The following is a 72,089-nucleotide window of genomic DNA, read 5'->3' as shown; positions in this document are numbered from 1 at the left end:
ACGTGTAAAAGACAGCAACAGCAGCACTAAATTTATACAAGAATGTTTGCACATTGACTCACTACACCCATCAACAAGCAACATTTTGAAGCAGTCTGCTGACAAGTAAAGATTAAACAATCTGGGAGATGGTCCCCACCTCATAAAGCTTATCCATCCTCCACCACCCCAGCATGGAGCAGAGGCCTTCACCCTTGGGGGCACCTGTCTCTCTGAAATCTGAAATACCTATGAGCAAGAAAAGAGGAAGCAGAGAAAGGCACTTTTCTGCAACATTTTAGTACTATGCATTATTAACAATTCTTATGCACAATTTGACATTTCAGAATGCATTGATGCAATTATTGAGCAGTAGCTAATATATTTAATTCATCCTGATCTAAGCCATGATATGCCCTCATAACAGGTATTTAAAAGAAAAATTATCTGTGTACATATTCATGCTCAGTCACACTGTATATGATGTGTGCATACATCTAGGTATATATGAATTCCATATATTATGATTTTGTCATAAATAACTTTCTAAAATAATTTTTTTTGTCAACATTCATTCTGCATCCAGGAAATAATGATGAACTGCTGAAAATTGTGGTTGCCACACCTTTGAACATGCATATGTTTATCTTGGAGCAAATCCTCAACTGCTTTCAAGATTTTGGTTTCATCCCCTTATCTACTTGGCTCTCATGCATTTTACCATTCTTACTTTAAAAGAAAGGTGGTTTGTTTTTGGGGTTGTTTCTGTTTTGTTTCTTTACCAATCATTTTGCTATCCCTATCTTGCAAACTAGTAGACAGTGAGACAAAAAGAACTACAACACCAGCGCTTACAGCCAAATTCTGCTTTGGTATTTCAACTCTACACTGTACACTAGCAATAACCAAAGACAAATTCCCACAAATAATTCAGTCCCCTGATAATTTAAAACTGAGTTAGCTGTAAATTAGATTATATTACTTTTAGTTGTTTGACACACTCTTTAACATCCTTACACTAAGCACATAAAAGGTTTGACATTTCACTGCTTTTGGAAACCTATATAAACAAGGTTTTAACTTAGATTTTTATTAAACTAATTTAACAAATAGTAACATTTCAGGAAAAGAATTTGAAGTTGTTGTTTTATATTATTAAAATACATATGTATAGAAGTTTAGCTTAGTTCTAAAACTGTATTTGTCATCCAAAAACAATTATGGTCTTGTTTCAAGAGCAGTGAAACTTATGAAATCTGATGTTCTATGTCCCTGTATCTCTCCTGAGAGCAGTAAATCTGTCCTACTGAACACAGATATTGCAGTATTATAAGGGTGATTTAAATTCCCTTAGATTTTTTTTTTTTTACTTCATTTTATGGCCCACAGATACCATCTGGTCAAGTAACATTACTGTTCGTTTGTTATTAGGAATCAATCGCATTCTTTGTGGTCAGCTGAGATGCACAAGGACCAATAGTTCAGCTTGAACTTTAAAATAAATATACATTTAAAAAAATAACCTCACAAACTTCAGTGAAGTAGAGATTTTATAACTACAAATTAAAATAATTTCTCAGAGCTTCACAATTCCATACAAGGTACCATACTGTGTTCTTTACAGTATGCATGCAAGTTTTCAAGTTGTTAGTTTTATAAAATAACTTTTTCTGAGCAATCAATTCTTTCATAGTTACAACACATGTGATCAATTTAAACATTTTTTCCCTAAAATTGCAGTTTCTTTTCCTTAAAATTGCAGTTTATAGTTCCATTTTAGTCCTTATGATTTTGGGATTTAAAGTTTTCATAACTCTATCAAAGTGCTATTGCTGCACAGAGAAATTGTTGTGTAAGATATTTTACACTAAAATTATACTGTTTTGGGAATTCTCTTGTGCAATTGCATAATCTATAGACCTTAAAGTTTCTAAATAAAAATAAGAAAAAACTGATGCAAAATAATTTTTCAGGTATTTAGAAATATCAAATTTCAGATACAAAAGAGGTGAATTTCTGGGGAATTAATATAACTGTGAAAAAAAAATTCGAAGATGATTGCTTTATTTTTATATTTACATTTTTCTATCTACACACACACACATATATTATACATGCATATAATATATTTAAAATAATTTGTAAAACCAAGGTATTTTTAGCGGGTGACTCCTATTACAAAGCAGCACTTTTGACACCATTTTAGCAGTATTATGCAACAAGACCCTCTCTTTTAGCAGCCCTCTTTTACCTCTTTGAAGTAAACAAAGTTCAGGATAAGAACTCAATACAGTCTTGTGTTGATATCATGAATTCACTGAAGTCACTGCCAGAATTCACTTTCGAATTCTCGTTTTCAAGTCCATCACATAAAAAACACCAAGAAACCAAAATATCCTGTACAGCTGTGGAATGCAGATTAGGAAGAACTACTTCTTCAGTGCCAATTACCCACATTACAGGAAAAGTACAATTGGGGAGAATACCTTTATAACCTCTACCAGCTTTGTTTCCCTTTTGTCACCAGCTGAATGTAATTTCTAATAGTGTGCAACGCTAATGAGACTGCCCTTTCTGTTGATTTGTTATATTTTTAAAGTAGTTTAGTTTGGGTTTTTTTGTTTTGATTTTTTAGCACCATTTCCTCACTTTTTTCATTCACAATCATCTATTTTTCTGTAGTTTTCTGATCCAGGAGATATCCAAAGAAGGCTGAAATGTTTTTCCTTCACTTATTAAATAGTCTGTATCTTTACTCATAAATTTCCATGTGTATGTTCTTCCTGTTCTCTCCCCCATCCCAACAGGAGCAGAGAAAATGAGTGAGTGGCTTTGTTACTGGCCTGTCAGCTCAGCACAAGGTCTTACCAAAAAATGGTGCCCTGGGACAAATTTTTAAAGCTCAGAAAGTCTGAAGAATGATAATTGTACATACTTGTAGTAAAACCTACAATTAGGTGATATGATGTCCCCAGAAAGATGGTCCCAAAAGCTGACTTCTTGTGTTAATTGATTCCTATTAATATGCTTTATTAAAATAATATTTGGGTTTAAAAAGAGGCAAACAGGTTTATTTTTTTTGTGAAAATTTTGAAAACACCTTTTGAAATTACATTAGTTTCACAGTTCAGGATTGGTCCTCTGGGTAGCTCTATAGCTATTTCAATTCGTAAATGCCCTTTAGGCCTTTTAAGTAACTTGACATTACTCATAATTTTAAGGCTTCTTTGTTTGCTTTCATTTAAATTTATTCTACTCATATTCAGGTAGTTTAACATTTCTTGGTATGCTGACAGCATTTTCTTGATGACTGCTAGCAAAAGAAGTTTGATTAATGGCATATGTCCACAAAGCCTGCAGCTTTAGGTAAACTAACTATTTCATTCTCTCAAATAACATTTCTTGCTGCTAATATGTTAAATATTGGAGATTATGCTTATCAGAACAAATAAGTTCTAAACTAGTTCTGAAAGTCCAGCTCTAATTCTGTGATGGTAAAATGACAGCTTTTTAAAAAAAGTAGGTCAGTGCTGAATACCTTGAAAATTTCCAGAATCTAAAATTCTTAATCGGTGTTTATATACTCTGCTTTGCTGCAGAGGTATAGAGCTAAAGAGGCTATCAAGTCAGCCTAGCCTGAACTTTCTCTCTCCCAATTACATATGATATGATATATATGATAGCCTTCGTTGCACTCTGGAAAGGCAGACAGGTAACCGATTGAACCTGGTGCAATCTAAACAAGCCAGGTTATCCTCAACGGTTTAAACATTTAAACAGTTGAAACTTACCAACTAAACGCATTTAGAGTAAGAAAGGCCAGCAAATAATTGCAGAAGTAGAGGCATAGAAATTTCCAGGAGGGCAAAAAGTAACTAACACCCTGCCCCTTGACCAATATCATCATATAGGCAGGCCCACATCAACCCAGCAACCTGCAGGGCACATTACTGCCGGGTAAGGTCTGATTTTCTCCAGTTGCAATCTTTGGTGGACACAAGGCACAGCACAACTCTTACCCACATCTGAAAAGCATTTGTGCTGCTGGCTTTTACTGCTGGCTCATCTACACATTTAGTGTCTGCCCATTCCAGTAGGACCATGACATCACTTATCATCCTGTATTTGCTATCCGTGACCAGATGAATCACTGTATGACTCACAGAGTGGCTGAGAGGCTGGACATGACCCAGCCATGGGCACCCCAAGCCCAGAGAGCCAAAGGTGTCCTGAGCTGCATCCAGAGCAGCGTGGGCAGCAGGGCCAGGGAGGGAATTCTGCCCCTCTGCTCTGCTCTACTGAGACCTCACCTGGAACCCTGCATCCAGCTCTGGGGTGCCAGCACAGGGAGGAGATGGACCTGTGGGAGCAAGTACAGAGGAGGGCCACAAAAATTATCAGAAAGCTGGAGCACAGCTCCTGTGAGGAAAGGCTGAGAGAATTGGGATTGTTCAGCCTGGAAAAGGGAAGGTTTTGGAATAACCTAATTGCAGCCTTCCAGTACCTGAAGGGAATTTTCAGAAATTATGTGGCAAGACTACAATAATATGTAGTGACAGGAGAAGGGTGAATGGGTGGCTTCACATTGACAGTGAGTAGATTTAGATTAGATATTAGAAAAAGCCTTTAGTGTGATGGAGATAGAATACTGGAACAGGCTGCCAAAGGAACTTGTGGACGCCTCATCCCTGGAGGTGTTCAGAGCTCGGCTGAATGGGGCTCTGACCAACCTGGTCTAACTGAAAGTGTCTCTGTCCATGGCAGGGAGGTTGGAACAAGATGACCTTTCAAGGTCTCCTTCCAACCCAAACCATTCTACAATTCTACGATTCTGCTATTGCATGGGAATGTTATTGCTCCTCTTTCTTACTGCCTCAGTAAATCTTGGTTTATAATGTGTTTTTAGACTCCGTTACTCTTAGAACCACACCAATAAAGACTGAGAAGAGATAATCCCTCTCTGAAGATAGTGACAAGAACAGGGGATGTGGCCACACCACCACACATGCTTCAAACCATCTAGGTCGCCTGCTCTGTCTAATCTGTGGACTACTAGATGTCACATGAAAGCAAACAACACAGGTTATTTTCTACTTGGAAAACAACTTCAAAGTGGACTGGGAATACTACTGTGGCAGGACAATCATCAAAATATACCTTCAGATAATTTCTCCTACCAAGCATTGGAGTTGAGCAATATTTGTTGGTCATTTTTATATGCTTTTTTTACAGTAACAATGAATATTACATTGAAGATATACCCAGACACATAGTAAAAAATGAAGTTATGGCAGAGAACAGGCCTAGACTTCAAGGCACCATACTGCACTTCCTGGCTCAGCTGTCCCCATCAAATAGCTGTATAATATCAACTGAAAATAAAATATTTTCTTTTGAAGATGTAGCAATTCCCTTATGGGATGAACACTTCATCCCACTGGGATGAAGTGCTCCACATTTACCTATCTCTACTTCTCCATTCCCTTAAGAGTTTATATATAGACAATGTAGTGTCTCTGAGCAGTGGTAAATAGTTTATGAGCCATATTGAACTCAGGAAAATTATTACAGTTCCTCTACAACTGTTTTTGCTGAGATTTTTTAATATTTCATCTATGGTGCTGAATTAATAAATGTATAAAAGCCATTAGAGATTTAATAAGGCAGCACCAAGCAGCACCTGGATCTTTATCATCAGTATAAAGTGCATAAGATAGATTTAGAGAATGAACACATTTATTATTTAATGATGAGTTTATATATCTTTTTCAATTGAAGGCTAATATTATTTTGTCTGTCTTGGCAAGCTAGTTACAGTAGAATGAGATCCATATTTCTCAAAATAGCTGCTTTTAGTACTTTAGCATTCAGTGGTACATAGAGGAAAATATATTTTATATTATCCCTTCAGAAAACAATTGAAGTCTAGGAGAAAAATGTCAGTTTGAAACTCCTGGATGGAAAATAAAATTCTGAACTCCAAGAACATGATATTCAAACTCTTCTGCTTGAAATGTCACTGCTGGCCCTCTGTATCAAATGCCAGACTGATATAAACAGTTACTGAAATAGAACTTGGAAAATGACATGTAATACTCCAAACAATTACAGTAATGCACTGTCTAGGGCCACTGCTGTCTTATTAGAAAGAGAATATCACAGAAATGGTGATTCAAGTTTTAATAACATTCTGGACAAATTCTGCTTTTGCTTATAATAAAATAATGGAATTATGTGCTAGAAAGAAGTAAACTATGGTGCAGGCTAATACAGATATAAAAATAGAAGAAGCTGAAATAATGTTCAGGCTGAGTAAACAGCCTATTAATTCAAGCTGTTTTTTTCAATAGGACAAGGTACCTAAGAAGACTATTTGTACTTTGGCCCACACTCAGTCTTTTTTTCCCCTGCTATAATAATTTCTTTTTTTTCCTTTTTTTCTTTCTCTTCTCTTCTCTTCTCTTCTCTTCTCTTCTCTTCTCTTCTCTTCTCTTCTCTTCTCTTCTCTTCTCTTCTCTTCTCTTCTCTTCTCTTCTCTTCTCTTCTCTTCTCTTCTCTTCTCTTCTCTTCTCTTCTCTTCTCTTCTCTTCTCTTCTCTTCTCTTCTCTTCTTCTCTTCTCTTCTCCGAACCTCTCCTCTCCTCTCTTCTCCTCTCTTCTCCTCTCTTCTCCTCTCTTCTCCTCTCTTCTCCTCTCCTCTCCTCTCCGAACCTCTCCTCTCCGAACCTCTCCTCTCCGAACCTCTCCGAACCTCTCCGAACCTCTCCGAACCTCTCCGAACCTCTCCGAACCTCTCCTCTCCGAACCTCTCCTCTCCTCTCCTCTCCTCTTCTCTTCTCTTCTCTTCTCTTCTCTTCTCTTCTCTTCTCTTCTCTTCTCTTCCTCTTCTCTTCTCTTCTCTTCTCTTCTCTTCTCTTCTCTTCTCTTCTCTTCTCTTCTCTTCTCTTCTCTTCTCTTCTCTTCTCTTCTCTTCTCTTCTCTTCTCTTCTCTTCTCTTCTCTTCTCTTCTCTTCTCTTCTCTTCTCTTCTCTTCTCACATATTTTGAGGACTTTGAGTATCAACAGATAAACCTGAAGTTCTGGGTACATCTGAAAATGGATACCTTGCCTCAATAAGAAATAGCAACATATATGTGACACAGAATTAAATGTACCCATCCAGTTATGTCCAATGTTTCTTTTAACATCACAATGTTGAGACTTTTAATATAAATATCCTTAATTTTGTTTTTCAGAATGTGGTCGGTATTTTCAGAATGTGCCAACAGAGACATACACTAAATGAATGAAAGGCATCTGAGAAGCACTGAGTTACGATCTATTGCGCTCTAGTATATGTAAAGAAAATATGCAAAGGCTGGCAAACCTTATGTCTCTCTTACACTATTTGAATATAAAATAATGAGAAAGTTTGTAGAAGCCTGCATGTCAAATATCAGCCTCTGTTAGGCAATCATTCTCCCTATAACTTTTGTAACTTATATAACTGATAGAATACTTTGTCATCCACAAATAGTTATTACGTATATGAGGAAGTGAATTCTTTCCACTTTAGACTCATAGTGGTTCAGTAATACAAATATCTAAACATTATCAATTGAATTGATTTCCTAATTTGTGAAAGAGTAAATGAAAAGAGTGTGTGCATGTTGAATTTTTTCATAACTTACTAATCTAATGCTGAGTTGTAATGCTGTGACCCTGGCTACAGTAAATTTAGATATTTTTTATTTCACAAGACATTGCCTATTAATTTCTGATTTTCTGAATGCAGGAAAAAAACCAAACAAACAACAAAACAAAGAAACCTAATCCAAACTAACAAAACAACCCAAGGGAGAAGAATCATTCGAAGTGATGCAGTGAGTAATACTCAAGCTATCAGCTGTTCACTGATTTTCTTATAGGTGAAAAGTAATATCCATATCTGCAAAAAGCTTTTAGATTACATATGCTTATCTTGTTATATTTATATTAGTGCCTCAAAGTTAAATTTTGTGGAAGAAAAAAATGCATTTGTATTGCTGACAAACCTGATACCATTAAATTTTACCTTATCAAGTAGTCATTTTGAACCACCTAAATGTATTACTTTCAAATGCATAGAATTTTATACACATGCATTTTTCTAGCTTTCTATTGTTAGATAAAACTGTTTGATTAAAATTTTTGAGCTTCATGTAAATATTCATGATTAAATTAACATTGATATATTCAAATCAGAAATTACTAACCTCATCAAAACTGATATATGTCCCAAAACCAGTATGACGGTCATTTTATGAAGTGGACCTAGTAAGCACAGACCCTTGGCCCAAGACAAGTTAGTGCTAGTGCTCTTTGGAGCACAATTAAATTACAGTACCAGGCAGTTTTTGTCCCTGATGACTTATTTGTTTGCAACACTGTTATTCTAGAAAATTAAGGTTTGTCCACAGAATGAGCCATTAAGCTGAAAATACCTTCTGCAATTTCTTTCAGTTTTGATTCTGCATGTATTAAAATCCACATGGGAGTATGAATGCATATTGTATTTTCAGTGTCAATTTCTAATGCAAATGTGCCTAATATTATAACATTCTTTTCAAGACATTAGTTGTATAGAGCAATGTTAGTATTGATTAGATTTTGGCATTGGCATGGTCTTTAAGGTACTGAGAATTATACAATTAAATTCTTTTGATAATTCCTCCTGCAAATTTAAAATGTGTGCAGACATCCTGTTAAGACCAATACAATTTGCTATTTACACTGCAAATTCTCAACTATTGTGCTAAAAGACACAATCCCCCACTTAGAGGACCTATGGAGCACAAATCTCCAAAATTTTTATCTCCCAGGGTCAATGTAGCAGTCTTGTCCAACATATAGTAGAAGAAAATGACTAGTTTGAGGCATGAATAATAAGAATCAGTCAACAGTAATCAATGAGCATTTATAAGTGATATGGAAGTGCAATTTTATTTCTGTAAAGAGACTCGGTACTTCCACATAATCCGGGCAACAACAAAGATGGATGTATACTATCCATGGAATTAGAAACATGTAAGTATTGAATAATTTGATCAGTCTTGGAGAGTTTTTCTCAACCTAGAATTTATCTGTTTCTCTTATGAATTATGCTAAGAATTTTTTTAAAGTCTTGCTTTGATGTATGACATTGATATATAATAAGGAATACATATACTTTGATATATAATTAGGAAAACATATACTTACTGTGACAGGTTAATATGATATTCCTTTTAAAAATTATTCTGCCTTTTGAGACACAGTTATTTTAGGGTTTTTATCATACAATGTGATTAATTTAATTTTCCTGGAGTAAAATGTCTGGCTATACCAATTTTGTTTTAAGTATATGTAATGCAAAATATGACATTTATTAGTCAAGAGATTACTGCCTTTATCACTTAGACATAGGTAAGGAGCTTATCTGAAAATAGCATTTTGAAACTTCTTTAATATATTAACAAAGCTTCTACCTAGGTACAAGACCCTAAATCTTATTAAAAAAATATTTTCTATCCTTTTCAAAAGCTTATATAATTGAGAAATGAGTGGAATGAGCTATTAATTAATTGTGACTTGTTGTCTGTTATTAACTTGTCTGGAAAACTTTTTTGAACTAAGTATGATATATGGTGTGATATTACAGTGTTACTTGATGGGTTCTGCAAAAGCTTAATAAAAGGTAACTATAAAGGTAATCTTTTTCATTTAATTCAGATATTTCTGCTTTTAACCTTGGACTAGGGACAATTAAGACCAAGAGGAAGTTGAAATAGTGTTTTTCCCATTCTGTCTAAGTAGCAGTTAGAGTAATTATCTTGAATAGGATTTTTTATTGACACAGTTCACATTGGTCAAAGACAGATATCTTACTTTTGGGCCTAAAAGCCCACAAACTTTCCTTTATGGTGTTGTAATCTGAGCTGTTCGCTATACATGAGCTTAGTCCTCAAAGTTTATTTTTTTTAATATTTCCACATGTACTTCTGTTGAGAACAAAATAAATGGATAAATAAAGCACTATGGGAAGTATTTAGAGGTCAGGCTCTCTCTCTTGCCCTGATTCTGTACTTACCTAAGAACAAAGCTGACCTTGGGAGTTTAAATACTTCAGAAACTAATCTGACTTTCAGCTTATCATCTGGTTTAATGGTAGAACATTCTTTATACAACTTGTTTCTATCATATTTATCATAACATTTTTGTCCACCCAATATCCAGAGCAGAAGGCTGTTGACACTCCAAAGTAGAAGCAGACTGTGTAAGATACATTTTATTTTAAGGAAGGCAAAAATTCAATGTAACTAAACTGAAAATGAGTATCAGGTCAGTGTGTAATATTGTCTATGTATTTTGGTTTTTGTTTGGTTGGTTTTTTTTTTACATTGGAAATATGTAAATTATGCTTTTAAATTCCTTTAAATTATCCTTTAAAATCCTTTTAATTTAAAATAATAATAGAGCAATGTTATCTGCTATTTGGTGTAACTCTCTCATTCTCCTGTTTTCTATATGTCAGCTTTTGCTTTTACCTGACAAACAAAACAAACCAAACAAAACCCCCCAACTTTATTTCTGTATTTTAAGAAATACAGTTTAATATCAGATCTTGATATATCTGTAAACTAGAAACAGACATTAGCAAACCCACCTTAAAATGTAAAATACAATTTTCTCAAAGGAGAACATTTAGTGAATGATAAATACTATAGAATGTCACAATTTTGGGGGAAAATAACACTGGCAGAGCTGGTAAGACAAACAAAAACTCAAATATACATACAAAAGATGTCTTATTTTGTAGTTATATTCCTATTCTTTCATTACTGTCATATAAAAAAAGGTAGTTCAAAATCTGCACTATAGTTACACTTATATAAGCAATACTGGCTCTTAATATATATTCAAAGAAGGTTTCTTTGCCTCCAAAGTGTCACTTTTATGTCATCTGGTCTCCTTAGCAGTTGATCCAAAAAGCAAAGTTCATTTCAATTATTTCAGCATCCTTCAGTACCCTGTCAGTAAACAAGCAGTTTGAAGCCTTCATGGCTACGAGCAAGATCCAGATTTGATGATAAAGGCTGAATGAATGGTCAGCAGCGGCTGGGGAAGACAAAAACCTGTACCCTTCATCCAAAGTGACATGGCTTATGGCTCTAGTATATAAAGTACTTGTTCCCTGCATTAGACTGAAACTCTTGCTTACAACACATTTGTCCCCATTAATTTTGAGATGAAATCTCACTTTCATGCTACTAGATCGTTTTATGTGTTTTGTAATTTCTAACTGTTAGGGTATCATAAAATTTATGTTCAGATACCATAAACCATTGTTCTAAGAGAAACGTTTTCCTCTGTTCAAACTCAAAACAGACTATGCCAATCCAAAATGCTTCAAATCAGTCTTGAATTGTTCAGGCAGACCTACAGAAAATAGTTGAGTGACCACTTAACTATGTTTGATTTTGACTACTCTCTCTGGCTCTGATCCTGACCCTGATTTGCCATTCCCCACCCTGGGTCCTCCTTGCTGTGGTCACTTGCATCTGCTTTTTTATCACACAATTCTTCTGACTCAACTTCCTTGTTGGGCAGCCAATCTTTGTTGCTCCCTAATACTTGTAAACTAATCTCTGAACTGGGGAACACTTTTCTCTTGAAGAGCAGGGTTATTATCTTGCTTTTTGCTGTGATCACTTCTCTTAGCATTCTGAATGTTACTGTCTTATGCTCTCTGCAGCCACTGTTGCTACCAACCTATTATCCCAGAAATTCTGCTGAAAGCTAGAATTGTACAAGCACCAAAATGGAAGTATATGAAACAACATGCTTTCCCTACCTCCTTTAGCTGAAAAAAGCCTATTTATAAAGTACTTAAAAGTACTTAAAGGAAGATTGTATTCTTTAATTCTGACATCTCTTCTTGTGCTAAAGAAAACTAGTTCACAAGGAGTGCTTCAAGGGTAAAGAAAGGTTAATGAGATTCCAAGTTGCTTCAGTGAATAAATACCATGGATAAATGATATTTTTTTTCATGGATTAGGTAGCATGACAGCATACAAAATGTGATATACTTGTGCTGTTGCTTTCTACAGGAAAAAGGTATCATATTTACTATTTTAACTAATGGCTATGCAGAATACATGAGCATTTATGAAGTTAAGTGCGATGCTTAGCTGCTTAAAAAATGGAAAGCAATATTAAAATAACGCTCTCTATATTACCTTCCATTGCTTTTTTAAGATACCCAAACAGCTTATTTGCCTCCTTCACCAATGGCTTCCCAAAGTGCACATGAACAATTGAAAAAAGCCTATAAGGATTCTGGATGGCTTAAAATGATAAAGCATGCTACTAAAATATTTTAATAACTTTATACATCTGAATGTTATTTGGGAACTGCATCTGTGCTTTACCTTGAATTACAGATATTGCTGGGAATGAAAATGCTAGACACAGTACACCATTAAAAATTCCATGACTATAAAGGGTTGGAATGTCTTCTGAAAGATGATAATTCCTGACAAGAAATGGTTGAAAACTTGATCTCCTCAACAGAAAGTAAGCAACTAAAATAACCTCCCGCACTATCTCTGCGACAAATAATGTCAGTATTTAACTTTCTGTGTATCATATCTCTCCTCATCCAGAACCTTTACTTCCTGCAATAACTTTATGGCAGGACAATGTTCAGTTAAATCTGTGGGGTTTTACAGGTAATCCTCTTCTGTAACCACCCCACACTAACTCTTCCCTTTGTGTTTTCCTTAACTGATAGTAGAATTCAATTTTAAATAGGACCAATATCCTTTTTTTTAAGTTAGTAAAACACAGATGTAAAATTGCTGTCAAATTTCTGTAACATAAGAAGGAATACCTGTATAAGGAATTGATAATGGAAATCTGACTTGCACTTTTTCTAACTAGCACATATTCATAGTATTAACTTACACAAACCCTTGGGATGCAAATGAAGGAGACCATGGGATGGGTAATGCACATGTGATCAAAGTCACTAAACCCCAACTATAACATGTCATTGGTCAGTCACATTGGGATGGGCCAAAATTTATAGAATAAAAGGAATGCTTCAAGGCAAAAAGAACTGAAAGGGGAAAACATCCCTGCCTGTTCAGGGTCCATCAATGGACTGTGTCTATTCTTCTCCCCTGAAGGAATGTCTTTAGATGAGTTTTGAACCTCCAACTACATAGGACCACACCCAGGAACATCGATTTAAATGTACACAGTGTTATTAGAATATCTCTTTCTATAATTTCTGTCACAACACATATTAGCCCCCTGTAGTTACTGCATTGGTCATTAGTAATCCTGAATCTGCTTTCCTCTGGCTTCGAGTATTCATGAGTCTGGATTGTGCAAAGCCCTTATCGAATGTGACCAGACCTATAGGGCTGGACGGGTAAATTGCCTTATTTGTGCAATTGTTTTTGTGCAAGTTCAAAAGAACTCCACCACACTTCTAGTGTTAAATTGGATATAATCAGAAATTAAGCTCAGCCACAGCTAGCCCCTCTGATCTCTCAGGTTCAGATAGACCACAAGAGGATTTATTTTCTTCTAAATTGCCATACTCTTAATGCAACAATGAAGAGAGTGAAACAGGCACCTGGGAGAGGATATACAGTTTCTATCCCTAGAGATTTTCAAAATCCCACTAAATCAAGCTCAGAGCTGTTTGTGTGACCTCAGAGTCTGTTTGGAGCTGAAGGTTGGATTAGAGACATCCTGAAGTCTTCCCAGCTGGATTGTTCTGTAGTTCTGTGATATTTCCTTATTTTAATGCCTGAAATCAACTAGAATACAACACAACTGAAATTAGTGAATGATGATCATCTCTGATGGGTTTGCACAAAGCTTTTTACAGATAACAAAAGAGAACAAAGTATTTTAATTTTATTACTTACTTTCTTGGCAAAAACAGTTAGTTTTTTTAATACTTTATAGTAGACTAGATCAGAATTATTTGTAAAAAGTGATGCAGAGTTCTTGGTGCTGGAAAGATATAAGTGCTTTATGAAAATATATTATTTTCAATGTTGAGCTCCTCTCTATATGACTGGAACTCAGCAGAGCAAAATGCAGATTAGATTCAAGATTATGATCCTAAGAATGACTGTGAAATTAAAAGATAGTCAAGCACAGACTATCCCAGATGAAAACGTTGAATGGCAAGAAAAAAAAAAAAACAGGAAAAAATTGTTTTCTCTCAGAGAAAGAGGTTATTATTTAATTTCTGACAGATTATAGATTTTTACAGACAGATAAAAAGTGATAACTAAACCAGTCAATACAATGCTGTTGCTTTCTTGTTTTTTCTTGTGGATGCTAGAAATTTATTTATTTATTTATTTAATTTCAAGGAAGAACTCAAATTAATTTTCCTTTTTTTGCTTGAGTATAGAATTGGGACCATCATCACTAATATCACCTGTAAAATATCAGTGAGCATAAACATTTAAACCAATTCTAACATTGCTACTGGAGCAAAGAAAATGTCAGCTTTTTGCTATCTGTAGGAATTTGGTGAACAAACATATACCACAAGAGGGAAGATCACCATATTTCTCTAATTCTGAGCACTGGAAATATACAGAATGTGGACTTCATTGTGTATGATGGGTAAAATTCCATTTCAAATTAGTAGATATTTCCCACTCTATTTAGCAGATTCCTCAAAAAAGAAATAAACAAAAAATAAAAAGACTTACTGTGTTGTAAATAATATAAGTGTTAGTGTAGCAAAATAAAGCAAAGGCATTTGGGTCAATGTCTTAATTTCCATTTATCATTGGCAAGACTGATACTATCCCTTTCCCACTTAGTTTAAAGCTTTGTCAATGACCCTCCTTGCCCTTTGAGAAAGGTCAATCTGATCAAACATCAGCAGGTGTGGTACCATCTCATTACAGAAAAACCCCAAAACTGTGGTGGTGACACCAGCCATGGAGTCATTAGTAGACTGATTTAATCTGTTTCTTCATATGTCATTGCATGCAACTGGAAAGATAGAGGAAAAAATTACTTGTTCTCCAGATTCCCTTACCAACCATCCCAAGGCACTAAAGTCTCATTTGATTGCCCTTGGACTACACATTTTAACTTCATCACCACCCATGTGGAAGAGCAATAATAGGAAATGGTGTGAAGGCCAAACCATGCTAGGAAGTTTCCTAGTGATAGCCTAAACCTGGACCACAGGGAGACATTAACCTTAGTAATTTTTTTTTTCTATTGGAGTTGATTTGCATTTGATAATTTAACAGCAGGATTAATCCAAGTGAGAAGGTAGGCAAGTATGTCTGTTTGGAAATCTATGTGTCCAGAGTCATAGATACATAGTTGGTAGCTTTATCTTACCTAAAGTACTGCAGAAATATCATCATCACTTTGTGCACTTTGGATTTATCTCATATTATTATTTATTTATTTTTTCAACCTCACTATTCATAAATGCATTTCATCTGTTCTATCACCTTTCACCTCTGATAACTTAGCTACCATAGCATCTCACTGTGCTCAGCAAAGAATTTTGCCTGAGTTATCCTGGCTTTCCATAGTTTGCACTCATAGATGACTTTCAAAATTCTCTCAGTTTTTTTAATCACATCTCTTCACTTATTTTCTATATATACATAAATTTTATGTATCCATATGTTTAAGATTTGGTCTTTTGTCTCTGTTTAGGGATGAGTGACCAATACAATATCTGGAAAATAGAAAGGGTGGCACTGACTTCAAGCTAATACAGGATGATGAATGACCACACTCCACTGTCTATTCAGTAGAAAGATGTGCAAGACTGTTAGTAGTTACCTTAAAATGGAAGGAAAAAATGGATTCACTTATATGTATGTAGCATAAAACCCCAATAATTTACAGGTTCAAATGCATGTTAAATTGAAAATTCTGGTTCAGAATTTTGAGACATTTAAGACTAATGTAGAAATGTCAAAAAACTGAAAAAATAAGCCTAGGTTTACACTAAAAATATTTTACTTTTATCTCTGACACTTGTCTGTAAATGAAGTGAGTGTAAATGTAATAAAGAATGTAAATGAAATAAATTTGACAGAGAAAAATTGCTTTTTTGAATGCCTGCTATGTATTGACTATGAAACAAACCACAACTATCAGCTAAAAACTACTTTTGACAAAAATTACATACACTCTAAGAAGCAAAAAAATACACAATGAATAGAAACTCTATGAAAATAGTTTACTTATGTAGAAGAAAAAGTAACAGAGACAGAATATGGATATAAGTACCCATATTTGGCAGAGTCATATTTGACTGAATTAACTCCCATACTGTATTGGAGAAAACAAATGAAACCTGTAAACAAACAAACAAAAAGAAAAGAGTAAATATAAAGAAACAAAATCTTTATCCTTATCACTGAAGCAATTTTGGTGTTGTTCAGGAGTAAAACTCATATTCATGCAGAATTTGGATTTCCATCTTGATTAATTTTTTTCCTATTTTTTACTGTTAAATACTAAATCTTGTACGTGGAGCACCAACAATGCTACCAAAATATTTTTGAAAAGAAAAATTCCAGAGTTAAATTCCTCTTATTTACACATCACAACATAACTTACAATGTTGTCAGTTAATTTTACTGCATAACTTCATAAAAGGACTTAACTTGCAGGTGAAAATCCTTAAAAATAGGTGCTTGCTTAGGCACCCAAACAGATCTTAGCTTCAAAAGTGCCAAGGTATTCCCACCCCTTGTATTCCACAATTTTATTAGGAGCAATAGTGAATTTTACATTCCTTAATAAGTACTTCTATGTAAAGGAAACTTTATTTCTAAAAAGATATAGCTAGCACCTGATTAAACCCCGAAGCTAAAATGTTTGTGGGGGTTTTTTGTGCATTACAAAACTGGAGATTTTATTATCTGCCAGATATTATCTGTTATAAAAATCTAGTCCTCTGAGTTCTTCTAGGCTTTTAGCACCTTTAGTACCACAGTAATAAATCAGAAGATGCATTTGCCAAAAGAATGAAATTTGAAGAATAAAAAGACATCTGTATTAGAGTGCTCTTACACAATTCTAGGAGAATGAGAGGCAAGCAAAGCAAACTCAAAAAAATAGATTTTTAAATGATGGTGTTTGTGATCTTGTAGGCATAACTGAAACCCGGTGAGAAGATTCCTGTAACTGGGATGCCAATACAGATTAGTACAATTTATATAAAAGAAGGGTGGAAAGGTATCATTATAAAAAATATTTTTATATAGGTTTTTTTTATAAAGCAAACTATAGGTTCGTAGTGATTAGTGCCAGGGTAAATATGATGATCTGGGATACAAAGACTGGAAGGAAAAGAAATGACAGTGTATGATTGATACAGATGATAAAGTTGAGAGAAAAAGAAATCAAGGTCAGCTAAAACTAACTAGTTTTATGCTCAGAAACCTGGGATATTTTTGATTCTTAAATACGTATTTGTTGGGCAATATAGAAACTCACAAAATATAAAGGAAACTATAATACTGTATTTGTATTAAATGAAAATAAAACAAATCTTGTATCTACTTCTTTTAGAAGGAAACTAAACTTAGCATGTGACTGTCAATCCCTTACCTGAAACTTCCTAATGAAAATTAGGATTAATGTTACCATTAAGAATTCGGGTTTTAATTAGGGTGTATAAAACAGCAAGTCTGTTAGGAGATAATATTCAAAAGCACTGGAGTGGAATATTAGTGGAGTGATACAATTAAAATATAAGAAACAATACATGCTTTCAGTGAAGAATATAAGGAGCAGAGGTTGTTTAATGGGATTTCAAAAATGGATTGTACTCAGTTAACTTTGTTACCTTATTTTCAGCTTTGAAAATATATTCTGAGCAGGTTGCTACAAAATGAAAGGCAAATCCCCCAAAGAACAGAGAAGCCCTCAAAAACGTTGAAGAAAGGAAATCTTGTTAATCTTAAACATGTAACTAGATAGTTTGTATTCCTAAAATGCAATTTTTTGATCTTCAAAATGAAGTGCCTTGGATGATGCAGAGAATGAGAAATCTTGCAGATCCTCTGATTCAATTTATTTCTTTGCATGACCCAGCTAAAATTAATAACAATAACTACAAAGGAAACAAAAAAATTGTTCATCTGCCCTTTTTTCTAGAATGTATTTTTTGTCTAGTGAGTTGTCTTTTTCAAGCTATCTGAATGACAATTGACTTTTGGCAATTTTAAAGTTTTTCCAGCAGGAAGGTGATAGATCACTTAATGCTCAGTAAGAAGCCCCTGTACTTTGATATATGACTAAATATTTTTCCCCATGACCATCCAGCAGAAAAAAAAAATAAAAATTTATTCTTACTATTTGCTCTGTCTTTATGCAAGTTCATGTCTGCTGTCATTTTCTGAAAATTGTCATTATTGATTATATGGTCATAAACACTGCAACTTAGCTGACATAATTTAGATAACACAGACAAAACTGTGCTATAGAAATAGATTCTGATTTAAACTGAAAAGCAATAAGAATTTTTTACGTGTTTCGGTAGACATACCAAACAGTGATATTATAAATAAAAATGTTTAAATGCAAATCTATTAAAAAGTGAAAAAAAAATCAGGTATGCTGATATTGTCTGGAAAACATTACAGGCAAATAAATATGATTTTTTAAAAATAGATTTTTAATGGTATATTTCAAAACAAAGCAGTGCATTAATTTCTTTATAACTATGCTCATATGTGCAATTTCACAATTTAAACAATTTTTGTGCCAGAAATAATAAACTATTCCAGAACTCCTATGAATATTATTTTAAAATGCTGTTTGAACATATAGCTCAACTAGGTATGTTTATGAAGCAAGAAATTAAAAATAATCTTAGAGCAGTCTAAAGACAGCTGTATTTAGCTGGTAATAGTATTTTTGTAAGAAGAACATAAAACATAAAAAAAACCTCAGAAACAACCCTTTGAGAAAAATCACTGAGAGGCTACTAATCAAAATGACAACGAAAGATTATGGTAGCATTTAGCAGCCAATCTATCTGAAAGCACTTAAACATTTCACCTAATCTTTGAATAAAAGATTAAAAAGCATTTGCAATGGTTGAGTTTGACAAGTTAAAACTGTGTCCAACTGGTCATTTTTGAGTAGCCCCTCCTTTCTTTGAAAATCTGTGAGTCTCTTATCCATTCTCACTCAGAGTTAATATTCTGTGGAGTTTTTTGATGTATTTATTAGTTGAATACTATATCCTATCCTGTCTACAACCCAGCCACTATTAACTTATAACTTAAATTTACATATTAACATTACATAACACAAATTAAATAAAAAATATAACAAATTAACTTTAAATTTTCTATACACTAGCTGACTATATGAAGTGTACTTTTACTTGCATACAATTTTTCTTTTTTTTTTGTTATTTTCTTTCAAATAATATGAATATACCCTTCAAGACAGTAAAGACAGTTAATTTAAGGACCAGTATATATAAAGTATTTTATTTTGCAATAAATAGTGAGTATTAAAATTATTTCCTTTCTCTATAAAGACAAGTGACTTTTGAACTGAACTCAGAATCAAAAGAGGAAGCTTAGAACAATTTATTGCACCTATTTCAAGTCAGTTTGCTTCTTGCTAACTGAAGAAACACAGACCCTCAGAAGATCCAGAGAAATACTTCTAAACACACATTTGTAAATGTGAATTTCAATAGTAACAGGAATTTTTTTTAATAAGTCAGGCAAATATGGCATGTGGTTGATTATGTCCTATAGTTAAATCTCACCTCCCATCCCAGCAAGACTCTTTTTGCATTATCAGACTTTTTAAATTTTCACTATTATATTGATAACCACTGGAAGTGATAGTCACTGGATCCGACTTATGCATAGATCTGAAAAATTACTGAAGTTGATATATCCTGGTTAATTTGCACAAGCTTGAATTTGAAAAACACTATCTTCAGTTGAATTTGTTTTCTATTTCATCTGTTTTCTATTCAAGTCTACTGCTAAATAAAAAATATTTATTTTCCTCAGTTTATGAAAATGACCCTTATTGTGCTGAATATCTGTATTGAGCTTGACCATAGAATATCATTAGGCTTCTACTAATTTATTTGAAGTTTGATTGAGTTTAATTATTAATTGAAAATTCTCGCCACTAGTAGAATTAATAGAGCTCTTGATGTTGAAAAAACCCACAACAACTATTCCTGCTGCTATTCCATTGTATCTGAGTGACAAGTAAAACTCTCCTACCCACTGAATGATAGAATGATAGAACCATTTCTACAGACAATATTTTCTTAAGTATATTGCAATGAGAGGAAAATGTCAAACATTATTTATCATCCATCCTATGAATTATTAAATGCTTTCTTCCTCCCTGCAAACAGATGGCAGGCAGCCATCCTGCATGGCAGGAGTCTTTAAAACGGCGGGTGAAAAGGGCTCTAGTAGAGGAAAATAATGCTTCATAAACGTCTGTTTCTACTGGAAATTCTTGGCAGAAATATTAACAGGATAACTGCCGAGTGATTAGATAAATAAGAAAAAATTAAAACATTTTTTCAGTATATTTTGGGGGGAGAATGGAAAGTGAAGTACTTTATGGGCTGTGGTAGCCAAAGGAAAAGATGAGAAGCATGGAACTGAGCCCTTACAGCCTGTAATTTTCAGATTACATGGTACCTTTAGCCTATCGCTGTATCCTCTGTAGGCAAAGCCTAAAGTGCCAAGCAATTTGGCTCAATAGAAACAGCCCAGAAGATTGAAATGATTGCTTCTAAGCTACTTATATCTACACAACTTTTTATTTTAGTGTTTTTTTTGTCACACTAGCTGTAGTCTAATTTGTAGGACTGAACATCCCTCAAACACTTGATGGCCAAAGATGTTAAAAAATCCAGTCATTGATTCAAAGGTCACTTTTTTCCATTAAGGTGAGCAACATATTTTAGAGAAGAGCTTACAGTTCCATTTCTTCTAAAAGGAATTGATTTATATGCATCAAAACTTTTCCATGAATGGAAAATAATTAGTGGGAACAATCAGTGGATTGAATACAGAATTGGGCCAAAACATTTAGACATATCCCTGGTCTTATAAAATCAATGATGTAATGAAACAAAGAATAGTATAAAATAATATTTAACTCTCCTTGGAGGACCCTATTACATTCTACTCTCTCCTGGAGAACTACATAGAGATATTGTACTCTTCCTCTCTTACCATTTCTAGCTCTTCTATCACATCTCCTTCACTATAAAATTTCACCTATAGAGGATAGTGATTAAATAACTACCTACAACATTCCGACACATTTCATGATATCATTAGGATTCCCCATCAGAATTGATCAATTACTTAAAATTGCTAACCATTTTTTTTAAGGTGATACTTCTGAAAATAAATCAGATGATTATTTACACTGCTGCTACATGATAGAGAATTATGTTCCATTTTGTAAGCTTTAACACATACAATAGCATGCCTTTGCATGTATTATGTGAAATATTTTAGTTCATATTTTTCTCTTGAAGAATACATGGTAATAATTCAACAAATCTGAGCTACAAATTATTCCTGAAATCGGTGAGATTTTAAAAACTTAAGGCTTGTTTTGCTGCTGATTAATAAAGATGCATTAGTGAAGAAAAATAAAGTGGTATAAAGATAGAGTTCAATTACTTCATTTACAGACTATATGATGGTACTTGAGTCTCATACCATGTAAGTGTAGTGATGCACACTGAGATAAGCAGTTTGGAGTAATCATACTGATCTTTTTACAAGTGCTCCAAGTTTTCCATAAAACAGTTTGAAAAACAATTAACTCTATGCTAGTTAATTGGAGAAAGTAAGCAGTGTAGCAGGTAGGAAAAAAAAAAGAGTAGGAAGAAGAAAGCTCTGGAGTCAAGATTAAGACAAGTAGATCACTTACCAGTTGCTGTAGTGAGCAAAACAGGCAACATGCAGAAATTAACACCATTTATTGCAAATTAAAATAAATATTTAATTACTGATTTGAATAGTGGAGGGGGAAAAACAAAAAAACAAAAAACCCTAAAAAAACACAAGAAAAAGGAAAATGTATTTACACCTTTTATCCCCTTTTGTACCTAAAGAATAGATCTGATAAATAACACAAAAGGCTAAACTTCACTCCAAGCACCTCTGCACCCTGCTGTCAAGGATTGCACTCAGCTGATTCAGTAACTTCTGTGAGGAGTCAGCAGGTGGCACTGGGGTGGTTTGGTGGGGATTGCAGTCAGGAAGCAGCAGCTTCTCTTGACATCTCCTTCCTTCCCATTCTTTCCCTATGCTCCATCACACGTGCTCCATGGGACTCACTCCCTTTGGGGTGCTCCAGTGTGGGCTCACCCATGAATTGCCATGCCTTTGGAAGGTATGCCTACTCTGTCATGCAGCCACCTCCTGCTCTATATAGGGGATCCCCCCCCTTGCTGGTTTTTTAATCTCTTCCTTTTTATCTAGTATTTTCTGACCTTTCTTAAATATATTTTACAAAGACCCTATCAAGTTCTCTGGGATAGGGTCCATTGCAGACCCTGTTGGAACTGGCAGTGTCTTGGAAAGGAAAAGCCCTGACTCTTTCCCCAGGACCTTACTCCTGCTGCAGCCAGAGGAAAAAGCATTTCCATATTAATTCAGTACACCTTTCAGCCTGATAACCTTTCACCATGAAATGACTACCTTGATAGAGGGAACAACATGCAATTAAGAAAGGCTTTTGACATGATCTTCATGGAGAAGCTAAGGAAATAGTGACTGGACAATCAGAACCTCATGGTGGATTGAAAACTAGCTGAACAGCAGTGCCCAGAGAGTGGTGATCAGTGGCAAGAAGTCTAGTTGGAGACCACTAATTAAGAGGTGTACCCCAAGGGTAAATCCTGATTTAGATCCTCATTAGGGAGCTGGATGATGAGGCAAAGTGAACCTTCAACTAGTTTACTAATGACACAAAACTGGGGACGAGTACCTTATGCATGAGAGGGTCTTGTGACTGTCCAGAAGAACTTCAGCAGGCTGAAGAAGTGGGCTAACAGGAATCTTATAGGGTTCAACATGAGAAAGTGCAAAGCCCTGCACTCAGGAAGGACCAGCCTTATACATACACATGTATATGTATAAGTTGGGGACCAGCCAGCTGGAAAATAAATTTGTACTTTGAAGTCATGATGGACAGTAGGCTGAACAAAACCAGTGCTGTGCCCTTGACAAAAAGGCCAATGGTACTCTGGGATGCATTAGACAAAATAGTGGCATTAGTCAAGGGAGATGACTCTTCCACTCTACTCAGCTCTGGTGAGGTCACAGTGGACTGCTGTGTCCAGTTCTGGGCCCTTCATGCAAGAGAGGCATGGACATACTGCAGGGTCCACCAAAGGGACACAAAGATGATTAAGGAACAGGAGCATCTCTCCTATGAGGAAAGGCTGAGAGGTCTAGGATAGTTCAGCCAGGAGAAGAGAAGGCTTGTGAGGAGATCAGCATATATAAATACATGAAGGGAGGATGAAGTCAGCATCTTTTGAGAAGTTCCCACTAACAGAACAAAAGTCAATGGGCACAAACTGAAACACACAAGTTTCCTAAGGAATATCAGGAAACATTTTATCTGCTGTGATAATGCCTGAGTCCTGGCACAGACAGCTCAGAGAGGTTGTGAAGTTTTGATGTTTGGAGATATTCAAAGACCATTTGAACATGGCTAGTGAGCTTCAGGTCCTTGAGCAGGAAGTGGGACCAGATGACCTCCAGTGGTTCTTTATAATATCAACCATTATGTGAGTCTCGGAATCTTATTTCAAATGTGTTTTGAAGATGGAAAAGTAAGGCAATATTTAAACTCAGGTTCATAGGTTAAAATTGTTTTCTGATGGCTGGCATCTTATAAGACTGAACTATTTATTTAATGTTGGAATAGAAGGGCATTGCGTGTTAGGGATTTATTAAAACAGCTCTGAATGACACAAATGAAAATTGGCATGTGAAGCAGGTGGTTTTTTTGGGTACTATATAGAAAGCTAAACAGTCACTTGCTGACCTTTAGATTTTCACAATCATGTGACAGACAGAAAAGTTAAAAGCTTTACCAGTGGGAGTGAGAAATTGGGATTATCTGACTGTTTCCATTTCATTCATTTGTTGACATTTTTCCCTGCTTATGTCAGAATCTTCAGATTATGTCTGAGAAATTGGCCTTTTTAATATAATAGCATGTAACTGAAACAGAGCTAGAAAATGTTTTGGGTTTTTTTTATGGGGTTCATGATCCCTGGCCACAGCAAATGACCTTGGAATCTGAAAACATCATCCAGCCAGGCAAGCAATATTGGATTTGTGTCACAAGCATAAAATATTTAAAGAAAAATAATAGAAGATCACAAGCAATTCCAGCATAGTGTGCATGGACAGTTTGGCAGCTCTAAAATTTACAATGCCATGGTTCTATCTGTGTGGGCATAAACCAATCAAGTTGTTCTACTGCAGGTGTCATAATGGCTTTATAGGGTGTTTAAAAAGGAATATGCAACAAGGACATATTTTCCCTCAGGAAAGACATAAATAAGAAGAAAACAGTTTTTTTTAAGAAAGAGTAAAATCATTTATCCTGTCAAAACACATTTACTTCTCTATATTTCATTTTTTATATTGTGCTTTATAGTTACTGTTTGTTGAATAATTTGGATATTTTTTCCTTGAATATCCTTCCCTAATAGGCCATTAGATGTATTTATTATTCTCCAGAAGCCAAGCTGCTTCTGAAAGCCTGCATAATGTGAATTCGAGTTCTCTGTATGCAAGCTTCTAATGTTATCAGTCAGGTTCAAAATTAAATTATTTTATTTTTTTGTGCTGTTTAAATTACACAGTCATTAAACGGAGGTTTTCACAATCATGTGCTCATAAAACTAACTAACCAAGCAATAAAAAAGGTACAACCACATATAAATTATAAGTTTAAATAGTGAAAAGAGGGCAGTGCAAACTTAAGGAGGGTAAAGAACTCAGGTCACATGTGTTGAACCTAGTTTCTAATAGGCCAAGTGCATAGTGGATGAATAACACAAAATAAGCAAGTTCTCAAGTGCCCATCTCCCCATCCCTGAATGTGTTCAAAGCCAGGTTGGATTGGTTCTGAGCAACTTATCTACAGGAAGGTGTCCCTGTCTAGAGAAGGGGGTTTGGAACTAGGTGGTCTTTAATGTCCCTTCCAACCCAGCCATTCTAAGATTTCATGATGATTCTATGATTACGTTTGCAGACAAGTAACACTGACTGCAGTAATACTGAAGTCATAATTTCCTGCACTGGAGAGAACAAAGTTATTTGACATTACTATCTTTTCCTTTCACTGAGGTTGCACACTGTCAGAATAATGCAGAGAAAAAGGAACTCCCCTTGAAAGTCAGTTTAAGTTGCCTAAAAAATTATTTATTCACTTCCAAACACTTTAAATATTTTTATAAGCGCTTATGCATTTTTTCTCACACCTAAATCTTCATGTTTTCCTTTGTAGAATTTTTTCAGTCATATTACTCAGTCTGTCTCAGTGTGCATTTCAGCCTTTCTGCCCAAAATTCATCTCTTTCAGAATCCACTCAATCAGGCATTTGGGCAGCTGATTTGTCTTATCCAATCCTTATATGTAATGTGTAATAGATAAAAGCTTTTGAGACTTACTGGACTCAGTTTCTTTCCAGATCTGTGAAAGCAAATGTTGCTATCGTCCTTAGAAAAAAATGAGAGACTTCAACAAGCAAATAGATCCCAGTTGTGGTTTTTTTTTTTACTTTTTTATTTGTCCTTCATCCTCACTACTTCCTTGGGGTTAACTCAGATAGGTTAAAATTGAATATATAAATCAACTAAGAAATAATTATGGAAATGAATGCATGAGCTCCCTGTTATTCATTGGGGTACTACTAAGATACTATTCCTAAAGCTATTAACAGATTAATAATCCTCAGAATAAAAGATTCCTCAGTTCTTGTTCCAAACACAGTTATTATCCATGTAATTTTTGACTAGCCTGTCTGAGTTTACTGCATTGTTTCTGAATGAAGGTGATACAAATGTATAAAGAAATCTCGTCTGGGATAGCTGTCATTTCTCTGTTGTGTTATTTTCATTTTTTTATTTGTTTGTTTTTATTCTACCATCACTTTATGTTTGGTTTTTTTAATTAAGTAGCTTAAAAATACACAGTATACAATTTTTTTTATGGCTGATGATAAAATCCAGGTGTACCTCTTCCTTGCTAAATACCACAGGAAATCATGTTCTTTGATTTAACACTCTCTTTCTCACACCGGGAAGTTTGCCGTTTTGTTCTCAGTGGAAGGACAGGAAATAAACTGTAGCCTCACCTGAGAACTCCTTGACTGGGAGAAGATGAAGGTTTGACTAGGGTTTAGCTATGAGGATCCTAGTTAGGAATAAAGTTTTCCACTTCTTGAATGACTGCTGCAATCTTTATTTTTAGCTCTTACTGGAGATTTCTTTTAACCAAACTGAACTTGAAAATTACATGCGCATTCTGCTATGGAGCTTCTGTATTGCCAGCTAGTCCTTAAGAACATTTTCAAAATGCCAACCACAGTGGACTGGCAGATGGAAATAGATTTTCATCTAGTTTCTACATTATTATTGGGTTTGTCTACTGAAAAGAGATTTGTTTATGCAGTAACAGGTTTAGAAATGTCCATAAGCTGAGGCTTAAAAGCATTCTCCCATCATATGAGGTGTTTAGATTATAGATCATGACTTCATAACACAGTTCAAATCTACTACCATCTACCATCTACTTAATTTCTGCTTTGTCTTCTCTCTCAGGTCTTTTGGATAGCCCATATTTCCTTCTTCTTTGTGGTTTGTGTAAAGACACAAAAATAACAGGATATTTCAAACCAGTTTGAATGTAACAATTCCAGGTCTCAATTGCAATTTCTCATAAGAATTGTTATTAAAAAAAACCCAACAAAATCCCACTATACAACATAATCACTAGGAGACACTGGTAATAGGCTTCTGTAGAGAATATAAAAATCTGATCTTTTCTCCATTTCTTCATTTTTTTTTTGTTCTTTTTTTCCCCTTCTCTTCTATGCAAAAAGAGAAAGAAATATATACCTGAGTTTCAGCTGGATTTTTCCTTCTTTTCCTTTTCCTTTTTCTTTAAGTTTTGATTTTTTTTATTTATTTATTTTTTTTTTATTACAAAGTAAGGGTAATTTTTATGCATGGAGTTGAAAAAGTTAGAGTCTAGACAATCCTCTCAGTAGTTTCAGGCTATGCTCTTGCATAGCATTAAATAAAGGTAAAATTATGAATGAGCAAAAATGAGGAAAAATTAGCCTGCACAGTATCACAGAAGTCCAACTGAGTATGCACTAGGCAATTTGTCTTACTATTACTCACACCTCATCTACAAATGTGAACACTTGATGATTCAGCAGCCCTTAATAAAAGCCCTGTCTACTGTCACTCCAAAGGGAACCACACAACCAATGGAAAAGAAAAGTGATGAAGGTCTGGGTTATTTGACTGTTGAACACAGCAGTCAGAATTGGTTTTTGCTTTACACATTTAGACCCTTGCTATAGAGGAAGTATATTGCATGCAGTGGTGAAGAAGAGAGATTCACCATGAGACTAGATTGTGCTTTCTCAGGTTTGGGACATACATAGGAATTAATTTATTGTAATCTTTTCTCTCCTGTTTCAGAGAAAAATCCAAATTTTTTTTACTTTTATCAAGAAAATACATTAAATGTAGTTTTCATCTCCATGTCAAAAAAACTATAAGTGAAAGCTGACGATACTGTCAATTTCTTCTCAGACACTTGATGCAGTTTTTTAAATGGATCGAAGTAATGACATCTGAAAGAAGTAAGGGGGAGATGATTTTCTCTAACAGTATTTGAAACATCAGACCTGATGGTGATGTAGGCTCTTCACTTGTGTCTTTAGAAAAGGGGGGAAAATCTGTTAAAAAGGCAGTTGAGTTAAATGTCAAATGCATAAGTGCACTATTAAATTTGTCCTTTAGTTTGTGTGTTTGATACTGAGTTCAAAACATGAAATCTATTTTACTGATTTTTTTTACTGAACTTTTAAAAATTTTAAGATCCATGATCACGAAATATCTGGTTACTGGTGCTAGTGGAGGTATTGGCATGACAACTGTGCAACAGTATAATGGGATTCATTTATGCATATTGGAAAATAATGTCTTTCAGCATCCATATCAGAAGCAGATTAAACAAATAAAATGTGATGGAATATAAGGTTGTCCTATAAATTAGCCAGCACACCCTTCTGAAATCAAAACTGAAGAAATCTCACATTTACATTAGCTTTTAGAAACAACCTTCACAGTATTTTAGCTTCCTAGAAACCACCACCAAGGAATGTGACAAAATTAAATTTATAGCTATTTTAAAAAACCCAAGTAAAACCTGATCTAACATAACACTAGTTATTTATTTTTCTATTTGATGACAGCAGGTCAGATGAACGGTGTTTTCAAGAGATGGAGCAAAGCAAATGAGAAAGCATTTCTGTGACATTCTACATTTCACTGACTCTCCCAATTATTACTGAGCAGTTTGATATCCTACAGCTAAAGATTTAAATATTGCAGCCCATTTTTAGTTATGTTCATAAGAAAGTCTGTACTTCACATGAAATCAAGATGAAAAGATGGCATTGGAATTCAAATTAAATTCATTTCAACTTTCTAGGTTTATCTTTCTGGATTTTTATGTATTGTAACCATAGGACATATGTTTTTAAATGCTATTTTGGAAGGTGCTCAGAAGTCATTGAATGTTCAGATGAGAGAAGATCACTGAAATAACAATAAATAAATAATTTATAAATAAAATACTTATATATTGAAGTTTTTCCCATGTGGCTTTAATTTCTAATATTAAATAGATCATAATCCAGAAAACATAAAAATATAAATATACACACACACATATATATCCATATATATACACACAAATATAATAGGATGCTAAAGCTTCCTTTCCAGAGATTCTTTCTCTTTTACTTAAAAGAACCTTTTATTGTCTTTGACATTTAAATAAAACTAAAACTAATACATGAAATAATATACATAGGTAATAACAAAAAGTAACTAAGAATGCATGATGCTTATCCTAAAAAAATCTTATTATCATTTTCAAAAAGGCTGAACATCTTTCCTTCTATGAATAAAACTTATATACTAGTCTCATAAGTTTCTGAACATTATTTTTTGATTTCTGCTTTTATTTCTTTCATCAAAAATTAATAAGCAACAGTCAAATCCAAACTACTCAGCCAACTTAGATTTTAAATCCGTGCAATAAGCTGCCACTAATATGCTAGTGGCAGCTTATTAACAATATTTTTTTTTAATTTGTAGCATGATGTGTAATTTAGAACTGAATTTGTAGTCAGCCTACACAAAGTGTCTTATTTCTTAGAGATATTCATAACCCTGAATACTTCACCTGATTCACCTTCTGAAATTCAATTGTCTCTGCATGATATGTATAGAACAATTAAGTTATCAGGCCCAGCTAGCATCGACTTAGGAAAGGCAGGTCCTGCTTTACCAACCTGGTCTCTTTGTATGACGAGGTGACCTGTCTAGTGGATAAGGGAAAGGCTGTGGATGTTGTCTGCCTAGACTTTAGTAAAGCCTTTGATACAGCATTCTCCTGGAGAAACTGGCTGCTCAAGGCTTGGACTTTTCACTGTGTAAAAACACTGTCTGGATAGGACAAGAGGAAAAGGTCTCAGGTTGTATCAGGGGAGGTTTATATTGGATATTAGGAAATATTTCTTCAATGACATGGTAGCCAAGCCTCAGAACAGGCTTCTCAGGAAGTGGTTGAGTCCCTTTACCTGGAGGTATTTGAAAAATGGGTAAATGTAGAACTTGAATGAATGGTTTAGTGGTGGACTTGATAGCATCAGATTAACAATTGGACTTGATGATTTTAAGGGTCTTTTCCAATCTGAATTATCTGTGGTTCTGTAAGATATTTTCCTCTACATTCATCTCACTGTATTCTATTAAATCAAGAAATTTAATTATGCTTATAAAGATTATACATCTACAAAGCTGCATGCTTGAACAAAGCCATCTGACTTTATGAATGTCTGTTCTATTAATGACTCACTTTTTTCATGCAGAAGAAAAGACCTTCCTAATTATGAAATAAATGAATCTAGATAGTGATTAATTTAGGTGATATTCTCACACAAACTGCTATTTGAAATGATCGTTTTTCATTTGTTCCTTGAGAAATTAATTGTGTTAATAATTCTGTAAGTGAGATTTCCTCTTTGTATGCTTCTATGGAAGGAAACTGTGTTGAACAGCTGTTTTAATAAAAGCTCAAATCTTTTTTTGGTTGATTAAGACACCATGATATTAATAGTTCAGAGAGTAAGAAATAAATATTTGGCAAAAAAGAAATAAATAATATGGCAACATGCTGCAGTTACTGAATTTCTTATGGCAGGTTTGTATATAATTTCTCATTTTAATAATGCTAATGGTTATCACTTATCTCAGATATGTGATTCATGGTCATGAGGACCCCATCTACATCAGTAAGTGGTGAAATACAATTTTATCAGATAATAAAGCCAAGAGGTGAAGATGAGAAAATGTCTATCACTCTGTTTCAGGGCATTTACTTTGGCCCAGCTTACTTTGGTCAGGAGGTGAACTTATAGTGGAACTGGAGTGCATTACATGAACCCCTAAAATACATTCAGGGGTTTACTTTTTGGCCAAAAGGATTTCAATAATTCCCTGAAACCACTCCACTGTGGGAGTCATAGGAGACAATTAGGCGGTACACTTCAAAACTATTGTCCTGATCCAAAACTCAAATACTAAAGGAGAATGTTTCAGTGGCATTAAAACAGTTCATATACACATTTTCTACCCAGTTTTCTGACATCATCAGAAATTACAGTGACGGACTGAATACACTAGCACTGCACTCACCCTCCTTTATCTCTTGTTCCAGGACAGCTGTTTGTGCTTTCTAGTAAAGGAGGTAACTTCACTAAACACGAGCCTCTTCAGACACAGATTCATAACACTGCTCTGTTTAGAATATATTATGCAAAACACAGCAAAGGTTAATTCTGTTTTCTCTTTTGACTTCTGAGCAACTTCTTTGTTTATGTCCTGTGCACACATAGGCGTATTGCATGACTGTCCTTATGGTTTTGGTAGCACAGGTGCTGCTGTGTTGGACACAGGCAATTCCAGTTGGCTCCGGTGGACCTATTGAAGGGCACATCTGAGCCTGTCCATGATGCTGATGTTATCTCTGAGAAAATATTTTTAAAAGGATAAAAAATATACTGTGAGAAAGGAGTGAGGAAAGTGTGAAACAAAGAGCCTTAAAAACATGCAACATGAGAGAAGGAGGGTGAACAAATGCTCCACGCACCAGAACAAAGATTTGCCTGAAACCCTTGGAGAAGACTATGCTGAATCAGATTGCTCCTCTGCAGCTTTTGGAGAACCAGTCTAGAATGGGTGGATGTGGCCTCAAGGAACCTACAGCCTGTGAAGACCCTGTGCTGAAGTGGGGTCCTTCAAGATCTGTGATCTGTGGAGAGAAGCCCCTGCATGAGTAGGTTTTCTGGCAGGACTTGCGACCTTGTGGAAAGCCCATGCTAGATCAGTCTGCTCCTGAAGGACTGCAACCCATGCTGGAGCAGTCTGGGAAGAATTGCAGCCTGGGGGAAAGACCCACACTGGAGGAGTTCATGAAGACCTGTGGGTCACCATGATGGAGCAGGGGTAGAGTGTGAGGAGGAAGGAACAGCAGAGAAAATACCTGATGATGGACACAAGTCCATTCCCCATCCCTCTGTACTACCTGTGTGAAGGAGGCAGAAGAGCCAGGAGTAAAGTTCAACCTGGGAAGAAGAGAGTTGGGGGAAAGCTGGTTTTAGCTGATTTTATTTCTCACAATCCTACTCTGCTATTAACTGACAATAAATTAAATTAATTTCTTGCCAAGTTTCCCACTTTGCCCATGATGGTAATTGCTGAGTTTATCTCCCTCTGCTTTTTTTCACTCATAAGCCTTTGATCTAATTTTCACCACCTTTTGTTTCAAGGAGAAGTATAGAATGGCTTAGTGAGCACATGGTGGTCAGCCAAATTGACCACAATAGGTAAAGGAAAATACTTTCTTTCCCTTTGGGCTGTTAAACCATATACAGTCGAGAGACTTAACACCCACAGTTTGGAGTTAATTTCCTTTATATATGCTAAGCAACTTCATATATCATGTCATACACTTATTACAAGCCCCTCCACACCCTTTACTTTCAATTTCTTGTTCTCATCACATTTTTTGTCAAAGATTGTCAAAGAAGTTTACTATATAATTAAATCACGATAATTTTTTTTTTTCACTTCTCATTACTATGCTCCTGATTATCATCACTATCCACACTGAATTTATTAAAAAGAGAAATGCAAGAAACATATCTGGTTTTCCATTTGAGTAAATTAGCCAATTCTAGCTTACCCTAAGTGTATACTCATGCTGGTCACTGTTACTACTCTATCTTGTACTTTCCTACTGCAGTTGTTGCAGGGTTTCATATACCTGTAGTTCTGCTGGTGGGACTCATCTCACCATTTACTCTGAGTATTTAAATGATAAGGGCATATATGTGGGTTTCATATCCTACTTCCTCTTACTGAAGGTAGGAACCTATCCCATATAGTTCTTGGTTTCTAGACAGGTATTTAAAAGTTTAAACGGGTAGGGTAAACCTCACTGAGAGTGCTGATTACAAAAACAGTGACAGAATGTAAATTCAGACATCTAGTTTTATGTAGACATTTATGTAGATAAACTGGATTCCTACCCTGTCTCTCTGCATGGACACTTTTCTGAAATTATTGGTATACTCTACAGCAATACAGCAATTGCAGTAAAGAAAGCAGTCTTCTGAACAAGATAAAGGCCAGGATGTAACTCAGCTAAGTTTTATGTTTCTGATGAAGGTGCACAAGTAAGAAAAACTGTTGGCTTATCGGTTCTAAAAAGTAAATGCAGATACTTGAGGAACATGTAAGGACAAATTCACTTTCCCAGGTTTCCAGATCTTGCCACAGTACTTAGGTGTATATTATGAACATAGAAAGGTGACATAATAACTCTCTTGCTACAAATTATTTGTACAGACATTTTTCCTCTTGATACTATTTCAGTGGTTATACAGTAATTTTGTAAGATGAAAATCTAAAAAATAAACCCACATAATTCTTAAATATAGATATACCTCTGGTATTGGTTTTATTCAACTAAATAGCTAGTATTTAGCTTCTACTGTGTTTTTTTGCAGAACATTGGCCAGTAATATCTGTGCATTGCCAATGCCCGGAAGCCATGAGCAAAAAAGGAAGTCCCATGTTCAAATGCAGACATTCTGGTGTCATCACACAGGCTTTCATGGTTTTGTAGCCCTTGTACAGACTATGGTACCACTATGAGTAATTAACATTCTTTGTCCAATCTTCCAATATTTTTATCCAGCTTATTGTATCTTGCTAGGAGGCCACACCACTGCCCTTCAAAGTAGGGCAGAAGCAAAAGCAATCAGTAAGCTACTGGGCATAGGCAGAGGCTGTTCCTTCATAATGGAATATGGAAGGATGAAGTCTAAAAGGAATGAGTCCCAACTCGTTTCGTCAAACAGAATCTTAGTCTTATACCTGCAGAGTTTTAATATACCCAAAAGAACCAGAAGTTGCAAAAACGGTGCAATGAATTCATAACCTCAATAAAAATTTCTAACCCGTGATATAACTCTTGTCTTGTACTCATTTTTATTTTTTTATTTTGGAAGCCAAAAAATTACAAAGTTTTTCAAGTATGTTGTCTTTTAACATTATTGGAAGTGTAATGGAAAAGAAGCCTTTCTTTTAATTAGAATTTTGTTTCATTGGTTAGAAAGTAACAGATGAACATAATAGTTATGGTTGGAAGTCCTGATATATTCAATTCAGCTACCACTTCACACATGATTGCACTCACTCTGGATAGCCTGATAAATAGTTTCAGTCACACAGGATCATGGACACAGACACAATATTCACTGCATGGCTGGGTTTTTCACAGAACATTCTTTTTATCCCTGCCTTGCCAGGATTTTGTAGGACTTCATACAGAGAATTTGTCAGGTTGTCTGCTTTAAAGGGAATTTGTTATAAGCAGGACCAGAGGTAATTAGAAGTGGAAATGAAACATTTATTGATTTTACATCAAGATAAGCTATTTATATATTTAAAAGTAGTGAAGAGAATGGGTTTTAATTTAAACAAATCTCTTGTAATAACCTCTATGATATTAAGACATTTTATCAATGCTGAAGAACAAAGTAGACTCTGAAAGTGGTTTTGTGTTGCTTTTTTTTTTTCCTTTAGAAATGTATCATCACTGAATTGGAAAACTTCAAAAATGTATTTAAGAATGGTTTATAGTGTAATAAACTAAATTTTAGTCAAGTTCTTTTCTTTGCTGTGAGGCATCAGAAAACATATTGGATAGAAAAATGTGAAAAGCCTAAAAATAAAGGTGTAAATGAGGCAGTTTAAGTTGTTTTTATTAAACTGTAAAGGACTATTTAATTATTGTTTTCAAATAAACATTGAATTAATAAGATAAATGTAGCAGTTTACATTGTGACTTTCCTATTGTTGCAGAGGCATATTTCTCCTAGATTTGAAATTATCTGACTGTCATCTTTGTAAGACTTGACATAACTTTTATTCATGTTTTATTCAGTTAATAGTTTGGTGTTTAGTGATGTAGATTAGCAGACAGTGTTAGAAGAAAGTTGGAGTCAAGATTTTTTCAGATGTGTTTAACATAAAAGAACATAAAACTGGAGGAAAATATTCATTCCAATGCTTATTCCATATTTTGTGGGGTAGGTTTTTTTCTAATCATCTCAGACTGGCCTTATCAGGCAATTCACACTATGAGGCATTGTGAGCTCCTAGATATTTAATTGTCCTGGAACCTTTCAAAGGAGCTTTGAGTAATATGAATTACTCTAAGCTTGGCTTTGGGGAGCTCCTTGATGATATATGGATGACTGACATTTATTTAATGCTGTACTTTTCAAATGTCATGTGTGAGCTTGACTCCCACATGTACTCATCTAGGTCAGTTCACTCTCAGTTAAACAAATTTCAAAGCAACTTCTATGTCACTGACTTTTCAACTGAATCAGTGAAGGAAAAGAACAAATAAAAGAAACAAACTTATATAACAAGAACAAATATACTGCTTCCAGACTTTACCTTCAGCAGCTTTGCCATTTTCCTTTAACACATTCACTTCCATGCAGGAGACCCTGTATTTCTCTGGCATATTCCAAATAATTTCTAAAGTTCTTTGCCAAAATTTAAATATTCCTTCACTAGCTTTATGAATTATACCTTGACAGTCTCATGTGATCTTCATTTTTGTAGCATTTTGATTTATATTATTTGTTTGCCATTGCGGTCCAAGACAAGAGCAAAGAAACTTAAAAGGATTAACAGTAGGCTACATTCTGCTCTTTTCTGCTCTTTGAAGCCCTTATCTTTCATCAATAAATTATTCTGGCCTTAATTGGGTAATTGATATACTCAAAGTTGCTTGGTTTCAAGTTCACAAGTAATTGGAACAGGCATCTGCATGTAATATACAATATTAATAGTATTACATAATTACAAAGTTCTGGCCTCAATTCTTGAGGGAAAGAAAATAATTACCTTCCCTATCCAGAAAGATTGTAATTTTGTTCTCAAACAAGTTGGATTCTGTCTGTGAAATCACTTCAATCTATCTTTCACTTCCAAGTACCAGTCATAGCATTCAGGTTATAAAGTTTCCTGTTGCATATGTAGGTAGGCTACTCCATATTGAAACAGATATACAAATCTCTTAAAAACTCAGTGAAATGTTGTGTAGTTTACAACAACATTGCAATGCGATAGTCACAAAATTCTACAGGACACATGAATCTGGATGAACAGGTGCTATGAATAGAAACACAAATTTAACATAGTTTATCATATATTTATCTGTAACTAGAACTAATAAATTTCATCATACTGTTATGAAAAATCAAATATATGCTATAATCAGCAAAGCATTAACTTCTCCCTCAGAGTTTAATGGTGTTTCAATGCATTACCAAGAAAGATTAACTAAGTAGTATTTAAAATTTGTAAATGACTATGCCAATTTTGTCTCTTATTTTTGTGTAAAAATAGTTAATGTATTGCAGGGAAAATAATTTCCTTATCCTAAAACCTAATGAGGCTGAAATTTTATGTCTTTTGTCTTATAATAAATGATACAATTACATTCCATGAGAATACAGGTACTCAGTAGACTTGTATGGATGCTTTCCATAGGAAACCAGTTCCTCTTTTATTATTACATTTAGTTAAAATATAGAGATGAAATAACTATTCAAAAAATGAGCAATTTTGCATACCAAACGTGGAGTAAGTTTTACTACAAGTTCTTATATACACTTTTATCTTCACTAGGAAACACATAACCTGTGAAAAATACCTGTAGGGTGCTGCAACATTGTTAAATTCTTAGATGTCATAGAATCACAGAATAGACTGAGTTGGAAGGGACCCACATGGATCATTGAGTCCAATTCCTTGTCCTGCATAGCACCATTCCCAAGAGTCACATCATATGCCTGTCCAAACAGTTCTTGAACAATGGAAGGCTGGTGCTCTGACCATTTCACCTTAAATTTGCAGCCATTTAGCTTTAAAAAAATCATATTCTTATCTAGGAAGCCTTTATAAAATTCTTTCTGTAAGGATATTCATAGTAGACAAGAAATATATGTGCGTTTCAAATGCATCTGTTTGTGGTGTCATTTTACCTTAAATGCATTTGACTATGTTAAATTGGAGATGTGCCAGAATCTGATAATCTCAACAGAAGATTTAATTTACTTAAAGTTCACTGAGGTTTGATGAATACTAGTCTGTCCTAATGATGGTGTCTGGAAAAGACTGATAGGCTGGAGGAGATGGCTTTTGGAGTGATTATCATATCCTGCATTAATAAGTCTACATAAATGATAATTTTAAGGATCTTTAAAAGCTGAGTGGATTATGTTCTGTGCCAGAGGGTGATGGATGAAGGAATCCATCCATTTGATATGTTGTACAATCTATTGCTTTGAACATTTAAGGAACTTTACCAATCAGATAAAAAATTGAGGATCATGTGACTAATTATAAAGTTTTGAAAAATTGTATATTTTTTTTTACAAATATTGTCCTTGATTTAGAGGAAGGAATCACTTCATATCTGCCCAACATAACGTTACAGTAGATTTAATATAACCACTATGAGTAGTTTCTATAACTTTACATTTCATTTCAAGTTTAATAGTACACTGATATTTTTTTTTAGTGGAGATGAAAATTGTCTGTACGAACACTTCAGAAGCATTTATATAATCTGTTCTCAGCTATAGTATCTATAGTTGCTTAGATATGCTATTTATAGCTGAATACAGCCTTGCAACTCTTTTTAACATGAGGAATATTTGACCCTGGTAAACAATAGGTTAGAATGAGACCATGCCAGTGCTTCAATAACCTTTCTGCTATTTAAGTGCTATAGCTTGACCAATTTGTTATGTATTAGACTGGAAGAATGGTTGAAACCTAAGGAAAATGACTTGACATTTAGATACTTTAACATTTTCCATCAATGTTAATATGGCTATAAAGCAGTCATCCCCGATGCCATTTAATAATGAGGTAATGCTTATTAATTACAAATGTTGTTTAATCTGTTCTACTTACTAAAGGTTATGTGTTCCTTTATTATTTACTATGATTAATTCTAAATCTTCAGAGAAGCAAAACCTATCAGAAATTAAATGAAATTTAAACAGGGTTTTAAGTCTCTTAGACTTCTAGATCCTTGGAAATACTGTCCAAAGAATGCAAGAAAAAGTATTCTACATTAAACATTCTACATCTGTTTCTCTGAAATCTCTAAAACTCCATTTTCAAATCATAGTAAGATGAAAATGTTCAGTTCAAGGGTATAAAAAAGGCAACATATGATTAATTAAATGTATCTTGGAAAGAAATTCATGCTGGGCAAGAATATGAGTCCTTTTCCAGCATGAATCTCGGTAAATTACTGCACAGTTTGGATACAGATTGAACGCATTTTTTGGTTGCAAAAATAATATAATTTGATATTGAACATCTAAAATGTTAAAAAGTATGCTTGTGTAGAACAAGCAAAGCTTAAAAACTGAAAAAGAAGGAATTCCTAGTAAAGCAAATAACAGATATTTTTCCCTACAGATGATATCTATAATATGTGGAGTGTATAATATTAATATTATGTTAAAATATAATTTAATATAAAAATATATCTATAGTAACTTAGAATGCAACGTGATTAGAATAAAAGTGATTCTAAAGTACTGCAGTGGGAATTTTGACTTCAAAGCAGTATATGCCACTCACAGACTGATCAATTTTCCTTTTCCTCCAATATTTGTATCTTAGCTTGGAATTTTGAAATGTTCAGAGAATGATTTAGGACAATCAAGACTAAATGTAAATTCACTCTTCTGACACTATTGCTCTGAATTCTAACTTTGTGAATGAAGAAATCTTACACTAGTAATTTCTTACACAGTAACTCAAAATTTAAATATTTCTGCTTATATTGATATAACAAAGTTCTTCCACAATGGTTGTAACATGCAATTTGAAACCAGGTCACGAATTAAATGAATACATTTATCCTTATGTAGAGCTAGATAATGTTTCATTAGGGGATATATTATTCTCTCAAGTTTCAGAAGCTCTCTTGTAGAAAAGAAGGACTCAAAAATCCTTTTTAGTTGTCTCTATGTTCATAGATCTTGAGGGAATATAATGAAAATACGGGTATAACTCATGTCTGAACCTTGAACTTCTACTTATATATAATAGATACATTTCCTGTCATCACTGTTGATTTCTAGCTGGTCACACCCAGAAGTTACACATTTCCAGGTCTGGCTTTTATCAAAGGCTAATGCCAGTGTGAAAATCAAGGTCTCTTGGTAGGCTTTTCAAGGTGTCAGCAGCATTTTCAGGTAGTGGCTCCAAATAGTGCTGTTTAACAGCTTTCTACTACTGAAGAAAATCTTTTCAGGGGAATTGTAAGGTTAGGAATCATCTGCTCATTTCATTAGCAGAATATTGATACTGGAGCTGTAAAGAAAATTTAATAACAACTTTAGCTGATGCTATATATTGTGGTTTTAGATTATATTTACAAAATAGCCCTAAGATCTCTTACCTTAGTATTAGCCTTTACTAAAACTGTTATCTAGATTTATAGTAGCTTAATTTAAAACTGATTTTGTTTTCTTATATTTTTACTATGTGATACCATCTAATCTCTCAGACAACTGCCTAATTCCAGTTAACTTCTTAAAGATAAATATTGCAAGGATAGCATCTGACATTAAATTGGACCCATAAATGAACACAGAACATATGATGTAGCTCACGGTGTTCACATAGCACTTCAGAGCTTCAGGAAACCAGGATTTAGTGGAAAGAAATGCTGTGATTTTGCTTCAGATCGAACATCCTACAGTTTGACCTTGAAGGAAAATTGTAGGTACACGACTGGACTGAAGGCAAAGTCTGTATCTAATGAGATCTCTCTGAATGTATTTATTTCAGGGTATCACTCAAGTAAACCTATTATTGCTTTCTACTTGGAGAGGTTATGTAGAGGACTACAACTTTTCATTTAACTTACGTTAGATTTTTTTTTTTTAAGAAGCATTGAGCCAAAAGGGCAAAATTTTTCCATCTAAGCTTTGAATGGTTTTGCAAACAATACAAGCTAAGGAAAGGTTTCAAACACAAGTCCACTCACTGGATTTAAGCTGACTATAATGTACGTGAAAATTTGTAAGTGGGAAATAGGGAATGGAAGTTAACCCTTCCTGAGATGGTCTAATATGAACTGGAATTGTGCAGACAAATTCTATAAAAGTACCAGAAAAGTATTCTTGACATATTTGATGAATGACACTTGATGTCTCTAACTTCTGTCCCTTTTTAAAAACTCTGTGTTCAGTATGAATTGTTTAGTGAGAAGGAAGAGGAGTCAGATTGTGCTCTTGCCTTACATAACTTTTCTGTTTAAGTTTGCAGTCTAACTGTATGTAATAAGCTACCCAAGGAAGTCTTTGCTCAAGTGTGCTTTTGCATGACCTCTTTATTACCAGAACTAGCTAAAAAAATATATTTGTTCATAAAATATAGAAAAGAGATGCTCTTTTTTTCTGAAGGTAAAAATGTAAACCAAATACTTTTACAGTGTCCTCTTGATTTGTTCACTTATCATTAAAATCATTCTCTAGTGACCATTATTTTTAAAGTATGGTTTCATTGAGGGTGCAGATACATAAGCAGTTTAGAGACAGAAGTAATTATTAAGTAACTATTAATTAAAAGGCAATTTAAAGGAGAACAAAGGTAACTTGGCACTGAACTCAATGCAAAAGTTGTGCTCAAGTCCATGTCCAAATTATATAAGCTTTAGTATCATCTGGAGATTTCTAGTTTTATATTGATGGGAGATCTGTTGAAGTTTGAGGGCTCAGGTTTAATTAGTCCCTACCTTTCTTTCAGTGACTTTTGGATAAAAAGAGTAATTTACTTTTCATTTTCAATTCAAAGCAATATCTGGGTGGCCAAGCTAATCTGTGTTTGGTACTCTAGCCAGAGTTCATCTTGAGAAATATATAATTGATTTGTTTCCTGGAAGGAATTGTAAATTTATCACTCAAAACATTTCTCTCACTAGGTTTGGTAAGCCAAACTGCCCTTCCCATCTCAGAAGGGAAGACACAAAAATAGGAGCAAAAGTCCTATTTTTGTCTAAGAAGAATCCTTCACTGCTCACAATTGCATTGGATCTGTCACAATAGGCATATTGAGAATGGGACTGCATCCTTTTCCTACCTGGTAATATAGATTCTGTAATTCTGTTTCTACAATTTAGCACTAGCAAGTCTGTTCTGGGCCTTTTGTTTATTTACTTGTTTTCCATCTGAAGGTAATAGAATAATTCTCAATCAGTGGTACCTCTGGGGCTTTACAGTCTAACTGCTTTCTTAAAACAATACATTTAATTACATATTCCACCTGTCTGAAGTAGTCTGTCCTCTGTTTTTGGGGGGAGCACACTAAATTTGTTAGCTGACAACATATTCCCTCTTGTTAGCTGACAACACATTCTCTCTCTTCCCTGTATTTATAATTTGCAGTATTTTCTAATTTAAAATTATTCTTAGATATTAATTGGCATCTTATTGCCTCTTACAGACTCTAATAGCTAGTAATTTTGCACTGTATATCCATATTTTACGTACTGCTGTGCTTTGTTCTTCATTTACTGTTCCTCAAACAGCTTTCAATCTGTGAACTTGTTTTAATGTATGAGGTAATTGCAACTAATTTTCATGTAATACTTCTTGTGATGCATGTATCATTCTTTTTAAAGGGTATATTTTATCTGCCTTCCCTAATTTCCACTTTTATCTGAACCCAGATCAAGCAAGTTTTGGAAGATTTGTTGCTTATTAATCTGTACTGTGCATCAATCATGAAAATATATTCATTCTTAATAGGTTGTTGACTTTTCTTTATATGTATGTCTCATTTTAGTGCAAATTAAAGGTCCTTAAGAGGATAATGAGTCTTGGGGTTGCAATTTTGACTTGAAAATTTTGTACTGCAATTTTTTTAAAATTTGAAAACTGACTATATCAAAATTGAAACTGATAATTTTAACAGGCACGGTAAATTCTTTATCTCATTAATATTTTTCAATGCTACTAGATGCATGTGGAATGTAAATTTGTCACTGACTGTGGCATCCTAACATCAATGCCTTCTTTGACAGCTACACCTGCACACAATTCCTATCCTCAAATGAAACATTTTAGGCAAAGTGTTCACTTCTTACTTAGAGGGGCAAAGCTAAGCATGCATTTAGGTTGAGGTGTTTTGCAATCATCCAAGATCACAGTTCAACCATTTGAGTTGATAAAGTAGCATGCAGGAATTTGCAAAAGAACATGGGAAGGCAACAAAGTGTGAATCCAGAAACCATGTAATTATATCTGTCCCTTAAAATCCATAACATCTACACCAGTGACACTGACTCTTTTTTGATATCCTCTGCTGAGGCATGTTTCTGCACTCCCAGAACTTCATAGTAATCCACCATGTTTCAGGAGTTGTCTTGGTAACAGCAGCCAAGTCTTTCAAGTCCTGTAACAGCAACAACTTGTAAATGTTTATTATTCTGGCTATTTTTCCAACCTATGAGTGATATGCATCATTTGGCATTGTAAAAGTAATGACAATCAATCCAGAACTTACATATTTTCATTTTTGTGCATTTTATTTTTAGCTCATGAAAATTACTTTTTTTTTTATATACTATTTATTACATAGTAAATATTGAATCTGTATGAGCAGCCAAAGAAAATACTTCGATATTTTGTTTGATGGTCCTTCACCAGAGATAGGGCCCTCTTGGTACAGCCATCTGAACTGTACACCTTTTCCTCTCTGGAAACTTTCACTATACAGATCATTGCCTCATGTAAACATTTTCAACAGATCAAAGAAATTACTCTCTGAGATACGTTTATTTCTCTCCACTGATTTTAATAAGCAAACAGAATCTAGAATTGAAAGGTGCTTAAAATTGATGGAGGTGAACCTAATTGTTGAATTCTAGATTCAAAAGAGCAATGGAAGAAGTCTTAACTGGTACCAAATGAGTTATAGTTCTATGAGTTTTCTCATAGGGAAAAAATCTAACCCAAACCCAAATAACATTATTTAAATTCTTAGTGTTCAACAACAAGCTAGCGCCCTTGCATTAATGAAAATTTTAAATAGCATCAGACTCAGTATTAACCCCTGGGGTGTGCTTCAAGTTACTGACCTTTGTTTAGACTTTGTGCCACATTCTGGCTCTGGTCACTCACACCCTTTTCTTTCACTTTACAATCTGCCCATCCACCACATATTTCATCAACTTTTCCATGAGGACCTTATGAATGAAAGTGTCAAAAGATTTATTTAAGTCATTAGACAATATCCACTGCTCTCCCTGCATCTACTAGGCCAGGCATTTCATCAGAGAAGTTTATCACACTGTTCAAGCATAAATTCCCCTTGATGAATCCATGCTGACTTCTCTCAATCATCTTCCTTTCCTTTGTGAGCCTGGAAACATTTTCTAGGTTATTTCTTTCATTACCTTTATAAGAATCAAAGTGCAGCTAACTGATCTGTAGGTTCTTGATTCTTCTTTCTTGTCTCCCTTAGAAATAAGAGTAACATCTTTTCTTTTCATCTCTAGGTCCCTCCTCTGCTCAGCATGACCACTCAAACATTACTGAAAGTAGCCTTGAAATTACATCAGTATTCGTGAGTGTATCCCATGAGAACCCAAGGACTTCTCTATGTCCTATTTGCCTAAGTATATTCTGACTTGATCATTTTCTACCAAGTGTAGTGCAGATATGATAAATTAGAGACATAGAAACTGTTCCACACAAATGAACACTTCATTTGAAAAGATTTTATTTCGGGTGATTCTGTAACTGTCATTCTGTGATTTATACTTGTGCTGCCCTCTCTTTATGTATTCATTTTACCTTACCTTTTATCAAACAATGTGACCAGGAGTACCTATACTGTTAAAATTATGTGTGCATCATGCAGTTGTGCATGAATATGTGTTCCATTTTGTTCTTAATTCATTTTCTAGTAATTTCAAATTTTATCTATAATATTTTTGATGGAAATTGAAAATGGATGACAAATTTTGACCACGTAACATAGCTTTAAATGCAAGAAGATCTACTTGTTAGAGCTGTGTCAACATTCACTTTTTTTTTAATGCTTCCTTGAACAGATAAAATCATCCTTTCACATCATAGGGGACAGCAGTATTGTCTAAGAATTTAATAATAGAGTGAGGACAACAGCTGAAGAGTCCCTCTTTATTTTACTAGCAAACAAAGTAAAATTTTGTATAATAAAGGGTATATAAGAAAGTCGATATTTGTATGATCTGACTCCATACAAGTATAATATTTTTTCCCACCAAGCTCTTCTGCACTTCATTTATACATTTCTACTAAAATTTGGTATTTTTTATAATTTTCTTGGAGTAGTCCAAGGCCTTATTTCATCAGTAATGCAGTCTCTTGTTACAATCCCAATGTCATCTGGAGAGGAAGATTTCTGAAGAGTGAGCAGAGCAGCTGTTGCCTAGTAGGAAGGAAAATCAATGACCTGACACTTGGCAGCTGCAGATTTGTATACAGTTTAATAGCTGAAAGGCAGAGTACAAGAAAACAGAAGGTTGTTCACCTCCTGGGTCCAGCATACCTAGGTGTTGTAAATTACTGTGGTTTAATCGGAAAGCAGTTCTTAGTGTCCTTAATAATACAATACATTTTAAAAGGTCTCTTTTTTCTCCTTAGTCTGGTCACAAATTCTAGTTTTTTTTAATATTCATGGTTTTTACTGAATGTCAGATATATAAGCAGAATATAAATATAGGTATACATATATACTTTTGGGGTTGTTTTCATTGGGAAAACATAATTAATGTTAAATAATTAAGACCTTTAAAGAATGCATAAACTAATGTTTAGTAATTATAGGAAAAGAAATCTTGCAGGAAACTTTGATGAAACAATGATAGCCACTATGGTTTCAACAAAGCTGAAGAGAGGATTAATTGCTAGAGCAGAAAATGCTTAAAAAATCACTGAAAAATCACTTTCATTTATACAAAGCAGGCTGCTTCTGGTTGTTGACAAATTACGTCTTCACACTTGGATCAACTTTATTTTGTTCCCTGGGTAGATAAACAAAAGAACAGAACCTGAATGTGAAGCAAAACTTAATCGGTCCAACCTGTGACTTTGCCTGACATTAGTAGGTGGTTAACTTTAATAACAATGCCAAAAATATGCTAACTAAAGTCTCATACCACTGCTGGAAAATTCAAATGAATCTACTCAAATGAAAGCATAATTGTATTTCTATTAAATAACAATAAAATATTAAAACTGTAAGGAGTGGTGCCTAAGGAGTGGTGCCTTGGTTATTGTCATAATTTTTCTCTTAATCACAGAATCACAGAATGCGTGAGGTTGGAAGGGACCACAGTGGGTCTTCTGGTCCAAAATCTCTGCTCAAGCTGTGTCATCTTAGAACACATGGCATGGGATTGAACCCAGATGGTTCTTAAATATCTGCAGAGGAGGAGACCCCACAACCCCCCTGGGCAATCCATTCTGGTATGTGGTCACCCTCCCAGTGAAGTTTTTCCTCGTGTTCAAATGGAACATCCTGTGCATTAGTTTCTACTAAGTCATAAAACTTTCTTGAAATCTGTGGCCTTTCATGGGAGGGATGATGAAATTCACATAGGATCTGAAAAAGGGTCATAAAGTACTGTGTCATATTAAACCCAAGGAATCCTTTAATTCATAGTAAATCATACTGCATTGTAGTTAAATTACTTTTTTCTCAAGACTGACTAGTATTGCACCTACCAATGACTTAAATTAGTTCAGCAACTGAAAATGGTTATGATTACTGTTACCTTTCCCTTTTTCTTAGCCATGAGGATTGTGAGTGACTTTTGAAAGTTCTTATTCTGAAAATATTAAAATTTTTTAATGTCATTATTTTTGTGTTTGTTATTCAAAATGAATTGCAAAATGAAACAGTAAAGATCTGTCAATGACAACAATTTTACATCTTCCAGCTATCCATTTAAAAGTTTTGTGTTGATGAAAAGTTACAATTAATAGCATCAGACTAGTGAACAGTGAGGTAGTGTTTTTCTGTAAGATCTTCTTAGTATCCTAAAGGGAATGGGTTTTGATAAAACACAAGAGAAACTTAGATGACTTATAACTTTTGAAATTAACTTGACAGAACCTAATTGCATCCAAAGGTTGCCACAGAGACCTCCTGCAAGTAGTTCTAAATGGTGTACATAAAGTAGATAAATGATATGTTGTATAAATGAAAGAAGAGGAAACTACATTCATGTGCTGAAGTGATGACAGCTATGTAACTACCTAAGAGAGATGAGGGATAGAAGGATCATTTTTCTCTGTCATGAAGTAATCACCTGCTATGCAGCAGGCACAGTCAAAACAGCAACATCACTTCCACTCAATGCAAATTCTCCCCTGAGTTCTCCCTATACTTTAGCATTTGCACATCCTTATTTGGGAACATTTTGTCATTTTCATTTCCCATGTACTGAATTTTCAATACATCGCTGTTACTTTCTCATTTGCTGCAAACTTTTTATCATGATGTTCAGACATTAAGAAGGTCAATTTATTGCTGCTCTTATACATCTCAACCAGTCACTTTCTGAGAATGTTTTAGTTGTTCGTCATTTACAGTTAGCTGTGATATTTATATCACAGATCTGCTAAATTTATGTGTTGAAAACTGACATTTTTCTAATTAAATAGGAAATCACTAAGATTTTTCTATAGTTAAATACAAGTGCCTCACTTTTTGATTGTTGATAGATATGTGTTTATTCTCCTACCGAAACTTCAGCTCCAGTAAAAAATGATTATACAAATAGATTATTTTCTTCCATGAAAATAAAACAAAATCCACAACAAAACCTCCACCACCCTTAGAAACATCTTAAAATAGTAGGACACTTAATTCAAACACAGAGGCTTAAATTACTTAAGGCAAAGAATAATTTGGAACATATGATGTTCACAATTTTCTGCCTGATACTTTTATTCTTCTCCACTTTTCAAATCCATGATTCCTCAGATGTCTTTCACAAGCTGTCCCACGTGCTCGCATTACTTTTCAGACAAATCTAAACAGACAAAAGCATACAGTATGTATTCTAAAATATTGCATTGGGAAATCATTTGAGTAGCATACAAAAGTATTTCCACTCAGATGTCCATAGCAATAGGTTTCTAGGCTTATCAGAGATTACCTACTTTACAGGGATATTTTGACTACTATAATGCCATAAAAGAGCTTTACAGTGAGGCAGGCTTCCAAAAATCACAGTTTTCTAAAAAAGACTGAAATACTATTGGCTTTTCACCTTTAATGTATTGAGTTCAGATGTCCTGGCACTGGCAGCAGGGCTGCAGGAACCTCTGTGAGGAGTGGTCAGGGCTGCCCCATGCTGATGTAGCTGGTTCCACTGGCACTGAACAACCCATTTCAGGGCATGTCTGAGCCCCACAGCCAAGGTGGAGGGACCCTGGGGAAAGTCTATCTAGGAAACCATATTTTAAACTATATTCAAAAAACTTTTTAAATATACTGCATGATAGTTTCAGAAGGACAAGTGAGGAATGTGTGTATTTCACAAAAGCGCTATTTCACATAGCACTGCAGACAGCAAGGTGAGAGAATGGAAGGAAGGAGATGCCCCTGCAGCCTTGTTGATAGGAACACACCAGAACAGGCACGCTGCAGCCTGTGGGCAACAGGGAATGAAACAAGCATGTGGACAAAGGAGTGGCAGAGAGGAGCTTTTACAGACTGGCCTCAGCTCCCATCCCACATTAACCAACGCTGTTAGTGTGGTGAAATGTAGATGAGGCAGGAGTGAAAGAGTGAAGTGGAGCCTGGAAAAAAAGAAGGGGAGTGGTTTGCAGGATGGTGTGTTTTTGTCTTTTCTTCTCACTGTCCATCTCAATTGGCAATAAATTACATTAATTTTCCCAAAGTCAAGTCTGGTTTGCCTCTGATGGTAAGTGGTAAGCAATCTCCCTGCCTTTATTTTGACGCAAATCTGTTACCATATTAAGTACCTACCTACTGTCATCTGAGCTTTATTAGAATGACTGAGATATCTCATAGGGCTGAAGACAGAGCAAAGGAAATATAAAAGACCCACTTTCTCTTGGACCTAGAAACCAAGGACATATTTGGGCAACTTAAATGGAAATCCTTGATTCACTTAAATTCAGTGAAGCTCACAAGCAGACATCTACATTAAGATGTTTACAATTGCAGTTCTGGGCAACACTGAAGTCACAGCAAACCCTCTTTCTCCTCAAACTTTCTCCTTGAATTAGAGGGAGAACGTTAAAACTCCGGGTCTCATTTTAATCTTGGCAGTAACAGAAAATTAAATGAAAAAAACAGAAATATAAACGGAATTATTTTAGTAGTGAATCAATAGATAGTGAAGACGGAATATTACCAGTGATATTTTTCTGAAGCTATGCTAATTTCTTAAAATGTCTTACTGACATTTAGGATGCAACACATTTTTTTGAACTTAGGAAATATCACAGATGTATGAACCTCAAATAGATACCCAAGGCTCATCATATAGTTAATGAAGAGAAAGAATCACTTATGAGGTATCATCTATTTTATTCTCACACAGATATTTAACATGGTGGATATATCATACCTAAATAAGCCGATTTCTCTTCAGCAGCTCTGACAGAATCCTGAAGATATCACCTAAGGTGCACACATTTACATAATAGATTACTGAAGTTAGATGGGAGGAATTTCCCTCCAAAATTACCATTACTGTGGATTGATGGTAGCGTGTATAATTTAATCTCTAGCTAGTGCATCAGATGCCAGCTCCTTCATTTTTCATTCCAATAATTCTAAAGAGAAAACCTCTGAAACGTAGCATTCACGTTATGGGTTATTGCTGCTCCAGGAGAAATTCAGCTCTCTAGAAACATTGATATTGAGAGAATAGAGAAGTAAACAAAGTAGTGACATACAGAGATTAAATGCTAATTATGATTAAACTTCTACCAAATGGACAAAGATACACAATTGGCTGTTTCAGTTTTAAAATTGCTATCATTTTTAGTGCATCCATAAGCAAAGGCTCATGCCATAAGTAAAATAATGTCTATAGGAAGAAGGTTTTTCTATGATCAATTATATCAGTAATGCTGATCCATAGTTAAATGCATATTCTTTCAGTTAAAACCAGAAATGTTAGGTTTTGACATTTTAAAATTAATAATTTAGAACACACAATCAAGACAGATATATAAGTTTGTTCAAATAAAATGAAAATTTCTAGAAGCTGTCTTTTTACAAAAAAACAAGATTGTTTCATTTTTAGTTAAAAATAATTTTTAAATAAATCCTCATTAAGGATGAAAAGGTCTTTCACAAATTTTAACCAGTAGATTACAATTTATTTCACCATGTTCAATTGAAGTTAAAAGAATAAAAGCCACTGTAAATAAGCCCAGATTTATATCATAAAATTAGTTATCTTGATGACTAAAAATTTCCTCTTCAAATAATGCAATATCTACTAAACTGCACAAGTGAGTTCAAGATATTTTAACATCTGGAGAAGAGCTAAATTTATCTGCGTAGTTTTTTCTGGAGAATAAAAATTACAATGGTTAATTCCAAGAGTTATGGACAGATTCCAGCTGTCAAATGTTAATTAAATAATTTCAGAAATGCGACTTAAAGAAGGCTAGATAGCCAGAAATTACTTCAGAAAACTGAATTTCTTTCAACATGAATATGAGATAATTGTGGTTTTTTCCTTAGGAGAATAAGTATAGAGTGTTATAGTTTAAAGTTCAAGTTATTCTAATTTTTGCCTTAAACATAATTGATAGTGCTTGTAACCATTATTCAGACTATTTCTTTTCTTGGACTATTTTCACAAGTTTTGGTGATACTTGGAAGTGTGAATATGAATGGCTGCACTTCAAGCACTGCAGTTACTATTCATTCTGAAAAAGAAAAAAAAAATAGTAACACTCTTGTGACATTAGAAGTTCCATGAAACAGGGAGATAAGTATTGTTTTATACATGGAACATCATGTACTTTTCTATGTTGAGTATATTTTTAGTCAATATAAAATTATTGTCAAATCACAAAACATGTTCTGTAACTGTGCATCTGCAAAATGTCTCATTTGTTTGATTTAATGAAGTCTCGAATTTTTGCATCTAATTTAGTGTTTCTTCACTGAAAAGTAGGAATGTGAAGAAGTTTGTCTTGCATAGGTTCTTCATTTTCTAAGTACATAATGGAGGTATTCAGATAGTCCTGAAAGTTCCAGTTGATATGATATAGGTAACCACTAGAAAATGTTTCCCATTCCTTGCCTTGCCATTCCTTTGGGAATGGCACATTCTCAAAATCTAAGTGTCCAATGAGGCAAAGAGTGGCAGAGCTTATGGCAGCTGTTCAAACATAAAGGTTATGTGTTTTAGGTTTTCTTGAGCTTGATGAGAACAATTTGTTTTTGGAAGGGAATTAAAGTATGCTACCAGTACACTGTTGCATTCTGGGAATTTTGGGGGGTTACACGTGCAGGAGGCTCTTCTTAGTTTAAATCTGTGGAGAATTTTTCAGAATGGACTGTGCAGACTTGAATGTTCTGCAGAATGTGCTAAAATATTAAAACACATACTGTGTGCTCTGTTCCATAAATTTTTTAGTGCTTTTCTAAGTAGGCTTATAGTTGGTCCTCTTTCCTTCAGATTCCGGCTGCTCCAGATGAACTAAATCTGTTCAGAAATACTAATGTCCCTCTTGTTCAGAATAGACAAAAATTATGATAAATTATAGTAAAAAATTTCAGTGAGTGAAAAAAAAATAGAAGAAATTGGAGAGTAAGATTACTTAATGTATTTATAGCAAGATTAAATCTAAACTTTCTCTCTGTTCAACAATCTGGCTTATGAGAAACAGTCTGTGTTTTGTGAGAGAAAATATTACTTTTTGAAACCAGATGTGATTATAATGCTGGTGAATTGGCATACTCTTGATATCATGAAGTATAAAATTCTGCTTTTTCTCTGTAATGACTATACAGTTACTATTTCTTTTATCAGGTAGATTTTTGAAAAATGGAACTAATATACAACCTAACAAGCGTTAGAGATGGGATGTTGGGGGATATCTAACCAACAGTCAGGTATGGAAGAGCAGGAGAAAGGCCTGCATTTTGTCAAAAAAATGCACATTTCTGTCAGAAAAATAAGCATATTCTGCATCCTTATATGAATAAATCTTCATTTTGCATTTTCCTGTTGGAAGTGTTTCCCACCACTCAGTTTTGCATTTTCTTTCTCTTATGCATTCTCAAGTATGTGAGGCACAAGTATCTAAAACTCAGTGGCTGTGGAACCTGCAGAGCATGAATTAGTCTTCTCAGAAAATGTGCTCATGATTTTGGATAGATAACTCCTCAATCATCTATTGCATGTCATTGTTCATTGTAAATCCAATGGACTACTAACTTACAGCCCACTGTTGTTAGGATGTTCATGATAAAATCCAATTTAAAATAAAAAAGAATTAAGTACTATGATTTTGAAATTACATGAATAATGACATTATTAGTATATTAATGGACTTTGAATCAAATGGTGTAAATGTGTGACAATAAATTGCCTGCCTCCTGGAACCCAGCCTCCTTGTCTTCCTTGCCAACTATCCCAGCCTTCACGCTTTCTGTCACCAGGCTGATGACAGGAGACATTTTACTCCTCAACTTGGCATTGTCTGATTAATCTTTGCATACTGCTGCTGCTGAGGCAGCTGCAGATTTTCAGACCTTCTGCATAAAAATATGCTGCAGAATATCAATCAGATAACTCTACTGAAGTAATAAAGCTACCAGAAAGTATCCAAATGAGGGATACAAAGACAGTGAGGGGTTTAAAAGAGAAGCCTGAGGAAAAGTGCCTGAGGTCACTTGATTTATTCAGCCTGGAGAAGAGAAGACTGAAGGAAGACCTTATGTAGTCTACAATTTTGACATGAGGGGAAGAGGAGGTGCAGATACTGATCTGTTCTCTGATTACCAGTGACAGGACCCAAGGGAATGGCCTGAAGTTGTGCCAAGGGAGGTTTAGGTTGGATATCACGAAGTTTCTTCACCCAGAGGGTGGCTGGGCACTGGAAGAGGTTCCCCAGGGAAGTGGTCACAGCACCAAGTCTGACAGAGTTCAGGAAACATTCAGACAATGCTCTCACGCACATGGTGTGACTCTTGAGTGTGGTCCTGTGTAGGGCTATGAGTTGGACTTCATGATCCTTATGGGCCCCTTCCAAATCAGCTTATTCTATTCTATGATTCTATTATAACAAGGATTCCACCAATTTATATATGTCTCTATATACATGTGTATACATACACATGTATTTTTTATATATATATATATGTTTGTATATGTGCATTATATATCCATATATATGTATGATTAATAAGTTTGTAAGAAAAAAATACACACACATACACAAATACTATGTTCATTTTATACATCTAAGACATCTCATGAACGGTAACTCAAGAGTTTTCTTTGGTGGCTACATAAGAGAAGGAGTCTGAACAAAAGGCTGATTCCTCAAGAGTAAGGGAAACAGTTATGTCTTCCTGCCTTCCAATTAGTTCCCTCCTATTGCTGTCTATAACACACGCTCACGGTGAGAGACTTCTCCAGGGTCAAACTGTTCAAGTATAAGCAATTTATTATAAGGGTAAAGAGAGGGTGAGACCTGTGTCCACCACCAGCCTTGACCTTTGGACTTTCTATCAGCAGAAGGACAACGTTTTATCAACAGCGATTCTCCTTTAGCTGGCTAGGCTATTATTCTTTGGTTAACCAGTACTCAGTATCCTATGACTCAAAGCAGGCTTTCATTTCTACTTTGATTCCAGCCTTCATATTTTCAGAATCTTCTGCCAAACAATCACATTCATAAGGTTTCCCTGCTTCACCCTCCCCAACACCCTCCTCCATACTTCCTTAACTTTCTTTTTAAATTTTTTTGGTGGAGAACTGCTAGTCTGACTGAACATCAGTGTGCAGTTTTATTCTATGGTCTTTTTCTCCTGTTTTTTTCTGATACAAAATTTCCATCTATTCTCTGGGGAAAAGCATATCAAATCTTCCCATATTGTATGAATGACAGCACAAGGTGATTATAAACAGGTACAAAGTTAAGAGAAATCTAATGTAATGGCTTACACCAGTGTCAATATGTTTTAGGTTTCAGAAACACTAAACTGATATATTTCTATTACTTTTTTATAAATGTTGTTCTCTTGCTTTTTGTTCTCTTCTTTTTAAGTAGTGATATATATGTAACATTAATTTTGTCGTTGTTACTGTTATTATTATTACTGCAATTTCTTTAATTATTGTTAGGTAGCTTTGATTAGCCTTAATGATAATTTAATTCTAAGTCATGTCACATTGGGGTAGACAGAAACAAATCAGAGAAGTAAACTTATTGGTACTGAGGGCCTGATATTCACGCTATAAACTGCTTTTGTTTTAATATAAGACTGATTTGGTTTATTCCGTCAGACATTGTATGTTTTCAATTATAAATTGTGATGATGGAGATCTTTTCCTACTTTAATCATTCTGTCATTTTATTTTATGATTCTATGTCCTTATACAGCTGGAGCACATTTTTTGGGCTCCTGGATTGTCTTTTCCAGGTTAGTTTCATAATAAAAGCAGTCTAACACATGCCTCAAACACTATGCAAGGGCATTATGTGGGGATGTCTGTGAGATTTATTTCAGAACAGTAGTTCTGATCCAAACTAAAGTATTAGCATAAAGTTAATCATCCTAATCAACCTAAAGGAAAACATCCTAGCTTTTACTCATTGAAAGACAGTTCCTTTCTTTTTTCAATGTATCTTTTTAACTATCTGATGCAGATTTCAGTCCCTGATTCTACAACACAACAGTTTAGAATCATGGAATCAGGAGGACAATGCTTATCTGATGATTCAGATTTTCTTAAGCGCTGTTTAGAAACAATCAGAAGAAACTATTTTTGGCTTGGAAATGAAACAGGTAACAGGTGGTGATTTGTTGGCAAAATAAGCACTGGTGACCTCATAAGCAATCTAAAGATCTTATTGAGTTTCATTTTGTGTTTCACCTTCTTCATAACACATTTCAAGAAACCAGGTTTATTAAAACTCAAGGGATGTAAAACTATTTCAAATTGAACCAGTGATAAGTTTTAAAAATCTTTGAAGGCTGAGGTTTTATTTTTCATATGTATAAGTAATCAAACAGGACTTCATATTGTTTCTAACTCCAAATTAAAAGCATTACTGAAAAGATAAACACCCCATGAACTGGAGAAGTGCTAATAATTTAAACTCCATAGATATCTTTCTGCCTTCAGGCCATAACCATCAGGATATCATGTTATTATAACCATATCTTATATGAGAAACTTGCAGTTAAAAAAAAGGATTTCACCTCTCAAAATTGCACAGAGAAATTGAAAATACAATGAGAGAAAACTCTTGGGATTTACCACCATTCTGGTCAAATGTATTCTTTGTTCCCAGTCTCCTGCTAATATATTAATAAAACTTTGAAACGAGATACACAAAGGGAGGAAATATTTTCAGAAGTGTTAGAGATGCTTAATAGTTTTCATAACTAACACCACATGAAACTGGTAGAAAAAGTTCCCAGATCGTGAAACAAGTCTGCTGCAAAAATATTGCAGCTTGGCTTCAAATTTTTAAAAGAGAGCTCTGAACTGAAAAGAGACTGTCTAAATACATCACCTATTTTAAGGAATAGTCTGAATTTTTAAATATAAAAGATAAAAAATGCATTTTTTCTTAAATTGAAAATAAAATCTATCCTTCACACTTGCTTCTAGATAATTTAAGGGAAAAAAAGTAGGACACCTCCCCCAGTGCCCCATTTTGAACATAAAAATCATTCATACTTTTATCTTTGATGTCCTTCAATAATCGGGAAGTGGGTTTGGAGCTCTGTAGACAAGTGCTCAGTGTCTTTCACTGATGGAGTTCTTCCAATATTAGGGTTGTCACATAACTCCATTAATTCATGCAATTTGCAGTCTTCAGCTAAAGAGGCTTTGGCTTTTTTATCCTTAAATTTCTTGAATGTATGCCTGCATGTTTTATACTAGAGATCTCTAGATATTTTTAGATTAGCTTGATATCCTTCTGAATTGAAAGTCTCACTGCACTGATTCACACCAACATAATTTTAGAGAAATATTTAGATCATTCAGTTGAGTATGTGGCATATATTTGGGGATGAAATCCATTCATTATTTTCTTTGGTCCAAATCTTCTTTTTTTTCATTGCTTTCTTGTGAAACAGAAGCACGTATCTACAACAGAACCTGTCATGAGTCTGACATGAAATTTGAAACTCTAAATGGGGAGCTTCTGCTGAGACTGTCTAGCCTATCTGGAGGCTTACAGCTTGGTGTTTGACTACATATTGCCATACTGTGGAGGATTCAGAATCTTTGTTCCACACCTGCTGGGTAAATGTCAAGAACAGACCACTGTATAAAAGTTAGCTGGTGGTGACAGTGCCAATAGGTGTACCCTGTAAAGTGATGGTGACTGCTCTGTGTCTGGCTGAACTCGAGTCTGGCACTGTGCGTTAGGAATGCTCTGAACACAGGAGAGACAGGTTCCCCTGTGCACCTTGGCAATACTTGTGTTGTCTCTGCATGGCTCTGATATTTAAGCAAGAGCTGAGTTTCTAGCAATTCTGTTTGGAGCACTAAGAAATACCTAAGTTTAGGTGTCTTGAGACCTGTGCTCTTCAAAAAGGAGCTATCAGTCAATTTAAAATTCCATTGAGGTTCACCTGAACTCGTGATCAGGCTGACTGAGTCACTGTTTTGAATTCAATAACATTATGTCTAAATCCCATGCTATAGAAATTTTTGATTGCTTAAATCCATCCATTTACGCATTTATGATTTGTTTCCGATTCTGTGACATAGGTCACTCTAGGAACAGAGTACATTGCTTTCATACAGTTTTCTGAGATTAAATATTTAAGTGTGTCTAAAATGGTTTTCATATAAATAGAAGGTCATTACAAATTCTGGCAGGTAAAGGCGACTACAGATACACGTAAAATTAAATTATATAGCAATGATAAGTTAAATATTTCTGACCCAAGAAAACCTTTCTTCTAATTAACTCATATGTGTATATATATGAGGAATTACTATTTTCAATGCTTCTTTCTTATTTTATTATTATTTTAATAATAAAATTATTCATTTCTTATTATAGATATTTTTTCTTATTATTGCACATTGACACCCCCTCTTGCATACTAAAGGAAGTTATCACCACAGATATGAGCAATTCATTATTAGCTGATTTCAGTGATGGGGAATATTCCTGGATATATTTCATTTCTTCATCCAGGAAAAATTTACTTTAATCCACTGTCTTTCTATTTTTGGCAACACAGATGTTTAGTCCTTCTTCACAGTCTCCCTGATGCCAGGAAGGAAGTTTATTCTCTTTTCATTTTGCCATGGAATGCTGACATATGTATAACTAGAACAGGTAGTAACTAGGACAGATAATAACTGTTAATAGTCTCTGAAAATTATATCGCTTAATATCAGAGATCTACTTTTAAACTATTTTGCTATTTCTTTAATGATCTGTTATGAATATACCAGACTTTAGGAAGATTTAGAAGAATTATGTCCTTCATGTTGAAGCCACCCCATAAAACTTTTTGTAAGCCACAAAGTCCCTTTGCTGTGTTCTGTGAAATTTCAGTGGGAAGCTGGAAGGCTAAGGTGCTACTCAAGTGGTAATGCAAAACTATCTTCAAATAGTAATGCAAATTGAGTTCAGAGCTTTCAGCAGCTGTTACTTGGACTTGGTGGTCCTAATATTTCTGAGCTGAAATAATATAAAAACATTGTAAATAATGGATGTGCTTGAATACAGCTAGTGTTTAAAATAGAGAAGTGCAAAGAACAAAAAGATTAACACTCTATGGCACAGAAGTATAATTTTTGAAATAAAAAAATCAGTGAGAAGAAAGATTTTGTCTATTTCTTCTGTTAAAGAAAATGAAAATAGGAAACTAAAACTTTTCAGAGTAGCATGTTTTACATAATGGATGAGGTACAACTCATAACTTCAAACAATAAATTTTCACACCATGCTAATAGGTCAGGGATGCTAATGTTCAAGTGCAGATTTTTTTTTTCACATATTCTATTCATCCAACACATTTTAGATCTCTGCATTATACAAGTCTTTGCTGATATCCTGTTTTTAGATAACAATGACAGTAATTTGATCCATAAGGTAACACACATCACACATTTTCAAAGATGTTGACTAATTTATTAATCTTTTATGGCATTCAGTTTTTGAGATATTTGTAACCTGTTTCTCAATTAAATGTGCTCTTGGTATACAATGAGATTTTTATTTTAGTGGAATGCTCAAGGTCACATCCAGTGGTGGAGAATAGAGGTGCCAATTTCACAGCCCAGTACTCAGACCACCAGACCACAGTCCTAATATTTTTGTTAGACAAATAGCAACAAAGTTTATTATATGGTAAGAGTGATACAATGTTAAATTTATTTTGGCATAGATTTCTTGTTATGACTAGATTATCTGGCATAGCCATATTCCAATTCTTAGCATTACTGTAGCTACAGTGAACAGATTTTCATTTTAATAACAAAATTATGTTTGCATTTCCTAGATAAAATTTGCATACATGTTCTTTCATACTTATAAGACCATCATTTATCAGCGCTTAATGTGTTAAGTTTTTTCTCTGTATCCAATTTGTTCTGTCCAAATTGTGGCTTAAAAACTAAGGATCCATTGAATCTGAACATTCTTTTCATTAAGTCTGAATACTTTATTTGAATTCTGAATGACAAACAGCTTTTATTTTTTTAGTAGGTTGATTAACTTTTTACATTAGAAGAAAAGACATTCATAGTTTATAACTTCTTCTTTAAGTTATTAGGGCAAATATTTCAACAAAAAACTTTCATGCTTAATGCTGAGAAAATGAGGATATTTCACTGTGTTAATTTGTGGTCTGAAAACTCCAGACTGAAGGTGACTTTATTACATTGCTTCTGAAAATTTCATAGAAGAATTTAATCTGTTGGAGAATGGATTAATTAAATCTGGAGATTAAATTAACTGTTGTTAAATAAAATAAAATTACAGAGTAGTATCTAATATATAATGAATCCACACATTTTATGTCTTCAAATGTAAATGTACTTTGAAAGCTTAATAAACAGCTGGAACATGTAACTCATTCTGAGTTTGTAATTCATGCTAGCAAATCACACAATTCTCCTTTAATTTCATTGAGGGGTTTTTTTTGAGATAATTTGATTTATAAAGTAGTAAATATTTTATGGCTATCTATAATAATTTCTACTGATGACAATAATCAACTACTAAGAGCTAAAGATATCTGTAAAACCAGTCAGGAAAGTCATTATGCTGCACTGCCAGGATGGTGTCAATGGAACGGGCTGCCCAGGGAAGTGATTGTGTCATCACCTCTGGAGATATTTAGAAGATGTGTAGATGGGACATGGTTTAATGGTGGACTCAGCAGTGTTAGGTTAACTGCTGGACTCTGTGACATTAAGGATCTTTTCCAACCTACATGATTCTATGATTCTAGGACACATATTTTACAAGAAATGCCATCTCATTGGGTCTGAAGCCAACCATAGTTTTCTCCTTCCATTATTAATCTCTCCATGGAATTTTTTTTGCTTTTTTAATAATACAGCAATACTTTTACATATGGTGATTATAGAAACATAGAATGCCTTGGGTTGAAAGAGATCTTAAAAAATCATCTTGTCCAACCTCACTTACATGGGACACCTTCTAGTCGATTAGGTTACTCAAAATCCCACCCAACCTGGCCTTGAGCACTGCAGAGAATGGGCATCCAACACTTCTCTGAGCAACCAGTTCCTGCTGCTCACCACCCCCTTAGCTCTAAACCTACCTTCTTTATGTGTAAAATCATTGCTCTGTCTTGTCACTTCAGATACTAGTAAAAAATGTCTCCTCTCTTATAGATAAGAGATATTTATATATATTGAAAGGCTGCAATAAGGTCTCCCTAAAGCTTTCACTTCTCCAGGTTAAACAGATAATTTAAACAGATAATTTCTTTTAGCCTGTCTTCACAGGAGTGGTTTTCAATCCCTTCCACCAACAAGTCCATGTTTCGGGCTGGGGCCGCTAGATCTGGATGTAGTACTGCCATTGGCTTTCACCAGAGCAGAGTAAAGGGCAGATTCACCTCTTTTTATGCAGCCCATGACACAGCTGGCCTCCTGGATTGAAAGAAAACATTGCTAGCTCCTGTCCAATTTTTTTATCCACTAGCTTCCAGCCTGTATTGATGCTGGGGAATGTCCCAGCCCACATGCAGGACTTTGCACTTGGCCTTGCTGAACTTCAAATGATTCATGTGTGCCCACTCCTGAAGCCTGTCAAGATCCCTCTTGTACTTGTTTTGGCTGTGGTAAGGTTATTTTCTTCACACTGGCTGGTTATGAGGCTGTGTATTGGTTTTAAGCTGGAAATAATGTTGATAATATAGAGGTGTTTTTATTATTGCTGAGCAGTGCTTGCACAGTCAGGGCCTTTTCTGCCTCTCACCCCAATCCATCAGTGAGGAGGATGGGAGTGCAAAAGATGTGAGGACACACAGCTGGGAGAGCTGACCCCAACTCACCTAAGGGACATCTCATAGCATATGGCACAGTGCTCAGCATATAAAGCTGGGGGAAGAAGAGAGAAGGGTTTAATGATCTTTTTCTTCCCAAATAACTGTTATGTAGGATGGTGCCATGCTTTCACAGAGATGACTGAACACCTATCTGCCCATAGGAAGAGGTGAATTCCTTGCTTTGCTTTTTTAAGATGCACTGCTTTTGCTTTGCCTGTTAAGCTGTCTTTATCTCAACCCATGAGTAATCTCAGTTTCACTCTTCTGATTCTCCCCTCCATTGTGTGAGTGGCTGTTTGGGGCTTGCTTAGTTGCCTGCTTAAACGACTTAAAATGACAGCACAGTCCACCAACATCCTATCCATCACACAAGCCATATCACACAGATAGGTTATCCAAAAACTTGCTGAGAGAATATGAAATCCCACTGTTTATGTAGCTAATAAAGGCATTGAACAGTATGTTCCTAGTATGTAACATTGATACACACCACTTGTTACTGATGTCCAGTAAGATTGAGAGCTGTTTGCTTCAATTCGTTGGATGTGGTCTTCCACACACAAAATGAAATCATCAAAAGTAGAATGAAATTGAGTCTGTGGACTGTGGTGAAGGCTGTACATGTTTATTCCAGAAAGCAGTAACATATATAAAAAAAATTCATTCTCGTATTAAATAATTCCATTCTTCTACTCTGACACATCTCTGAGGGAGCACAGAAAAATAATCTGAAGTTTGAATAAAGTATTGTCAAGAATGTCCATAAGAATAAAAGAGATTGTGTTACATAGTCCTAGAAATATTCATAATACAGCTCTATATTGCCTTCTTTCTCTCCTTCCCCTTCTGTCCATCTATTTTTTCATTCTGTAATTTTTGCTTCAACAGTGGAATTGCATGTTTCTTTCATTAATTTCCATGGATCAGTTATGATAGACTTTCTGAATTAAAATATTTTATTCATGAGTTGTCTTTTTTTGTTTCAATGAAACAAATACCTGTTCATCTAAGCTATTATTCAACTTCTTTGATTTTGAGCACTGGGGGATTTTTAGCTTTTCATATTATTGTATGCTAATAAAGACTGAACTTAAATATTATTCAGACCACAATTAAATAAAATAAAAACTAAAAATATAATAAGAAATATCCCAGAACCTTCTTTAATTGTTGTTTTCTTAAAAACAAAAATGCAGACAAAAAAAACTCAGTCTATTTTTTATTTAATTTACTAAATTAATCTAATCTCACCCTTTAGCTTATTTTCTAAGCATGTCATCTTTACAGTAATATTTCAAAACAGTTGATTTTTTTTTCAATTTCTCATTTTTGTCAATATCCTTGAAAATTCTTGCTGATTTTTTATTGTATCCATGCTGTAGGTGGCACACTGCTGTATTGTGTGAGGAGAGCACAAGAAGGATTAATATCCTGAACTCAAGGTTAATATAGTCATGCATCAAAAACTGGATAGAATGACATGTCATCTTTTCAACAACCACTTATCATAAAATATAGACAACACAGTATTTCCATAAATATTTGAAGCAAAATAGCATCCATTTGGGTCCATGAATTTTCTTTTTTTTTCACTGTAATAGCATGTATTCTTCAAGTAATGGGTCTTTTGATTTATCATAAAATTTCCCTTTATAATCATATTTCATATCTGACAAGGTAATTATCTTGTTAAATCAACCAAATATTTGCCTTTAGTTAATATTTATATATATACATAAATTAATACAAATATTTTAACTATTTCTCCCATTAGATTTTAATATTGGCCCTCCTACCCTTTCCATAGAAAGTTAGCTTCTATTATTTAAAAATTATGAAGAAATGGCTGCATTGCTTAGCATTTGGGGAGGAATACTTTTTAGATTGTCAAAATTATTTCATTATCTTAAGATCTTTTGTCTTCATGTGGGTTTATACTCATGAAATAATGAGTTGTAGAAAAAAACATTAAAACAACACAATTCTCACCAGCACTCTTTGAATAGCACCAAGGAGGTTTCAGTACAATGGAAGGAAGATTCAATTTTAGCACTTAACTTATTTATCTGTGCTTGCTAGTTGACCCAAATTACTTGCATTCTTGCAAGCTGTAGCACATTCTAATAAAATTTGCATTTTTACAGAAGACATGTTCTTTCTCCCAAATGAGTGGCTAAGTTCAGATTTACTCAATTTAAAGCCACTGAACTAGCTGGATTTGAAAATTATTTCAGTAAAAACAGACTTCTTCTTTTAAAAAGTGTAATTACCTGAGCAGTAGTTCAACATAAGATTTTCATGAAATCCATTTATCATCTAAAAACGAGCCTTAACTGGCACCTAGCTAAACACTCACTCAGCATAAAGGAGATTTCTACCCAATATGGAACACTTCAAGCATTATCTGGGTATGAAAATTGATTTTTTTTCTTAAATTCTTTTGCTCAATTCAGTTTTTTAGATCTTTTTAATTTTAATCTTAAGAATTGCTTGATTATGATAGCTAATTCTTTTACTGCTTTTTTTTTCAATTATTTCTATGTTTCATATCTAAAAAACAGGCTAAAGTAGAATACATTACATGATATAAAAAATATCAGCAAGATAAGCTTAAAATTTAATTGTGATGCCCTATTTCAATGAATAAAATTAGTCTGACAGCCATTAATATACAATAGAAATGACTGACACATAAACAACTATAAACAGCGTCCCTAAGATTATGCAAGTGAAAAAAATGCTGGGATGATATATTAATCAGTATAAGCACTTAAAAGAGGTGACTGAAATTGCTGATCTCTGCATTCTAACTTAAGCTGAGAAAGTTTTTTTCTAATTTATTCATTGAATTTCACCTCCCTGTGTTCTTGAATTCTCTGTGGGCAAATTAAAACACTCTCAAATATATTATTCATTTTACAGAGTCAGAAAATATTGTTTGTGAACTACTTTTGTCTGTAAACAAATTAAAAGTAGTGTGCAAAAAAAGATTTCAAAATTCAAATCAGCCTTGTGACTTTAGTTGATATGTGAATCAAAAACCTAAATCAAAACTCAAATCCTTATAAATGTTTTCTTCTACCTGTCTGAAATTTCCAAAGCCAAATTTAAGTGCTTAATTTTGCATAAATAGTAACCTATTCAATTTATCATTAAGGAGTTTAAGATGAGGGAATATATCAAACCATTTCCATATTATGCTTTCTGCATTGTAATAAAATTGTGAGTAAATTTAAAATATTACATTGTTACATTCCTAAGGGTGTGAAAGCAATTAACTGCACTGTATGTATCAAATGAAAACTAAACATCAAATTAGTCAATCTAAAACTTTTTCCCTATAATTGACCTCTTACTTGATTTAAATTAAACTCACAGAACTGTATTTCATGTCTAGTATGTTCTAGGAAATATAAATTTGGATGTGACTTTCCTCTTGGGCATTGTTAACTACATGAACAAGATAGATTAACTTGCTAAAATTAAATGTTACTAAAAATTTGTCTGTTGCCTTTAGTTTCTCTTTTCACCTGTTATCAGTCTATAATTTACCGTATTTAAATATGTTCTCATTCAATATTTGTGGGCAATAGAAGATGAATTCAGCATTACAGCTGTTGAATTCTGTATAGATTTGTGTTAGAATTCCTCCCATTACCCTCGTCAAGACTATTTTTTGTTAAACTCTGTTTGTCTATATATTTATTGCATTACTGTTTGCTGTTTTCTGTGAGGAAAAGAAAGGCTTTTTATATCTGAGTTGTGCAATGCATCTGCTGTTTTCAATTTCTAATAAGTTACTGGTGAAATTTCATTTTTTAAGGACATTCTAGACAAAGCTTTCTCAACATTTCTTATTAATTTGAAAAAATCATTAACAATGAAAAATAAAATCTGAAATATGTTGACATTTGATTAATGGGTTAATGTGTTGAGATTCGGCTGGTTATGTAAGAGTTTTCCATTTACCTGAGTATCAGTCTGTAAATATGAAACACATATACACAGCAATAAAATTTTACGAAAGGCTGTTCCATGTATCTATTTCTAAATGGACCTTGAAATTTCAGAAAGGGTGGTGCTTTATATGCTTTTAGCTGCTGTTCAAATGTGTTTTGCCCATGAGAGGAATTAGTAAATAAATGCTCTACTTTTATCTTGACGTTGAGATTTCTCAGCCTATTTTCTTCCCTGAAGTGTTGAGGAGAGGTAAGAGGGTGGTTGTGTGGGTGTCTGAGTGTTTGCCAAGGCTAATCCACCAAAAAAGCTAGCAATTATTTTCTGAACAATTTCAATCTACATTTTATTTTAGTCATAACAATTCATATTTTTGTTGTCATTGATACTTATATTAACAGGAGAAAACATCAGTATTACTAAAAATCCTGTTGTTTTCAACACACTTTTTAAATTAGAGAGCTTTGAGAGGCTGGAGTATTCTGACATGTTCCTTTGATCTCAGGTCAAATACCTGACCAGTAGATGAGTACAGATAGGGCTCCGTGGTAATGGTTCACAGGCAAATTGGAGGTTTGGAAAATAAGAAGCATGAATTGTCTCACTTTTAATGTTTACCCAGGCCCTGACACACTACATTGCCAGGGGCAAATTACAAACACTTTTTACCTGAGAGGAAAGACCTTAAAGCTGAATTTCTAGTTAATTGAACTCATTTTAACTGGAGCAGAGGTGTAAGAATGGACCAACAAACTATTCAGTGAATGAGATTCCATCTCAATAAGCATCTCTGCGTACAGGGAAAGAAGACCAAACTTATTCCTTTTTGTCAGTCCCTGAAGAATTGTATTATCTTGCTTCATTTTCCACTACTATATGAGCTGCTTATACAGAACCTAGCATGCCTGTCAAGCTTAAGTCTTGACCCTACTCAAGTCAAAGCCTTTTGACTTGAGTGGAGGAAGTGTTGACACAGTTTTAACTACTTATCGTGTTTTTCTATTAAATACACATTGATAAGACAATGCAAAAACTAAGACAGTGCAAAGATATAAGCGCATCATATAGACTACACAAACGCAGTACTAATTATTGCATTATGTAGTTCATTATTAGTCAGTCTTCCTTTTTTTTTATATTTGTTGTGGCAATATAAAAGGGTCCCAAGAGGAAGGGCCTCATTTCACCAGCAGCTGACATGCATGCCACTAGAAATACATAACTTCTGATGAAATAATAAATGGATTTCTTTCTAGTTATTCTAGTCGTACTTCATGAAAAATGTGAGTGGCACTTTCCTTCAAAAAATGAAATAATGGTGTGATAAGAAACAAAAAAAGACAAAAATTAGAGTGGTATATATTTAAATAGAGTATTATTCCAGATAAATAGGTGTGATCTAGAATGTTAATGTTCTTGTTATGTGAAAGGCTGTAAATGCAAGAAAAAAAAGTAATTTTTGATTAACTTCATCACACATAATTTATTACTTAATTGTTCTTTGTGAAATTTGATCTTCTGGTCTTTTTCTCTTTACTCTGTAACCTTTGAGAAAGATGTCAGGATCTTTTGTAAATTACTTCAATTTAAGCCTGGGGAAATTACAGCAATCCAAAGAAGGTGGTAGTTAAAATCGTCCCATGAAAGAATATTAAACACACAGACCTGATTATGAAATATTCAGAACACATCAATTTCTCTATGCTTTTCACTCATGACATATACAGCAAGGAAGAAAATTAGTATACACTTCCTGGCACATGACCAAAGGGATAATGTTTTTCCCCAACTACTTGCCCAGAAATGCAAATCATGATTAATTTCTATTGTCTAGGCTTTCATTCTCTTATCAACTTCAAATCTCTGTTGCCTGTTTTAAATTTTGCAAGAAAAATTTGACCCATGCACTTAAGCCAATCTAGTCTAATTATCCCCTTGCCATCCCCAGAAAAAAAGACAACAGGAATAAACTCGGCAAGAAGGCCATTTCCAATTCTGTGCATAGACGGTTTTCATAAGAAAAGTGGTCTTCGGATCACTTGAGAGAGAGTAAACATCATTTTTGTTTCTCTTAATTTCCCCACTTTAAATGGAGTAGCAATTCAGAAAGTCAGTTTTCCAAGGTGAAAAAGAAACAAAACAACCAACATGCAACTTGTTTCATAAAAAAGAATCAATATTTTTAATACCTCTGTGAAGCAAGTTAGACCATAAAATATAAAACAAAAATTGAATAGTAATATAAGGGAGATTTCTAGCAATAATTAAGAAAAAAGCTGAAGTCATACTCTTGCATTCAAAGGAAACTAGGAGGGAATAGAAAATGTGAGTACATAAAGAGTAATTAAGAAGAACAAGCAAGTAGCAAAGGGGAAAAAACCTAATATTATTTTTTTTCACAGATCAGGATCAAGAAGTCTATATGGCCATTTGATGATCAGAACACAAAAGGTGTACTAAAAACAAAGAAGCAGAAAAAGGTCATTGTTGGGATGTTTCAGTGGTGAGCCTTGCAGAAGAAAAAGGGAAGAGGAGAGTCCCATTAGGGAGCTGCTCTCAGCAGGAGACTTATCTGAAACTGAGCGATTGTGGGAGAGGAGGGAGAATTTATTTAGTTTACACAGATTTTAAAAGGCCTTTGGACAAACTATCTCATACAAAGCTTTTAAGTAAATTATATGGCATGAGCAAAGGCATTTGTTGCATAGATAAATGACTGGTTAGGAGAAAGAAAACACAAAAAGGAGCAAGTCGTCAGTCCTTGAAGTGGAGACAGGTCATCAATGCTGGTAAACAGAGGCCTGTACTCTAAAACATATTCATCACTGACCTGGAAAGCAGGAGATTACTGAAAAGAGAAAGGCTGCTGACAATACTGTATTATTCAAGATAGTAATTTTGAAAGCTAACTGTGAGGAATTAAAAGACTGTAAGATTGAAGACCAAAAAAGTGACAAATGAAATACAGTGTAAATAATACAATGCAATGTACACAGGAGAAAAACAATCCTAATTTTACATGTAAAATTATAGGCTCTGAACTAACCATTACCTCTCAAGAGTGATATCTTGGGGTGTAAAAAACATCTCCTGAAATACCAGTTTTATAATACCAGTGTTCGGAAAAACAAATAAAATACTAGGGACAATTAGAAGGAGACAGAACAAGCCACAAGCCACCATAATGCTTGTAGCTGACTTTGTCACACTGAGTAATACAAACAGCTCTGATTCTAAAACACTATGCAATAGAATCAGAAACAGTACAGAGAAGGCAGCAAAATTCAAATTAATTTCTGTAGAAGAAATTACTGAATAAGCTAAGAACATTTAATCTAAAGAATGTTGGAGGAAATATGATAGAGGTCTACAAAATCAGGAGTCAGAGGGATGACCAAACCCTGGGCTGAAGACAGTCATGTCAAGGTTACAATATAGCTTTTCTAGGAAGGGATGTGATGAATATTTTTCTCTGTTCTGGGACATGTCTCTGTCTGGGGTGGTAGTGGAACTTGGATTTTACTGAGAGTCTAGAGGACTCAGGTTAGGAACGTTCTTCTCAGGCTAGCAGGAATAATGTAATAAACCATGCTCTATATATATAGCTCTTAGAGGTGACAGAAGGAACACATAGCAGCATTATTTTCGCCATTGCAGTACCTGTATCACGGAGGAGTCTAGGAAAGGCATTGAAGTGGAAGGTTTTAATCAGGATATGTATGTCCTAGGCCTTGTTCCTGTTCTTCTGATCAGTGGCAAGGGCAGATGACAAGGTGCTCTGACACATCAGTCACATCAGAGCTCCAGAGCCCAAGTGCCTAGAAGCTGCAGCATCAGCTACGCCTGGCAGGCCTCTATGTGTGCCAGGGCTTCTCTGGCTCATGAGATACACATTATCTCCAGCACCAACCTCTTGTGCGGCTTTCTGAGTGCCAAACCCAGCACATCCTATCGCAGGAGTTAAAGGGAAGGCTTTGTGACAATGGAATGGAACAGGCCTTATGTGAGGCTGCTCATGGACCAAAATTGTCTGCTTTAAGCAGCTCCCAATTGGGCTTGTAACACACATGCTGCAGCTGTGTACAGCCTGGAGACAGCTGCTGCTGTCAAACAGCTGACTGCAAAACCTTTCAGAAGCTTTTCTAAGTCTTTTCTCGAGCTTATCTTGATGCAGCATTATGGACACAGCATTTAGATCTATCTTTGCAGCAAAAGTGCTAAAGATGGAGTCTGAATCATCAGTTTCATGTAGGTTTTAAATAAATAGTCTAAAAGTTATTTTACAGTTTTTTTTCAAAAACTATCATGGTCCCTCTTCCTGAGAAAATTTGATCTTTGTTTGCTGCCTTTTTCTTTTTTTCCCCCACATGGATCATTTTCAGTTTCTGACTGCTTTTCACCCTCTTTCAGAGGAGTGGAGCTAGCATAGTATATTATATGCGTGTTCAATATTTCAGTGTTTGAAATTTCAAGTTATTTGCACTTCAAATTATACAATCCAGGGTCTGAAAATAAATATAATTTTTATTTTCCTGTATTTCTGTAGAATAATAAAGTAATATTTCCGTTCTACTCTGTGATGCTGCCTAACAAACGTGAGGATGCACAATAAAAAAGAGCAATTTAATGCTTTGTAGGATATAGGGACTACAGTTTTCCTTGCTCATTTTATGATTGATGCTAGAGAAAAGGGGTTACTTAGACCTTGAACAACCTGACTGAAAATAAATAGATGGGTATCAAACTTTACTAGTTGATTCAGATTACAGTGTGTATTCCCAGCTCACATTTTTATTGCATATACAATTTTTCCTCTTGAGCAACAGAGAGAAGTTCTGTAAAACTACATAATACCATCTCTGGTTTATAAATGAACAATCAGAGGTTTTGAAAACTGTTCTGTTTTTTTAAAGATCTTAAGATAAAATTGTTGAAGGCACTTTTATTTGTGGATTATATGCAGAATAAACATATTTGAAGAATATAAATATGCATGCTGGTTTTGGGGGGCTTTGGTTTTTTTTTTAATTACTGTAGTAGCTAAAGCTAAAGCTTTTTTTTTTGTTTGGTAGACTTAATCACTTAATTTTGTTTGGTAGATATAATCACATAGCTGAGGCTGTGCCCTGTCCTGCAGTGCAAATAGCAGCACGTCAAAAGCAAATGTCCTGCCAGTTAATCTAAGCAATGGTGAACACAGGGAATTTGTTAACCCACAGGCAGCTGAAGTATAGTTTACTTGCTGTGACATCTGGTACCTGTTATTTAAACAAAAGGACATTTTGTGAATTTCTTGTGCTCGGAGAGCTCTGATGGGATAACCATTTCAGGTTTGAAAAATGAAAAATATATAAACAATACTGGAATGTCAGGTTTTTTCACATACAAAATATTTTGAATGTGACTTTATTTCAGGTTGTAAAGAGACAATAAATGGAAGTTTTCCATTATGAGCAACAGCAGAGTGTCACTTCCTGAAACACTTTGCATCCAAGCCAAATTTCTAAATGGAGGTTAGAATACACTGTGTGTAGCAATGAAGCAGGTTGATGACCTCTGCTTCAAGCACCAAAGAGGTGCTGGATAACTGCCTATTAGTAGATATGAAGCATTTAAATACTCTTACAATGAGAACGGAAGGGATGAGTGGGAATATCAGGATATAAGTCATTTTTCTTTCCTTATGTGTCTTGAACAAAATGTAGAAATTATATATTGGTGGTATATCTCAAACAGAGGAAGAAACAGGGATAGCACGTCATTGCCACCCATCCTGTGTGCCAAACAGGAAGGAAGTGCAGTGCAAGAAAACAAAATGCAGTTAAAGGCATACCCTTAATACACTTACTGAACAGAAACATTCAAGGCAAAAGGAAACCTGCATTCTGTTATTTTCTAGCTTTTGCATGCCTGAATTTGCATTCTCATTGGTTAGCACTAGTTTTTATACACAAGGTCATACAGGTTATGAATTTGAAGTTTATTAATTAGTGTATAATGTTTATAAAAATCAAAGTAACTCCACTTTTAGTGTTATTATTACTACCCTCTATTTTAAAACATCAACAGACAATGACTCAAGTGGCACATGCTGTGCTTTGCCTATATGTACCCTAGAGACTGATGAAGTTAAAAAGCATACATTCTCTTAAGAAACACACCCTCTATGATATCAGTCTGCAGACATTCATTGTCATTGTTTAAAAATGTGCTGCAAAGGCAACAGCATTGTCTAAAACGCATCCCTTTGGGTGGACAGGAAACTCACAGCTGAGTTAAACTGTGAAAAGATTGAGATGTCCTCTAAGTAGCTAGGGGTGTAAAAAGCAATCCTTCTTTCACAGAAACAGAAATGAACCTTTTAACAACACCCATGAACAATTATTTACATACAGGGTGACACTGACAGCTCATCCATGGCGGGAATCCACACATCTTTTAGTAAATAAAAGAAACTTAAGCAGCATGCAAATTATATGTAAATTCATGTAAATTATACATGGGAAAACTACATAGTGATCATATTTGAAATGTATGAACTCTCTTTATTGCTGAATATGATGATGTTTTCATTTAAAAAAAAGGAGGTGTATTCAGACCAGGCTTTCCTACTACAACATGAGTGTCAAAAATAAAGAATGGAAACTTTGTTAGATTGTTTCTATGACTTCACAAAGGGACTTACATAGTTCTAATTTTAAAATCTCATTCAAATTATATTGAAAAGAGAGCTTTGACTCTAAGGTCTCTGTTCTGGTTTCTGCTACACTGGTATGAATTCTGAATGCAATTTATACATTTCCCTCAGTTCAGTGAAATTATCAGCAATTTACAGAGTTAAAATCAGATTAGTATTTAACTTGTTTTCATTCTGAAATTCTATTTTAGCAATTTTAGATTATTGAATTAATATTAATTGAATATCAAATTTAGATGATGTTGGGTTCTAAGTGAGCCTTAAATGTCATCTAGTGCAACCCTTCCTGGAATGGACAGGGTCGCCTCAGCTAGGTCAGGATGATCAGACTGACATCCAATCTGACCCTGAAACGGGCTTTCTTTCCCTTTCTGGGAAACTTGTTCCAGTGTTTCCTCATATCTACTCTAACTTGTCTAACTTGTCTAGTCTTGTAATTTAAAGCCTAAAATAAATTTTTTATTACTCTTTATCTTATTACAAGAGTCCCTTATAAAAGTCTTCACCTGTGTTAGCTGCTTGTTCCTTTAAGTATTGAAAGGTCTCAATAAGTTGTCCCCAGAGCCTTCTCCAAGCTGAAAAACTCAATTTCTTACAGCCTGCAGTCATATGAGAAACATTCTTTCACCCCAATGATTTTTGTGACCCTCCTCTGGACTCTCTCCCACAGGTCCACATTTTTCCTGTGCTGAGAACCCTGCAGCTGGGTGCAGTGTTCCAGGTGGAGTATCACCAGAGAACTTTACTTTTCAAACCATGACTGAGGCATTTTTCCAAAGTATATATTTTTAGGTGCTGATCTAACATGCGAAAAAATGGTTTTTTGAATCAACCTGAGATGAGTACTGCATTTACTCTTTATTAAAACTATATGCAATTTACAAGCATTTGGCAGCTGCGAATTTCTGGGTCTGTGCCATACATAGTGTATTTCTGCCACTTTGGAAGCAGAGATGCAGATAAAGTCAAGGTGTGTGAGCTATGCACTGGACTAAATTTTATTCAATCTTCTGATGCCATCTTGTGGGTAGGTAAAGAATTGACTGTTGCTTGAAGGAAAAAACCAAAAGTGCAAGAAAATTGTGTATTTTGTGTAAAGTTCCCATAACATCTTGGGGTTTTTTCTTCCCAACTCACTTTTCTAAACTATGTCTTCAGAACTTACAGTGACCTTAACTGGGCAGTAAACACTACTTTGATGACACATTTTTCCTGAGAATTGTTTTAATCACTAAAAATTGTTTAACAGTTTCTGTCCTCTGAAGCAAATGTAGGTCTCCTAGTCATGGTAGGTAGCAGGAATCTGTGAAAAGTAAGCTTCAAGTTATACAATTGTATAAGCAGTACAGCAACTTTTATGCTTTAAGACTCTCCTTTACAAGACCTTCAACTTCAGAGATTCAGCAAATTCCCTAATCAGTTATTCCCTATTTTTTCCCTTTATTTAGCAGTAGTAAAAACTTAAGAATAAGCTGCTGCCAAGTTAGGTGTATCTATGATGTTTATAATCTCATACCTTGATTAGCACATTCTCCTTATCAGTGACCATCTTTCTTCAGTTATTTCCTATTCAGCTCTTTTCCACAATATTTAGTGGTGACCAAATGCACAGCTAGAGGCCAAGATGGTTGAAGGAGCAAAATTAGTAAACCTCAGTAATATTCT

The sequence above is a fragment of the Poecile atricapillus genome, chromosome 1 (assembly GCF_030490865.1).
Source record: "Poecile atricapillus isolate bPoeAtr1 chromosome 1, bPoeAtr1.hap1, whole genome shotgun sequence".
Classification (NCBI taxonomy): domain Eukaryota; kingdom Metazoa; phylum Chordata; class Aves; order Passeriformes; family Paridae; genus Poecile; species Poecile atricapillus.
The sequence above is the reverse complement of the archived record's forward strand: the minus strand, read 5'-3'. Positions refer to the sequence as shown.